Genomic DNA, 70,143 nt, shown 5'->3' on the forward strand with positions numbered 1-70,143 from the left:
TACTTCACCATTCAATTATCCCAAATTAGTTCTGATAGTGTTAACTGTTTAGCTGCTTCATTAAAATGAATGCATGCCATATGTTGGCAATCTTGTTTAAGCTACTCACGGCAGCCAGTACAGCCACTTCTCTTGTAGACCAGGTAATAAATTTCGTGTCTACCGCATCCTGAATCCCGTATGGCTCTGTTATAACATTCATCGTGCGCTTTGCAACATCTGTAAATCAAACGATCATGTTTTGAGTCATGTTTACTCTGTGTAATTTTTTGTGTCAAAGAGGTTTAATCCTAAGGATGGAAAGTTTCTTGAAGATATGTACGTTTTTCTTCATCAAAGACCGTTTATAGCATTGTCGTCTGATCACCCTTATCTACTTATCAAAAGAGTAAATTTGGGCAATGAGAATTTACATCACCAGACATTTCTATATCAGCAAAGTGCTGTTTGTTTCAAACAGTGATTAGTTCACTATAGAAATAATTGACGACGTTAATTTTTGGCTTTCCTCTCGCCCTTGCCCATAAATAAAAGTTAATGGTCAGCGCGGAGTCTGTTATTTTCTTTGTATTATCAACGAACCCCGAAAAACAATCAAAATTTACGAACATTTCCCGTGCGAACGACAACGGGGCTCCGGAACCTGTCAGTGAGTAGTGCGCGCGCCGCAAAAATTTTGCAAATCCGGAAATTTTTTTGAAAAACAGCGTCTAAACTTGGGCCACAAATGTTATTTTGTGGTTGATGATGATCTTTGTACAAATCACAATTTTCTTTTTAGCTGTAAAGTTACTATGTTTACGATATTATTCATATTCACGGGCTTTACTGTATATTTTGTGGGCAGTCACGAGGTTCAGCTCGACCAATCAAAACGCGATGGACAGGGCATGGTAATACAATTTGTGATAACACAGCTCTTTGCTACGTTTTTCTTTAATGTTCTAATGTTAACTTTAGATAATGCAAAATAAGAAGTTAATCATCGACCTGGCAAACGTGTTGGAAAGAGAAGCGAGTGTGACAGAAGTCATTCATTCGATAATGATCAGATGATTGATGTTCGTATTTTGTCGTCCATTTAAACCAAATAAAATGTAAGCATAATGCAGTGATAGCCATGCTTAGCCATGTCAAACATCACAGGGCTTGAATTTACCGGTAGTGCTGCGTCCACAGATTAACAACTTTTCCCTAGGGTTGCCAAAACCCATGAAATGGTAGCCAACACAGACTACCAAAGACTAGGACATAAAATTCAGTCAGTATTTGGCGTACAATGGAAGTGATGGCCAACGAAAATGCATTTTTATAGCATTTTGATCATAATGTATCAATCACGGGCAATATGCCTCCTCCCTACTGTTGTCCATTAGGCAAAAAAAGATCGTTTCTGGTCACCGCGTACGTCATTTCAGAACCTGTGCATCATGGAGTTTTTTTGGTTGCATACTAATCAGTGCAGCTATCCTTGATATCCCTGTTTGCATGCCCAAAAATGCTAAAACTAAAACGGAAGTATTATGCAAACAGTGATAAAGACAACAACTGTAAAAACAGTTGCATCCATAGTGCCAACCATGCACTGTTATAAACACGATTGGAACTAATTTGGCATTGGATTTTTATAATCTTTAAATTTCTCAAAAGGTTTAGGTGCCAGATAGTTTAATGTTGCAATAATACAAAGTACTTATAAAAATAAGTGTGTAATGTAAAAAGAAAAGCAGATGAGATCACATTTGTGGATTAAATCAACATTACTTCACCATCCAATTATCCCAAAACTGTTCCAATCGTGTTTTAAGAAAAATAAAGGGAAAAAACCTCGTCACCGCATCTCTTTTGCTGAATGTCAAGGACCAGAAACATTTTGTTTTGCGTTAGAGGGGGGGTGTTGGGGTGTTAATACCTGTTTCCTTTTGGTACTAGGTGTGTAAGTATTCAACTCTAATGATTAGAAAATTCACTTCACGGAAAGAAACCTGAAAGAAAGTTTTTTCTTGTCTGGATAATGAAAAACAATATCCCTCATCTAAAAATGAGTGGGCTACCAGCCATAGTCACTGGGCTACCAACTTCAGAAAGTGGTAGCCCAAGTGGACTACCAGGGGAAAAATTTTGATTTCGAGTCCTGCATCATATCATCAATAGCGTGACATCTGATCGCGCGTATAATATGCTGGTATATAGATGTGTTCCGAGTCATTGATGATTATGTACATGTCTGTAGCACCGGTCACGCATTGCTATGGATGAGGTGATGCGAAGATTTTCCACTAGCAAGACACGTGTATTTCACCATTAATGACACACATTTAGCTACTAGTAGGAAAAGCTGGAACACTCATGAAACTATGCCGGCTTGTTGAACACCTTGTATTTTCCGGATAGCAGTAATCAGTCTCTCTTATCTACGGGGTTTTGTCCTGCGTTTGTAGAACTATTTCAAGTTGGTGTTATGTTATTTCCTGTCATGCGATGTCAGTCGTCATGTGTGTTGTTATACTTTTATGATATGCAGACTCATAACGATCTTTTTCAACATTTACTGTACCTGTCTGTAGCATCAACCGGTGTACCTCTTCCACCAAGCCCACAATAGCATCCATAGTGGATGTAGTACAAGGCTGATGAGCCAGTGGCGCAGGATATCATCTTATTGAAGTCGATGAGGCTTTCAGCCTTAAAATCTTCCATTTCTGCGATAAAGCGATTGAAGAAATGAACAATAATTTTTACTTTATAGAAATAGTCAACAAACTGACATGTTTTAATCGAGTTATATTCCCGCGAACATGTAACCTTACCAATGTCAAACCAAGACGATTATAATGATTCGAAAAGTTTCAAAATTTAGCGTTGGAAATAAGCTGGTTATGTTATCAGTTCATGAAATAATCATCATTTTTGAAATTCGGACACTCTCATCAAGTCGGTGTACTTGACCGCTGGCAAAACTTTCTATACACTTCACACAGTTGGCATATGACTACCAACTTGAAGACTTTTTTAGTTAAGCGCTTTCATGAAAATGTTGACTTATGAAAGATGTGAGAAGTGCCTGCCATAAAGTGACATCGCTGTCATCACTACGTCACTAGAAACTTACCTTCGTCTAGAACCTCATCTGGGTCGTCAATGCTTTTCACCACCTTACAAATGCTACAGACCACGAGGATAAAACACATACCATATCGCACAGGAACTTTGAAGAGCATTTTCTCAAACTGACGTTATGTCCCGTAAAAACCTCTTTGATTTTAAGTTGATGTTAGTCCTGCAAGTTCAAGTAAAACAATTGAACATGTGCAGTTTGTGATCAATTTTTTTCTCAAACTGTTCATTCGTACATATTGACAAACTGTCGTCAAATAAGAACAAGGAAGAAGATATGAATAAATGCAAATGTCCATTATGTATTTCAGATTTATAATTAAAATGTTCGTGCATCAAAGAAATCTTGATAACATATCATACGCCAGGCTTTCCGAACTGTTGTAGACTTCTTACGGGAGAGTATATGTCCAACATTTGATGTACAGTCGACTTAGTAATGTGGAGGTAAACGAGATTTCAAAGCACTAGATATCCTGACTTCCAATGAAACAGATTAAGATACTTGTTAGTGTATAGAAAAGTTTCTTTTGTCCAAAACATTTAACTTACTATCTATATGAGTATTCTATTATCTACCTAGTACCTATGTGAGCAGTATGCTTCTACAGTACGGGGACGTCAAAAGTTTACGAGGGACTCGCACCAGTTAAGTACAGCTGTATGTTGTGCAAAGCAGTGTTGTTGCTTTATACTCAGTCGGTCGCTTATGAACCGATGAAAACGTTTGAAATTTCAACTCATATCTCAAAACTGAGAGAAAAGCTTAGCCGAGGCTAAGTAAAACTCACCCAATGTTATCCTGGGCTTGACCGTAACCGATTTGATGATTTCCAGTTTGGACCTTCTTTTATACACTATCGACACTAAATAAATTACTCACATTTGCATACGATCACTCACGCAATGAAATTAACATAGTTGTAATCAAATGCTGCATGCATACGGCACATATTACATGTCACTATGGTAGGGTTCTAACTGAAAGCTATGAAGACAGGATCACAAGTAAAAACTTACACAATGCGAAATAGCCCGTAAAAGACAAATCTTAAAATTGGCGGGTAAACCACAAGTACGGCTTCTGTATCGAAGTTAACGAATCATCTGTCCCAGCTAAGTAGTATCGCATTAGATGATCTCGTCCTTTGGCAAGTCAGTGGGCAAAAAATATGATAATTATGAGTTACATAAAGTTTTGCACACCAGTCTGAAAATACGGATTATTCAAACGTTTTAATTTCAGAATTTGTTATGCGTAAGAAATAATGCATATTTTTTTATACAAAGCATTCAAGTAAGTGTACGGGTACAGAATCCCGCAAGTAAACAACACGCGTCAAGTCACAGGCGACCCAGAAACTGAGTTTTTCTCACTGTTTTCTCAGTCATTTTTTCTTCTTTTCTTCATGCTCTGACTGATCGGAGTAAATAAAATAAACGGTTATATAACCTAACCTAGCCTCTGTGACTCTTTATTTATTATACCCCATTACAAGGACGTATATCTCTCATATGCGCATGTTGTAATTAATTAGTCAACACAACTAATTATGTTAATCCGTGGATTTATCAGAGGTTAGTCGACAATTGAAAGATAGAGATGTAAATGAAAAAGGAGTAACCTTTCCTATCTTTCGCGATGTTGACCAACCCGTAAAATCCCTGATACAATTTGTGTTACTTTCATTCCCTTTCCAGATTTAGAAGACGATGTTCACTGAATATTCTCATTGTTTGTTCTACATATAAATTCGATCAGTTGTAAACCGGGTAAATACTGTAAAGGTGTTGCAGGGATGTCAGGTATAGGGTTCATTTTCTTTGAAATTTGTTAAATGACGTAAGTTACAACGGGTACCCAAAGGATAGCATACAGGGAATGCGATATCCTATAATACTCTGTTTGATTAATAGGTTTGATACGAATGTTTAAATTCTGTTGTTGGTAGGATAACTAGGAGAGATACACAGAGGGTCTGATTAGACATTTTATTTGCTTCAACAATATTATGTCTGAGGAATCAGAATCAAAACCAAGCAACGGACCAGCTAATTGGTTGAGCTATTAATAGCACCTGTTACAAAATAAGTAATTCATATTCCTACGAGATAGGACTTCTACAGCAAAAGCGATGGACTACTGTTAGATAGAATTCAGAGTATTAGAATGAAAGAAAAAAGGGTTTTCAATATTGTACCAATACCTGTGAACAAATAATCGGTAAATATACTGGTCTAACTCTAAAGGATTATTCAGTAAAAAGACTTGACTAAAACATTAAAGCTGTAGTATTATTACGTATGTACCACAGGTTACGAATCTGTTGGCAGTGAAATAAAGTTGGTATTTATTATTTAGTTATTATGTTGAGCTAGTACTGGCGGCAGAATTCACCGTATCCCTCGGGAGATACCTTCGGCACGCCACAGAGCGCCCTCCAAGTTCATCATGATAGGGTTCTGTCATATGACTAAAGTGACTTTCGGTCAAATAGCGTGACAATTGAATCTAAAGAACAAACACCAGAAGGAGCGTACCAGTCTAGAAATTTGTTATGCTTTATTTACATAAAAACTCACATTAAATGAAATTACTCGTTTAAATATATAAACATGAATAGAAAGTTTTATGTGACCATGGACTTTCCCTGATAACCAAATTTTGCAAAATGCCATACGTATGTCATTCAATAATATCATCAAAATATCACAGCGATTAGTCTATTGGTCCGGGAACAACCACTACCTTGGAAAACACATAGTTCAATCAAGGCGAACATGATCTGATTAACTTTTCAAAACGACGACTTTTGATATAATTCGATGTAAAGCAATATATATTTACTATTGAAAGTAAAGTAATATTTTGCTAGTTTTCACAGGTATGTCAAAGGTTTTTTTTTTCTATTTATTTATTTTTGCATAGGAAAACGACGTCAAAAAGGCGCCGCTATAGCTATGAACAAAAACAAATGCAGCAATGGTGCTTACGTTACATGTCACGTTAATCAATAGTAAATTTGGCGAAGACAACATCGTTATTCTATTCTTTCACGATTGCCTTGATCCATATTCTTATTTCTTGACTGTTTATGTACCGTTTAATGGTTCTTGTTCCAAAGTATAATGATACTTTAATACTTTGATATAACAGCAACGCCGATGTATAGAAATCATATCAATCTGTCTACTGTCTAACAAAACGAAGCTATAGAAAGTCATTACATGACCTTAGAATGAACCTAGGGTGGATTTTACAAAAGATCTCATGCCGAGACAAGATGAAATTAATTATTCTTAAGTAAATGTTTCGTACACATACATAGAGCCGATAATATTTTACTTTTCACGAGATTCTGACAAGTCGTGTAGTCAGAGCGGGCTGATTACTTGGAATTAAATTTGAGACGAAACAAATATTATGAGGTCATTATGAAAATATCGCAAAGGATGCACAGGACATTGGCGCAGCGCATACATTCGTGACCGCAAGGCATCAAATTGGGCGACAGTTAACCGTTTTCGTGCAGTGTCAACAATCTTTCTCACGATTTATAGCATAAGAGTCTGGAACGCTAACTTGGCCACGCTTCTGGCAACCCTATACACACGGCTTATGCACTACAGGTACGGAGCGCGAGACATACAAGTATTTCGGCACTCGTCCAATGAGTCCCTTAAATCGTTGGACAGTGATCGTGCAGCCACAGGGGATGGGGCGCCTTGAAACGGTACTGTTACGGAACTGGCGTTCCGTGCGACTCTTTTTAGCGCATGCGAAACTCTGTTCTTGTTGGTAGGTGGCTAATAATCACCCCACGTGTTGACGTTTTACAACCTTATCTAACTTTGAATGAATGGGCAGATGACGAAAGACTGTAGCATTATTATCTTTATCTTGGAATTTATTGTCAATATTTAGTGGATACGTATGTCATTGTCACCAGTACAACGAGGCCGAACCTTTGTCACGTGACCAGCCGCCGCTTATGTCCGGCACAGACAGTAGACGTTCGGAACGGCAGACGACTCTTCTTAGCGTAGTCATAATTATGAGAATATGTTTTTTGCTTTTCTTGATGTTTTCTTTTAATAGGCAAGGACCCCGTTGATGGCAAAATTAGTTTTTTGCAAAGAGACATTCGAATTTTATCACTTTGTCATGGCAGATTAAAATTTTGTTGTGTTCACTTTCACGCATGTGAAAAGTGAATGTGGTGAAGCATACATTGTATACATGCTGAGACTGCAGCCAGCTCTGCGTGGCAGGGCTGTGCCAAATCGCTGGAAGCACCTCGGTTGCGGCGTGCAGTTTCTCCACCAAAAACAACCCATTTTTAGTCCCAAACTTGCACTGAGTTTCGTTTTCGAGCACACCCACCTCGCCTGGGTACACGATTAGCCCTGCGTAAAGGTCTCTGTGTTCCCGGCATTATACGGCGTGGAGGCCGTATAACGCCGGGAACACACAGACCTGTACGCAGGGCTTAGGTACACGATGTGCTCAGCTGCACTTCTAAACTCACGCAAAGCCCACGTGTGGCAGTCGGTCGGAACACGGAGGCCATAAGCGACGTATAGGGTCTAGGCAACTGTCATTGCGATGTACTCACTTTTGGTTCGAAATGCGATTCAACTGATACAAATAATTACACGATGCACAGAGAATAACAACATTCAAACAGATATTGTGTGTCGAGAGGTGACTCCAATCGTGAGCAGTATCAATCATGACAGTACTCGCCCGGCGCGATGTCACGATGTCACCGATGCTACACCGTGCACTGTTCAGTCCGGGTGCAAGGTTTCCAGGTTCAACAAGTGATCATGTCGTGTTTGTAAAACGAACCAACGTAATGGCAAGAAAATGCCCTAAAAATCTTAAAAGTTGACGAAGATTTGCTTACGATCAAATGCACAGAAAATGCATTACGCTGTACCTGTTTCACTATCACCACAGTAATCTGACATCGTTTCAGTTTTACCATTGACCAAATTGCGTCTATGGTTTTATTTGTTTCACAGTCCGTGTCATCGATACTGAAATCAAACTTACAAGCAAATGCCCTGCTTAGTTTCACTATTTGACAGTAGTTTGTGAGACGTGCATTCATTTATGCGCCCTGTGCTCCTCGATTTCCATCGTGCTGAAGTTTGTGTGTAGGTCACAGGCCGTTCACGTTCCAGCGCAGCTGTACTATGATGGTTGACGTATGCGTAGTAATATTGGTCATGTGCTTCGGTTCAATAATGGCGATTGGTTCAAATCGCGCGGACGCCCTTACCAACATTGAACCTTGCCGTAAAGAGCAAGAAGGTGGTTTTACATATCCTTGAAGCCGTCCATAGTCACAATTTAGGTCTCCTATTGATTTGACCAGGGATTTCAGTCATCGAAAAAATGAAAAAAAAGTCAAAAGATACAAATAATGTCCCTTTAAATCATGCTCTTGTTTTGTGGTGGAAAAATTCTTCAAATAATTGTCATTCAGCATTTGCTACACACATACGATTAGTCATGCAGATTTATTCAGTATTTGCTATAGGGAAACCTTCAAAGTTCAACCCTTTTGTGTGTTTGTGTGTTGGGATTTGTTGGATAGATGGCATTCTACGTAGTGTATATATTGTTGAATGTTTTAAATGTGTTGCTGTTAATTTTAAGGCTGTTTTTTTGAGAAAAAAGAACTGAAAATGGTTTTTTAAAAGCAAAATAATACATAATGACTTGATATGTTGTTTTATAATTATTGACGTGTTTCTACTTGTTCATCTTGCATTCATCATCGCAATAAAATGCTGTGAAAAAAATGGACCTGGTGTGGCCTGCATCTGTTCACCTGGATCTTAAAAGGCAAATATAACTTTCTGTCTTGACAACCATTATATATTATTTATTATTAAAAATTGTTTAAAATGCACTACACATACGTCTCAGCACATTGTACATAGCTGTATAAAATAATTTAAAAATACAACCACACTAAAAATTAAAACAGAAAATTACAAATAAACAGAAATAAAAATAAAAAGAGAAAAAAGGTAGGTTTTCAAACTGCGCTTAAAACTATCAACACTTCTGGCGGTCTTAATTTCAAATGGCAAATCATTCCATAGTAAGGGTGAACATACTGAAAATGCTCTCTGTCCATATGTCTTGTTAAAGTTGCCACGGGGCTGGTTAAACATAATTTGTCACTCGATCGCAGGTCTCTGGCAGGTACATATAAATCTAATAAATCTCTCAGATAAATAGGTGCATTTCCATGGATAATTTGAATGTAAGCAACAGAATTTTAAATCTGATGCGGGCCTCTACAGGTAACCAATGTAAATCTTTGAGAACGGGTGTGACATGATCGAATTTGCGCGTACGAGAAACTAACCTCGCCGCAGCATTCTGTAAAGACTGTAGTCGAGCAAGTTGTCCTCTAGGGATACCAAACAAAAGACTGTTACAATAGTCTAAGTGAGAAGTCACAAATGCATGGACTAGTTTTTCAGTTGTAGATCTATCAAGAAGTTTACGAATCTTACTTATTCTATGCAAAGAGAAGAAACCATTTCTGCACAACATATTGATATGGTCAGACATGCTACCGTCCTGACTTAAAGTAATGCCAAGATTTCTGACTGAAATTGAAGGGATTATGTCGCATTGACCAATGCTAGACTGTCTAGCTTTGTCACATCAGATTTTAAACGTGATGAGAAGTGAATAACTTCAGTTTTGTTGTCGTTCAGTACAAGCATATTAGATTTCATCCAGCTGCGGACGTCGTCGACACAGAGTTCAATGTTATTACGAATATCGTCAGGTCTATTGCAGATAACATAAATTTGCGTATCGTCCGCGTATATCATGCAATCAATCCCATGGAGTACGAAGATGTCTTCAAGAGGTGCAGTGTAGAGTGTAAACAAGAGAGGGCCGAGAACAGATCCTTGCGGAACACCGTATTTCATGCGAGAAAATGGGGATGATGCAGATCCAACTTTGACGCATTGCTGGCGATCAATGAGGTACGAACGAAACCAAGATAGACATTTGCCCGTTATACCGAAACGAAATTGTAGTCTCTGAAGCATAATTTCATGATCGATTGTGTCGAACGCCGCTGATAGATCTAACATGATGAGAATCACATCATGTTTGTTATTCAAGGCAAGCATTATGTCATTGTGAACACGGAGGAGAGCATTTTCTGTGCTATGGTCAGCCCGGTAAGCGCTTTGAAACTTTGTAAAAGACTAAATCTAGTTAGGTACTGGTTCAATTGCTGAACAACAGCCCGCTCGAGGACTTTCGATAAGAAAGGGAGGTTTGAAACCGGCCTGTAGTTCTTCAGAATGTTCTGATCAAGATCTACTTTCTTTATTAATGGACGAACGATCGCTGACGTAAAATGACTCGGAACGATGCCAGTTGTGAACGAATTGTTGAATAGATCCGCAAGGAAAGGTGCCAAGATGTGTACACATTTCTTCAACACTCCATGTGGTAGAATGTCGAGTTCACAAGATTTCGGTGATGACTGTTTCACTAACGCAATTATATCCCAGGTGACACCGGGTCAAATTCAGCTAAAGTATGGGTCGGCATTACATCATTAATCTCACAGCTGTGCGGTTGTAGACCAATCCTGTCACGAAGTTGCGACACCTTGTTTTCAAAATAATTCATGAATGCTGATGGAATCTCTTTCATTGGGATGTTGTTTGGCATGGCGTTGGATGAAGCTGTTCTCGAATCCGATAGCTCTGCAACAATGGCAAACAATTTCTTGTTATCTGCGTCTTCAATTCTAGTCCGATGATAGGCTGATTTTACTGCATCACAGCGGCGTGAATATTCCACGCGCTTTAATACGAACATTTGACGATCGATTTCTAACTGTGATTTGCGCCAATTTATTTCCAGTCGACGAACCTCTCTTCTCAGAGTCAGTAGATCCTCAGAGAACCATGGTGCACGCACTTTATTTAAGACTGATTTGCTTTTGACAGGGGCGACTGCATCAAGAGCATCGGTAACAACATCATGGAAATAAACATACAAATCCTCTGGGTTGGTATTGTGTGGATGACCGATCATTTTGGATGAAATAATATCAATCAATCTGTCAATGTTCATCGTACGAAAGTGACGTTGTGAGATTTTTACCTTGGTGTTGGGTGATCGTTGAACATTCAGCCCAAAATATAATAAGCTGTGATCAGAGTTAAGCGAGTTGTCAGATTTGATGGAGTGAAGCAATTGCTCTGATGATCGCGTTATAAGTAAATCCAATGTGTGGCCTTTGCTGTGTGTTGATATCTTGACATGCTGTTGTAGGCCGACTGAATGAAGAAGGTCGATTAGCTTACTTGTGTCGGAAGAATCTGTGTTCTCAAATGGAAAATTAAAATCTCCAGCAATTAAGAGATGGCCCGAGGAAGGTACGGCTGTTTCCAAAAGAGTGGAAAACTCGGAGATAAAGCCACTTACTGTCGCCTTATTCTTCGTTGATTTTGGAGGACGGTAAACAGCGATAATACGTAGAAACTGACTTGCAGATTTAAATGTCACGTCTCAACGATTCGAAGGACTGGAACATCTTTGATCTTTTTTCCACAAGTCGTAGGTTAGAACGAGCCAAGACAGCTACCCCTCCTCCTCTTCGCTGAGAGCGGGATTGATGGTAAAAGTTATACCCGCTAATTGCAGAATTGAGTTCAGCAATGACAGGATCAAATTGATCTTTAGCCAGGTCTCGGTGATAATCATGATATCCAATTTCCCTTCCAGCAAAGTAGATGCGATAGCACCAATTTTGCCGTTCAGAGAACGGGCGTTCCACAGAGCAGCGTTCAGATTGAGTTTGTTGAAGCAGGAAGACGTTCTTGGAATTTTGACAAGTGTGGAGGTTCGCTTGTATCCAGGTGTTTGTGTATCAGAGCGAGTGGTGAGTAAGGTTCAATTGCATGCTCGTTGAGTGCATTATTTTGTGAAGAGACCGGAATCAGACGAAGTACTCTTGTACGTGAATTTTTGTGTCTAATCTGTGGAGCACGGTGATTAGTTATAATCGTTTGGATCCCATCCTTGGCTTTGGATGCTTGCATCCCGCCTTGCGTCCACGTGGTCGAAAAAATAACTTGGTAGGCAAAGCTGAACAAAGAGACATCTTCGTCGCCATATTGAAGAACTTCTGCTTGCACCCAGGCACTGCCGTACATTGATAATTGAACGAATACTGCTTCCAAGCATGGCAGAGTTGAGATTTTGTGACGAATCCAAGGCAGCAAATGTTTAAAAACCAGAAGGTATAAAAACTCCGCGGAAATTCACTGGTAAAAAGCGGTAACCATACCATAGTTTCAATGTTTTTACCTAGTGTACCTGCTTGGTTTGTACGGAGGAAACAAGTATAAAATAGGCGCCATAATTTTATAATTTTCAAGTGATCAGAATACAAAAGTCCGGAAAAGATAACATGATCACAACTTCCAGTATAAGGGATACAGTCACACTAAATGTAAAAATAAAATTAAAAATGTGCCTGGAGGATGTACTAAAAATACAGAAAGCTGCTTCTTGTCGGTAAAATCTAAAAAAAAAATTAAGATTTAAAAGACTTTTGCAGATTTTTTTACGCATTTATATTCTTATTTATTTTTTTTTATTTTGCAAACTAGTTTGAAGATTTTTTTCCCCAACTTTCTGCTCTGATTTTTTTCCTTCTGTTTTGACCACCCTCCCAAGATCTAATGGTCCGTCCCTTAGATAGGTACGTTTCAAGTGCACCGACCGGGCAATTTCGAAAATGCTGGTTTAGGGGCCCGTTTTACCACCGCTATCAGTGCTAAAACAGTATTTTAGCATCGGTAGAATAAGCTCTCGTCTAATCAGATTGGCGCATGGTAGCACGATATAATATAATTTCGTTTATACGTTTATCCTTCCATTTTCAAATCAAGAGTTGATACAAACTTAACAAAGTTTTCGAAACATTATTGTGAAATCTGTTTAGAAAACAATCTTTCTATTTTCATAGGCTGTCTTTAATGTCTCTCCTTGATAATTAGCATAAAGTTTTGCTCATTGTCTATCTAAATTGGCCTCCTTTATTGGATAAGAGTGCCCAATTTTTTTACTAAAAATTGCTATCGATCATTCTGGTGTCAAACATAAAAATCTCAAGTTTGAACTGACCTCTTTGGCAAAACTTCGTTCTACTCGTTTTCGACTGAAATCATTTGACCAAGTGCCTATTAAAATACAAATCTCAAAGGACGATGTATCGTTCTGTATGTACGTTAAGATACTGACAGTATCGGATGACACTTCAAATTTGTAAAGAGTGACAATTCTAAAAATGATAATACCATCGTCTCCAACTTTGGCTGTGAACTTGCCTTCTCCATTGTCTTGTTCGTCACTGCAATTCACTACCTCTTAAATAGTACCGAAGACCAAGATAAACACAAACTATATAAAGCAGGAATCAGGAAAATTGTGTCGAAATGACGTTACAAATGGTGATAATCTCTGGAGCTTTCAAGTTGACGACAGAGGATTTTCAGTTTTATCACCTTGAATATATACACCTCGTGATGTAAAAGTTTGGCTCAAGCTGTTTCGCGATCGCTGTAAACTTGTGACACATATGTTCCGATAGACGAGACTAAACTAATTCGTTTTACATGTGTTGCATTCCACATTTGATACTGGCAATATTTCTCGTATCAGACAGAGTTCCTGACAGGTATATGATTTATCAGCATTTTAAGTGAAATGTGAAACCCTAAACCTACGGGGATGGCTTGTTAACATTTGGTCAGCCAAACGAAAGATTTATAGTTTATCAGTGATCGAAAAGTAAATACCCCCGTAAATGTATCGTTTGCAAAAATTTTCAACATACTCCTTATGTGTATTAAAAACCACTCTCTACAACAGTACTCTAAACATCACTTTCAAAATACCCAGTTCCAACATAGTGTACCAGTCCTAGTGTAAGACTTGCATTATTTTTTCATTTGTCTCGGGAGATAATGCACCTCAGTGAAATGAAGATGGCATTGCCAACTTGGAGGAGGCATTCCAGAGTGTAAGCCACTTGACAATCAAGGTTACACTCGATTTATTTACATTAACCATCAGTTCCTTGATCGAAACAACATTCTTCATGTAAAGTACAGGCTGGTAGATTCAATTCTTAAATTCAGATGTTTTAAAATACATCTGTTTGATTATGATACAATCACCAATCATCACCATGGCGAGCTTACAGCCATCTGTATGGCCGTAGTAGATTGCTGCAATTCGTGAGACTATGACCAAAGTAAAATGTTAGGCGTAGTTCCTGGCATGCGGTAAACGATATTAGAAAATCTAACTTATTTTACTGACTTCCAATTTAAAAATTTAAAATTATAAAGAAAACAATAGTCATCGGCTGAGTAAAGTGCCAAATGATCGATGCAACGTCACAAGAGGGTGGGTGTTACTCATGCACTACAAATCAGTGGGGGCGTCCCTCTACAGAGACACAAGTTGAGAATTACAGAGGCTATGGTTGACATGGAAGTTAGTAGTAACGTCATGTAAGATTACGTGCGGCGTGAAAATATACGTACATCGAAGCTTTATGTTGATCAATGTTTCTTTTACCCATAAAATTTGGTAAAACAATATGAAGATTTTTATATATCTTGCGCAATATTATCACACGATATCCACGTTTATTGTGTACCTTGCGTTCGCTGTGAGAGAGCGTATACGTGACTGTGCTGAGGCGCTATATTGCCATTGATTTTTGTGACACATATTTTATCGATAATCATAGTCATCTTTCAGTGAGTTTCAGATATGACATAACCTAATAGAAAGGTGGATATTACACACAGGGCCACATAACCAAGTAAATCTTTAACTTCAGTCCGAAGATTTTACGATACTGGTGTAATATTCAGAACGAGGCCAGTAGTTATCGACGCTGTTCCTATATGAAATGTCAAGGGCTATAGAGCGTAAAATTTAATTACGAAAAGTAATCAAAGGCTTGGAAAAAAATGTACTTGATGACGTCCTGCTGGTGAATACCTAGTATTCTTCTATTGACATAAACTGGTTTACCAGTAAACCAATGGTATATCATGTAAATTTGAATTTATACAAATACACGAGCACTCACTAAATAAATGTCAACTGCAATAAAGTGAAAAAATACGAATTTTTAATCAGAATACGCTGAATTTATTTATGAATATATAGTATTGTACAGAATACATACAATGTGATAGTTTAATGAAGCCAGGATCGATATTCTATAAAGCGAGGTCAGAGTAATGAATCTTACAAAATAAAATGCACATAAACATAATTATATCTTGATGAGAGGAGGAATATTTACAGGGTCATGATCTTTGACAAATGTAGGCTTTCTGTACGTATTGGTATTCTTATCATCGTGGAAGTCAATTAGTGACCTTGGTCGGGTGACTGCACAATAGAAACCGATGTGAGCTTCAAATGCCCAATCAAATCCGATGTCTATGCGACTTAAAGGGGTAAAGAGTAGCTTAAAAGCTGAGAACCCTGCGTTTCATGGTTTCAAAGAAAAACTGCTTGGATTCTTTTGTTCGAAAGAATGAGTTTTCATAACAGTTAGGCCTACAAGATGGACGACTCGGTCGGCAATAAACGCGCAATCGCTAAGCGTCTTGATATAGTCGCGTTGTTAGGTTAGATGGGCGGGGATGGGGTGGTTAGCGACGCCGGCTTTCCAATGTTTTTTTTCTGGAGACGAACACTCAGTCTGTCGCCGAGGCACGTCTATCCATAGACACTGAAATACGTCACAAGTGCATTTTAACCTCTGCTCTGGCACAGGGTGCCTTTCCCCCATGTTGTTAACGGTTTCATTAGTTATGCTTCGTTCTTGTATTTGGCATTTTATTGACAAGGGTGTCTGTGTTTAGATATTTCGCCTTTCATCATAAATTTAATGGAATTTCCCGGCAAGTGGCATTCTATGTTATGACAAGTACTTTTCCGAGAGCACATTGTACAAAAATCATAATTTTGCAGTGCCTATTCAGTACCGCAAACTATATCTGAAGAATGGAGAAACATGAGAAACATAATATTGACAAATATTTCGCTAAAATAAGTTTTTTCGTTAAAATTTGAACGGCACTTGTTTAATCGTAAACACACGTAGTAGAAAGTGCGTAAAATTGGCTTGGGCATTGAACTCCCCGTGCCTCATTTGCTTCACTTCTTGGTCTTTTGGCCAGAGGTCCATATATCATTCTTTCATGAATTTGACTTTTTTGTGTGCTGTCTATTTACTGTCTGTTCTGTGCTGTTTTGTGTCTATGTTTACAACTATTGTCTTACGAATTCTGACCTAGTGTTATTGGATTATGGTTTGGTATGATTGCGATTACTTTGCATGCGTTGCTAGATTCCAATTCTCTTAGTTGCAGCAACAGTTGTATTCAAATGTTTGGCATGCTAAAATTAACCCGAATTCTAGATTCGGGAACATTTAATGAATGAAAAGCGACAAAAATAATTAAAGCTTTGTATATTACATATAATTCCTTGAAATCAGTAAACGACAAAAGGAATTCTTAGTTGACCAAGCCTCTCAATTTAAATACTTTTTATGTCGAAAACGAAGGAAAAACCTTGAAAACATTGTCAGCATTAAAAGAATCTACTATTTTGGGAAAAGACAATTGTTACGCAAATGTTAAGTTGATTATGTGATCGGTCTCTGTTTTGTGGGTAACGTGACACTGATATGTTCACTATTGGCCATGTTGCATCATCCATGGCGTGACAAGTACTGGCTCTCTACATGCAGGCAGAAAACGTATCGATACGTATTGATTGTGTTATTTTGGTGTATTACGATCAGAGAATGAAAATCTACCCGTCGACTGTCACCCATGGTTACACATGATGTCATGCGGAGAGGTATTGCACGACTTTAATTCGAAGAGGTGGTTGCCAGTAAGGTATTCCAGTTGCCTCACTGAAGTTCAAACCAGGACAAGGACACTAGGGTAATGCTCTAACCATCCATCATATTTTGGTAAGGCGCAAGCCGGGAATTATCGGCCACCATAGACACGTTAGGAAGTATGAGGCAAAGAAAGAGTTATCTTTTGAGGACTCATAAAAATCAACTAACCTCTACCGTGTTCTAGACTTTTTTGTTTTATGAAGTTTTACTCACATCATCACATTAAGACAATATATGCATTCAATCAACTTTCCTAAATAAACTCTTTCAAGCCATGTTTTGTTGTCAATGGGATTACTTTGTATCGTCTTTCTTTCATCAACATTCGTCAAATAAGCTTAGGTCGGCTTGATACTTGATGCAAATTCCTCCACACATCATCTGCCTTGCTTTGTTGGCGTGATGGGACAGTGCAATATCGCATCATTCCCGTCTCTTGAATCAGCCAACACCAAAATTCCAGGAAAAATTATGAACCCGGCATATCGATTACCGACTGATTTTCATTGTCATTAGACCGTCAAAAGATGGTCGAAAATCTTCAAATCGATTGCGATTTAGAATAAGCTAAAATATAATTTAGAAACCAGAGTAATATTGCAGAAAAAATTGTAATCTATTATCTTTCAAATGGTAGACGACCTGTAATTATACCAAGTAAATAAAATTACAAGCTAACATAATTGCGATATAAATACTATTATATCTATCAGTACAAACGTTCGGGTGATGTCAAGTTCAACATACATAACAATTATTGGTTCTCAGCAAAGCAAGTGTTCAGTCCTTGACACAGCGATGACCTAGCTAGTGGCAAGAGTCGACAACACTACGATTAACTTTAGGCTTGCTGAATGCAAGAGTACTTCAGTCGCTTTGCAGACCCATACTGATAAATAAAAGACTGGTTATGATACGTACCTGCTGGTTCGCACGTTGAACGGTTGACAGCGCCAGGGTTGCTGGAGACTTTTCGTGTTCATGGTGACGTGGCTGGCTGATTGGCGTGATAAAAGTCTATGCTTGGCAAATCATCGTATATTATTATCCAGCATACACCAACCCTGTCCCCGATCCGTGCAGCAGTGGATCACAAAGTCTTGGAAAACAATCTTTCATAATGTCTACCTCCGGTGATGCAAATTCATAGCCGCGACCTCGTAACTGACTGATTTCGTTTATGACAAACAGGTGAAGCACTGCCAATATGCAAATTACTTTACTTGTATATGGTCAACCGGTCAGTCACATAAAGATTAAACTGTAACACCATTTGTAGAATGTACAATATGCAAATGAATCTAAATTGCACAGTTTGTTACACAAAGTAAATTATCACAATACAAAACAATAGCTCTTTATTATCCAAAAATGTGGGCAATTCTTTATACGACAGAGGTCAGGTTAAAAAGTAACAAAAGATATACATAACAACAGAAAGACAGCGAAAACTATATAACATTATTAAGAATATCACCAGAAACATCACATACATAAAACTGGGATGTTGACAAGTTATAGAGAAAGATATTGAAAGCAAAGGGGGCTGAAAACCCAAAAAGCACTGTCACTTTAAAAGCAATAATGAAAAATAGTGGTCGATACAACACATTAAAAAACAAAGATGACTAGTCGTTTCTCTTTTGGTTCAGTACTGAAATTGCAGTGGGAATGAACGAATGTTTTGATCTGTTTGTTCTAGTTCTTGGGACCCTAAAACGCCAACGAGATGGTAAAATATTAAATTCCTGGTAAAGTGGGTGGTTAAGGTTTCTGACTATAGAATTGGCTTTGTTTAAAACTTGCTTTTTGTACAATGTACTGGGACTGGTTTGTTGTGCTCCGATATTTTTACTACAGATGTTTACTATTCTGCCAAGTCATAGGCCATACATCAAGCAGGTACGCACTTATTTAGATCGAACTCAGAGACATATTGTTATGTAGGTCATTTTACCCCACTCATGACCTCAGTGTAATAAGTCAAGAACATTCTTAAGGTCACTGTCCTTCATGACCTTGAATTCAATAAGTCATGTTTGGAATGTTCTGGAAATTCAATAACCCTAAGTCACGAGTTGAGATATTTAGAGCAGTAATTAGCATATTAATAGAAGTTCTAGATTGTTCTCTTATATAACTAGTTAAGTACAAATACTAGGGCTGCACAGTTTTTCAGTCAGACATTTGGGATCATGTCTCTGACGTGTTACTTCAAGACTTTGGAAACTCCAGCAGTAGAAGTTTCAAGACTTTTCAAGACCTTCACAGCAATGCTGGATTTATTCTCTGGATTTTGTGCAACCTCAAGCCTGCAAGCTAAGGACTACATTGGTCTGTCTCACTGTCTGACTCTGGAGCCTTGTGCCGTCCCAGCACAGGGCCTCATAAGTGGCTATTTAAGTCAATATTACAGCGTTTTTTCTTTCTTTTTCAATGTTACAAATAAACCAGCTGAAGAGCACAACACTTGTGTAGCTGTCTTTTGTGTAGCTTGTATTGTCATGCATAGTGCGCCCTCAATGGGGAATGTGATCATATGTAAATGCGACCTTTAGTTCCGTGACCTCTAGCCATGCCTACTTCCTCGCCATATGGCCGGCCACGTACAGACGTCGCTGTGTTTACTGTACTAAAAGTAAGCATAGCGAGGATAGGAAGTAGGCATGGCTACTGGTCACGGAACTAAAGGTCACATTCACGGGGACGTACTATACATGCTAATACAGGCTACACAAAAGACAGCTACACATTCAAGTGTTGTGCTCTTCAACTGGTTTATTTGTAACATTGAAAAGAAAGAAAAACTCTGTAATATTGACTTTAATAGCCACTTATGAGTCCCTGTGGTCCCAGCTAAGATAAGTAGCCTGTATACAGTTTGTATTTTATCCCTTGACTTGGTGATAAATTTTATTTTTCGTAATAAATTTCGTTTTAAAGGGAAATTGCTGAGTTCACCGTTTTGTTCGTTTTCTCTCAGGTAACAATATTGTCATATTAAGATATGCTTACGCTATAATTATGATTTGAACGACACACATTGCGCACTAATATGACCTGTCTACAAGTACCAGTGCAGAGCTGTGTGAGTACTAGTATTTGTCATCTTTTACAATAAGTAGTAGCACATGTAAACAGATATATTACGGTTAGCCTTGTTTTGTAATCACAAACTGTAGAGCAGCTGCAAAGTAGGCACAATAGGATTTTTGCAAAATTATCTTGCGATGCTTTTTCACTCACTTATTGCTGAAATTATGGCAATCTCTTATCACCATTACTATTCTTGTGAACTACCTCAAGCAGACCTGTAAGAGTCTCGTTCACGGCATTAACCGTGGTATTTTTAACAACTGTGTCATCAAACAAAAATGTTGAAGGACACACCGTAAAATTAAATGAATAGAAGTCAAACACATGTGTACATGTAGTCTAGATAAGTTTTCTAAAAGCTTGCTATCATCCTTGCAATTTTTTATAGATGAATTTTGATTTTTCTGCCGTCATAATCTTCTACGGTAAATGCATCCTATCTGTCCTAAAATCTCATTATTTGATTTACCATCTCCGTTATTGTGATTATTACAGTATACTTATTGTGAAGGCCATTGATAAACTAAGGCGATAGGTCAGCTGTGCCTAATATCCTAATATAAAGGCAGTAATGCTCTAGGCATTGTTAGAAGCAAGAAACTTGAAAAACATATCTCAAAAATCTGTGTCGCACTAGCGATCAGTGAACTCGGAGTGAATGAAAATGACACTACCACCCCCCCCCCCCAAAAAAAAACAAACAAAATAACCCCAAACCCCTAAAACACAAACAAACAACTGTTAAATGACCTCTTTATTGATACTGATTAATTACAGTTCTGGTTTCGATTGACGTACATATTTAGACGTCGGATTCGACAACGTAAGTTCTACGGATACTGATGTCTTTTTACGATAAAAATTTATTGCGTCATCCATCGCGTGACTGCCATCCGATCTCTATTTCTAATTAATTGCTTAATAATTTTTGTTTTACGCTTTATTGATGATAATTGAATTGTCTACGTCACCGGTTACACATCGGCAAACATTATGTCATGTGAGAATTGTTTGCACGAGGTGGGTTCTAAGAGGTGGTTGCTCGCTAGGTATTTACACAATCCAAATAACCTGCTTTAGTCAACAATTGTTATTAGTAGAAGGATCTATATTACCGGGCAATTTTGATGGTGTTTTTATGCTACCGTAATTATTAAACAGTATCATCCATTACATGTCTTGAAGTCGCATTACTTTAAGCATGCTGTCACTTTGCGAAACTATCTTCATTCTCATGAAATAAGTGAACTCGGCATTTTCTACAAACTCTTCTAATCTTCATTAACTCAGCTTTCATTGGCGTGATATGACTGCCAGATTTTAAAAGATTTGAATTGCCTCAGTGTAAAGTCTTTGTTCTAGTTTCGTGGTAAAGCCATAGTTACCTGACTTTGTGATGTGGAAATGAACAGATCTAACTGAATTAGAATGTGCAATGGTGTACCTCAATCTGTAATGTGCATATATTTTTTACATTTTTTATCATTTGTAAATGCGTCAGCGGACCTTTAGGATCGGTTAGCCGAAGCCCACTCGACTTAATCCCCATCCGGCTGGGTCAATGGTACCTGCTGGAGAGCCTCCACTCCGACGACGATCGTGAGAGAATATGCATCTTAAATTCCTGAATACATTTGCAAAATAGTGAAAAATTGAGCCCAGTGACTCACCACCGAAAAAAAAATTTTAATTTTTGGATAGTGCAAGGTATGATCTACAACTTGTAAATAATTTACAAAACTGACGATACTCGAAGATTAAAATACTCAATCCAAAAATGAATTATGATATTTCGGGAATAATAATGGCAAAGTTGGTAAAAAAAACTATTCAGGCTATTTATTGACATATTTTTTTCTTAAATTAAGAAGCTTTACTGTTCAATGTTGTAATTTTGTGATATCGTACCTGTGAACATTTCATTCACTGCATGAACTTGAGATGAATTATTTGATAATCAATCAATCAATCAATCAATCAATCAATCAATCAATCAATCAATCAATCAATCAATCAATCAATCAATCAATCAATCAATTAATCAATCTATCTATCTATCTATCTATCTATCTATCTATCTATCTATCTATCTATCTATCTATCTATCTATCTATCTATCTATCTATCTATCTATCTATCTATCTATCTATCTATCTATCTATCTATCTATCTATCAAATGGCAGTTCTATAGCGCCAAACTTAAATTGCAGTGGTGTCCAATGACAATTTACAAGTCAGGGTCGTTCTGTATGCTCTGTTAAACAAAAAAAAATTGATGGTCTCCTTGAAAATATCAAGAGTGGGCGACTGACGTGCTTCTAATATGAAATTGTTCCAGGTGAGGGGAGTGTGCGTGAGAATGCTCGATTGCCCTCAATTTTGCCGTTACTCCGTGGTACGTGAAGTAGAATTTTGTCATTAGATCGAAGAGCTCTAGATGAATCTTTAAGATGGATGTATGATTTAAGGTATGTAGCCAGTAATATTGTTGTTCAGAGCTTTATACTGGATTGTGTTGTGTACCAGTAACCAGTGAAGTTCCTTAAGAATGGGAGTGATATGGTCAGACTTCTGAGTGCGAGATACATTTCAGGCTGCATAACTCTGGCACTCTGCAGAGCTTCCGTTAACGCAAAATCCTGCGTATTTCACGCATAATTACTTTTGCAGTACGCAAAGTAAATGGACGTCTGCGTATCCGATATGCATGGAAAAAAACGCAGTCTCCGTAACAAAGACATGAGCACACGTGGTTTCCCTCCAATGCGTATTTTATCCAGGACTAGAAATGAAATGTTGTTGATAAAAAATTTTCATGATTTTGCAACATTTTGTCCTATATTACGTCGCGTCAATTGTTTCCTTCAAAGCTGTTCAATAAATTTCGTTCTTATTTTAAACATGTCCTTTTTCCCGTTGCGCCCGATGCGTACAAATAGACACTTTTGATCAGAGTGGTCCCGTGGTGTTTTCCAATTGCTGTTTATGGTTTAGTCAGTACTTCCAAAGTATGTCAACACGTAAGACTATCGACAGTTTCTTTGCACCATCAAAAGAAATGGAAAGAGAAATTGCAGCCATGATTCGTCTTATCTATCAAATGTGAATGTGGGTTCAGTACCCAAAACAGGATTAAAACATCGCATGTAATTGTCTGAGTGAAGATATAAACAATCTGATGGCGATAACACTTGAAGGGTCAACATTTGGTGAATTTGACTTCAGAGCAGCGATGACAGAGTTCAAGAAGCGAAAACATCGTCGGAAGTCGTAGACGTGAAAAGTTAGAAATGAATACCGTCGGCAGAGAATTTATAGCTAATTTATAGAAACATACATGTAGTTATACGCGTATTTAAATTTTACGCATTAAACAAAAAAAGGAAAAAACAAACATTTGCGTACAGCCTTACACAGGCTTGAAAATCCTAGCGGAAGTTCTGACTCTGAAGTGGAAGAACGGAAGCTGATGATAAATCACACAGGAGTGAATTAGAGTAATCTAGTTTTGATGCGATCAAGGCCTGGACCAACATCTGATATACTTCTTTGGTTATATACTGGCGAATATGGCTTATTTGACCTGCATATCATGTTAATGCGCTTACGTAGAGTGTAGTGTTAATCAGATGTTACGCCGATATTCTGAGAGTTTTTCGTGAAAGACACACACTTTTCATCGTTGGTATGTGGAATCAAGCACGGTGACCACACCTTTGTACTTTACAGTTTGATTTTTCGTATATACCGGAATTCAAATACCCGCAATTCAAAAGTATGACAAGAGTTTCAATATTTTAAATCGTATATACTTAAGGCAACAATATTTCACTTAAATTTTGATTTCAGTACTTTTGTTATTTGTATCAACTCCAATATATTCTTCTACACCTTATCCTATTGAAACATTCACTTTCCATAGTATCACCACTGCCGGCATATTTTGTGCTGTACACTAACGTCGCTGGCGTCTCAGGATGTCGAGTAACATGTTTATGTTCAATGGTTAAACTTGTCTTACGATTCATGAGTTTCCCGCATTGGTATGGTCTTAAAGAAAGCACAGTTTCGTTCACATGCTTCCAATAATAAAATGCCAAATAAAACATTTGTCTTTTGATCCGTGTTTTAACGAGTAACTTTATTTCAATAGATTAGATTTCATGGCTGACTTCTAGAAAAAAGAGGTCACTTTCTTTTTACATGTCAGTTACAAAGGTGATTGAGAAACTTCAAGGCTTCATCCAAGCCAACAGCGCCATCTTGCATAAAGGTAGTAACCATTATTGTAAGTGGATTTATTGCGAGCGAAGCATCTTGCAGCTGTACTATCGCACTGGCAGAGTGCGTACTTGCATCGTTTTTTGGAATCATTGCCATACGAGGAAAGGCTTTCTGGGGGTAAAATAGGAGAGAGACAGTTTACGCGTGACAGTTAAGCAAATTATACAGAATGTGTTTAACTTCTTACATTATTTGCAGGATTTCTCGTCGGTAAATTGATAATTTTCAGATTCTACTCCGTAGAGCACATTTGTTTGTCAACACAATCTAAGAGTGTGTTCGACTGAGCTGAGTCTCGGAATGTCTCATTTTTTATCTATCGTCCTATCTGCAAGTTGTAGTGCTAAGAGATGTAGAAGTATTTTTGTCATTTTCGTTGAGTCATACTCCAAATAGACAACAATTTCGCCCTTTTTGAAATAAAACACAAACAACAACAAAAAATGAACTGACAAATTTGAACTAATCTGGGATAATTGAATCTTCATATTTTTCGCGTTTCTCAAACGTTTTTAGGTGCTCTATAGCTGAATATTGCAATATTCCAAATAATTCATAAATACAAGTGTATAACTAAAAAGAAAAGCAGAGGAGATTACATTTGCAGATGAAACCAACATTACTTCACCATCAAATTATCCCAAATTGGTTCCAATCGTGTTAACTATTGAGCTGCTTCAGTTAAAATGAACGCATGCAAAATGTTGGCAATCTTGTTTAAGCTACTCACTGCAGCCAGTACAGCCAAATCTCTTGTAGACCAGGTAATAAATTTCCAGTCTACCGCAGCCTGAATTCTGTATGGCTCTGTTATAACATTCATCGTGAGCTTTGCAACATCTGCAAATCAAAAGATCCTGTTTTGAGTCATGTTTACTCTACGTAAATTTTCGTGTCAAAGAGATTTAATCCTAAGGATAGAAAGTTTCTTGAAGGTATGAACGTTTTTCTTCATCAAAGACCGTTTATAGCATCGTCGTCTGATCACCCTTATCTGCTTATCAAAAGAATAAATCTTGGGCAGTGATAATTTACATCACTTGACATTTCTATATCAGCAAAGTACTGTTTGTTTCAAACAGTGATTAGTTCACTTGGTGATAAAATAGCTCTTTGCTACGTCTTTCTTAATGTTCTGATGTTAACTGTAGATAATGGGAAACAAGAAGTTAATCATCGACCTGGCAAACGTGTTGGAAAGAGAAGCGACTGTGACAGAAGTCATTCATTCGATAATGATCAGATGATGATGTTCGTATTCGGTCGTCCATTTGAACAAACAGTAAGCATAATGCTGAGATAGCCATACTGAGCCATGTCAAACATCACAGGGCTTGAAATTAACGGTAGTCCCGCGTTCACAGACTACCAACTTTTCCCTGGGGTTACCAAAATCCATGAAATGGTAGCCAACACGGACTACCAAAGACCGGGACATAAAATTCAGTCAGTACTTGGCGTGCAATGGAAGTGATTGCCAATGAAAACGCATTTTCATTGCATTTTGATCATAATGTATCAATCAAGGGCAATATGCCTCCTCCCAACTGTTGTCCATTAGCCCAAAAAAAGTTCGTTTCTGGTCACCGCGTACGTCATTTCAGAAGTTGCGCGTCATGGCATTTTTTGGTTGCATACTAATCACTACAGCTATCCTTGATATCCCTGTTTGCATGTCCAAAAATGCTAAAACGAAAACAGAAGTATTATGCAACCAGTGATAGAAGACAATAACTGTTGCATCAATAGTGCCAACCCAGCATTGTTCAGAAAAAAAGGAAAAAAAGAAAAGAGAAGAAAAAGAAAACCGCGTCGCCGCATCACTTCTTCTGAATGTCAAGGACCAGAAACATTCATTTTGTTTTGGGTTGGGGAATGGGGGTTTATACCTGTTTCCTTTTGGTACTAGTAGTATTCAACTCAAATGACTAGAAAATTCACTTCGCTGGCAGAAACTTGAAAAAAAGTTTTTCTTGTCTGGATAATGAAAAACAATATCCCTCAACTAAAAAATGCGTGGGCTACCAGCCATAGTCACTGGGCTACCAACTTCAGAAAATGGTAGCCCAAGTTGACTACCAGTGGAAAAAGTTAATTTCGAGCCCTGCACTAATGTCATGTCATCAATAGCGTGACATCTGATCGCGCGTATAATATGCTGGTATATAGATGTGTTCCGAGTCATTGATGATTATTGACATGTCTGTAACACCGGTCATGCATTGCTTTGGATGAGGTGATGCGAAGATTTTCAACTAGCGAGACACATGTATTTCACCATTAATAACACACATTTAGCTAAGAAAAGCTCGAACACTCATGAAACTATGCTGACTTGTTGCACACCTTGTATTTTCCGGATAGCAGTTAATAGTTCAACAAGTTTGTTTCAGTCTCTCCCATCTACGGGGTTTTGTCCTGTGTTTGTAGAACTATTTCAAGTTGGTGTTATGTTATTTCCTGTCGCATGCAATATCAATCGTCGCGTGTGTTGTTATACTTTTATGATATGCAGACTCATAACGATCTTTTTCAACATTTTCTTTACCTGTCTGTAGCATCAAGCGGTGTACCGCTTCCACCAAGCCCACAATAACATCCATAGCTGATGTAGTACAAGGCTGATCTGCCAGTGGCGCAGGATATCATGTTTTTGAACTCGATGAGGCTTTGAGCCTTAAAATCTTCCATGTCTGCGACAAAGCGATTGAAGAAATTAACATTTTGAACAATAAATTTTACTTACTAAAAATAGTCAACAAACTGACATGTTTTAATCAAGTTATATTCCCGCGAACATGTAACCTTACCAATGTCAAGCGAAGACGATTATACTGATTCGAAAAGTTTCCAATTTTAGCCTTGGAAAATCTATTAAGCTAGATATGTTATCAGTTCGTTCATAAAATAATCTTCATTTTTGAAATTCGGAAACTCTCATCAAGCCGGTGTACTTGGGCGCTGGCAAAACTTTCTATACACGTCACACAGTTGGCATATGACTACCAACTTGAAGACTGGATTCATGTGATCTCTCTGATCTCAATGTATCAGTACAATTGGAATATTAGGTCTGAAACTGTTCATAGGTATTTGAACGTCATTAGCTAGCTCTTCCATAATATTGTTCTTGGGCTTTAGTTAAGCGCTTTCATGAAAATGTTGACTTGTGAAAGATGCGAGGAGTGCCCGATATAAAGTGATATCACTGTCATCACTACGTCACTAGAAACTTACCTTCGTCTAGAACCTCATCTGGCTCATCGCTGCATTTCACCACCAGACAAATGCTACCGACCACGAGGATAAAACACAGACCATATCGCACAGGACCTTTGAAGAGCATTTTCTCAAACTGACGTTATGTCCGGTAAAAATCCTTGGATTTTAAGTCGATATTAGTCCTGCAAAATCAAGGTAAACAGTTGAACATGTGCACTTTTTGGTCAAAATTTGTTCTCAAGCTATTAAGTCGACATATGTACAAACTGTCGTCAAATAAAAACAAGGAAGAAGACGCGAATAAATGCAAATGTCCATTATGTATTTGAGATTTATAATTACATTGTTCGTGCATCAAAGAAATCTTGATAGCATATCATACGCCAGGCTTTCCGAACTGTTGTAGACTTTTTACAGGAGATTATATACTGTATCTAATAATTATGTACGATCGACTTGGTAATGTGGAAGTAAACGAGATTTCAAAGCACTAGTTATCCTGACTTTCAATGAAACAGATTAACATACTTGTCAGTGTATTGAAAAGTTTTTGTCCAAAATATTTAATTGATTATCTATGTGAGTATTCTATTATCTATCTAGTATCTATGTGGCGCAGCATGCTTCTACAGTACGGGGACGTCAAATGTTCACGAGGGGCTCGCACCAGTTAAGTACAGCTGTATGTTGAGCCATGCGGTGTTGTCACGGTTGCTTTATACTCAGTCGGTCGCTTATGAACCGATGAAAACGGGCGAAATTTCCACTCATATCACAAAACTGAGAGAAAAGCTTAGCCGTGGCTAAGTAAAACTCACCTAAAGTTATCCGGGGCTTGCTTGTGTCCGATTTGATGATTTCCAGTTTCGGTGTTCTTTTATACACTATTGACACTAAATAAATTACTCACATTTGCATACGATCACTCACGCAATGAAATTAACATAATTGTAATCAAATGCTGTACACGGCGCATATTACCTGTCACTATAGTAGGGTTCTGACTGAAAGCTATGAAGACAGGATCACAAGTACAAACTTACACAATGCAAAAATAGCCCGTAAAAGACAAATCTTTAAATTGGCCGGTAAACCACAAGTACAGCTTCTGTGTCAAAGTTAACGAATCACCTTCCCTAGCTAAGTACTATTGCATTAGATGATCTCGTTCTTTTGGCAAGTCAGTTGGCAAAAATATGATAAGTATGCGTTCCATGAAGTTTTGCACACCAGTCTGAAAATACGGATTATTCAAACGTTTTAATATCGGAATTTGTTACTTAAACTTTTGCGTGAGAAATCACATTTTTGTTTTGTACAAAGCATTCAAGTAATTGTACGACTACAGAATCCCGCGAGTAAACAACACGCGTCGGTCCGAAAATTGTTCATTTTAGGTAGAAACAGCCAGTGGGAAAGACTGCAAACGCTGAAAGAGGGAGAAGTGGAGAAGTAGTGGGAGTAGGCAGAGATGCAATTAATCGTCAAGCAGCCACCTGTCTTGTAGTCACGGATGTTTTACAGATTAATGCAGTTTAAAGGGTCTGTCTGTTTACCGTTTTAAGAGTCACTGAAAAGTTGCTAGTATAGGATAAAGCCCGAGTACGAGGACTCTTCTGGTATATAAAGTCCAACCCTATGATAAAATGTCTGGCCGTGACATTTTATCGTAGGGTTGGACTTTATATACCAGAAGAGTCCGAGTACGAGGGTTTTATCCGACTGAAAAATATCGCCCCTAACTGATATATTTTCGTTTTCAATGTGTTTACGTCAAACGTCCCCTTTGTCAATGTAACATATTTAGGATATGAATTAAAACTTTTATTTGTGAAATAGCCTTCCAATGTAATGGAACATCCTATAAATGCCCTAGGGCACATTAGTTTATGTTTGTACCAACTGAGATTTTGTGTTGCAGCTGGTTTCCGCTTTGTTACCAAATTTGAATGTTAGGGAAAAACCGTACCAGATGTCTACAGAATATGACATGTTCACTTTTGATTGGACAGTACTTTACTACGGCGCTGTCATTCGTTTCTGGGATTTGGTGACCAAGGCTTTACGAGTAAATAAAACACCCTGAATTGAGCACTCTGATTGGTCAATCAACAGTAGATAGTTTTTAAGTATAGGATAAAGCCCAAGTACGAGGGCTCTTCTGGTATATAAAGTCCAACCCGACGATAAAATGTCGAGGCCGCAGGCCGAGACATTTTATCATAGGGTTGGACTTTATATACAGAAGAGCCCGAGTACGAGGGTTTTATCCGACTTAAAAACTATCGCCCCTAACTGATATATTTTTCGTTTTCAATGTGTTTACGTCAACCGTCCCCTTTGTCAATGTAACATGTTTAGGATATGAATTAAAACTTGTATTTGTGAAATAGCCTTCCAATGTAATGGAACATCCTATAATGCCCTAGGCACATTATATAAATGCCCTAGGGCACATTATATAAATCCCTAGGGCACAGCAGATTTTGTGTTGCAGCTGGTTTCCGCTGTGTTACCAAATTTGAATGTTAGGGAAAAACCGTACCAGATGTCTACAGAATATGACATGTTCACTTTTGATTGGACAGTACTTTACTACGGCGCTGTCATTCGTTTCTGGGATTTGGTGACCAAGGCTTTACGAGTAAATAAAACACCCTGAATTGAGCACTCTGATTGGTCAATCAACAGCAGATAGTTTTTAAGAACTACTTATTGCCTTCCATCTGTTCAGCTGACAGTTTAATCCTCCAAGGCTTTCAATATATTGCCTGTATTACTTTTCTGGAGGATACCGCGACATTGGCACTTTAGGCATTATAGGATAATATTAGGTAATAGGTAATAATGGTTTATTTCCTTTTCGAAAATGTGTGAAAAAGCACACTCACAAAGACAGTTACATGGAGAAAGTGTTGATATGTGTAGGAAAAACGAGAGTGAAAAATAGTTGTCTATGTTTTCTAATTAAGAGTCTTATATTGGACGAGTGGGGAAGTGGCTGATGCCCGACATGACGTTTTATCGGATAATATCGGATAAAATCGCTAATATCGTCTAACATCTAAGTTAGAGTCTAACATTAGACGAGTGGGGAAGTGGCCATTCCCGACATGCTGTTTTATCGGATAATTTTATCCATGTTAGATCACTTTGGTCTCATGCTACTGAAACTCTCTAACGCGGACATCGTAGACGATATTATCAGATAAAAAGAAAAAGCCTATGTCGCACCTTCACGCTTTTCTGGATTATATAGTTGAGTTCAAGTAGAAACGTACTCATTTCGGATACATTGGACAATACCTAGTTTCCGTTAATTTGACCTTTTAAAAACAGCTCTTCGTAGAGTCAAAGGTGATACACTCTCATGAAATCGAGACAAAAGGTTGTTTTTTGAGGAGGGTCAAGATTATTTTTTGCTGAATAACAATACATTTTTTGCGATCAAGTATGATTGAAAGACGAGAGGAGGGAGAATTCCAGATATATTGATAATCGTATTTCTGGAACACAAACACTAATACAGTGTACACCATGTCCTTTGACAGTTACTTTGCCTTGCAAAGAAGTTGTACGCATGAACTAACGAGATACTCTTGTTGATGATAGCAATAGATTTGGACGTATTGCGTGTTAATAAAACATACACAGTAAGTAAGACGTGATATTAGGGTTATTGATGCTGATTCATACATCGTATACCAACCTACGTTAAACATAGTTTTATAGGTCATACTGAAAACTACAGTGGTGTATGGGTCTCCGCTAACTGTAACCCCAACCACGGTGGTTTTTTGGGGATTTGCGGAGACCAACAAACGACTGGATCTTTCAGTCCACAGTAACCATCAACTTCCAAATATTTGTGCTCTGTGTTTCCAAATGTGAATCTCATCTTTCCATAGTCGATTTAACGGATTAAAGGGATTTCTCTTTCTAAGGATCAACTTCAGAATGTTTCTTAATCCATTGCATTTACAACAATGCTAATGCGTCTCCCCAGCAAGTACTGGTTTGTAAAAGTGGTTTGTGCCCTGAATATCTATTAGAAGTTATAACCTTCCTGTCGTAACGTGAAAAGCAAATTCGATCCTACCGATTGAACACTGAGCAAATATTCTGATTAAGTGATGTGATGGTGTCAAAAGCAGACTCTTACAAGACATGAAGCATATGCAACTTTGGTATGACATAGATCTCGGGGCTCAGGACCACGATTACTCACGAAGCGGTGGCGACGCGTGTGAGGACACAACAAGTGTAAGCTTGCTAGAGGGCGCTTCAGCTTGGCAAGCCAAGTCACATGTCAGTATTTGCAAATGGCTGTTTCATCAGTAATCCCCTTATTGTGCGCCCATGGTCCTGTAACTTCCCGTTAAAAATTAAAAGATTTGACAGTCTATGCAATAGTTTACATTCCATCGGAGATAAGATGATTATTTTCAATGAAATGCCTACAAAGCAATGTTTCATATCGGATGACGGGGAGTTTTCGAAAGGAAGAACTGCTGAAGGCAATATCACAAATACTGTGGAGGGGCCAGAGGAATCTCGACTAAAATGTATCTTAATTTTTTTGAGATCCCCCCTCAAAAACTTAAAAAATTTCAAATCCCTCTCTAAATGATCAACATTTTTCAGGTTTCCACTATCATATGGTCAAATATTTATTAAGGATGTACGCGCAGAAAAACATACGCACCTATCGAGAAGTTCTGCGCGCATATGTTCAACTCTAACTTTTATGACGTGCCCATACATTTTCTGTTGTGTTATAGAAATATTCAGCAGTTTGTAGAGCAGTCAATCCTAGGTCAAGTCCTTACCTCAATAAATGTATTTCTGTCGAGTTTTCACATTTTTGTCATTTTTAAATGCATCAGCGGACATTTAGAATTTGTGAGTCTAAGCCGACTCGAATCAATCGAAATCCTGCTGGGTCAATTATACCCGGTCAAGAACCCCTCCCCCACGATCATTAGGGAATATGCAATTTGTAAATTCCTGGATACTTTTGCCAAATAGTGAAAAATTGAGCTCGGGATTTATCCCCACCCCCATTATTTTTTTAAGTACAATGCATGATCTATATCTTAAATATACCACTTGAAGAGTAAAATATTCCATAAAATTAATCACGAAATTCCGGGTGTAATTATGGTAAATTTGGTAAAAAATAAAGTATTCCATTTATTCACTAATTTTTAGCTTAAATTAAGAATCTTTACTGTTCATAGCGGTGATTTTGTGATATCGTACCTTGAGAGTGTGAACATTTCATTCACTGCATGAACTTGACATGAATTGTTCGATATGTATGACAATGAAATATGACAATAGTTTCAATATCCCAAAGGCAACAATATTATTGATTATTTGATAATTTTTGTTTTTTTTTCAACTTAAATTGATTCTTCTACATCTTATCCTGTTGAAACATTCAGTTTAAAGCGTACCAAAACTGCCAGCATATTATGAGCTGTACACTTATATCACCGGCGTCTTATGATGCCGAGTAACATGTCTATCTTCAAAAGTTAAACTTTTCTTGTGATTCGTGATTGCCCATTGGCATGATTTAAAAAAAAGCACACTCTTGTGTACATTCTTCAAGCAAACAGGCCAAAATGAAGACGCCTGTGTTGAGAGCATTCTTTTAAAGAGTATATTTATTTTCATGGATTAGATCTTTAGGCTGACTTCTAGAAGAAAGAGTATACTCTCTTTTTACATGCTAGTTACAAAGGTGATTGAGACACATTTATGACTTCATCCAAGCCAACAGCGCCATCTTGGATATAGGTAGTACCAATTATTGTAAGTGGCCTTATTGCGAGCGAAGCATCTTGCAGCTGTGCCATCGCACTGGCAGAGTGCGTACTTGCATCGTGCTTTGGGATCACTGCCGTACGAGGAAAGGCTTTCTAGGGGTGAAAAGGAAAGAGACACTTTACGCGTGACAGTTAAGTAAATGTTCAGAATGTTTAACGTCTTACACTCTTTGCAGGATTTCTGGATGGTAAAATAATCGCAATCATACCAATCCATAATCCAATAACACTAGGTCAGAATTTGTAAGACAATAGTTGTAAACATAGACACAAAACAGCACAGAACAGACAGTAAATAGACGGTACACAAACAAAGTCAAATTCATGAAAAAAAGATAATTGGACCTCTGGCCAAAAGACCAAGAAGTGATGTCAGGTGTTTCGAAAATAGTAAGCACATCCTGCCCCACATGGGCCACCCGCCATATATCAATCTGTAAGTCAGATAGGTAGTGGTCACTAACTAAGGCCCATGTCACCGATGCCATCAGTGATCATTTGTCGAAGAGAGATATTGTATTTATCTACCAGCTTGCGATACCTGCCAAGAAAGCGTTTGGATGTAGAGACAAGTCTTGCTCTGGTGTAACCTTGATTTAACAATTTGTAAGAGAGATGGCCATGTCTCTCTACAAAATCACCATATGAACTGCATGCTCTTGCATATCGAATAAGCTGCGAAATGTATATCCCATAAGCAGGTGAGAATGGAATATTACTGATGAGGTGTGGAAAATTGATTATACTAAAGTTGAAATCATCTCTCTTGTCATATAGCCTAGTAGAAAGGTGATCATTAGAGTCAAATTCAAGTAAAATGCCCAGATATGAAGGAGAAAAGGCCGTTTCTGTAGTTTCTTTTATCTCCAATTCTGGAGGATAAATCATAGCGAGATAGTCACTGAATTCAGAGTTATTCAATGAAATAACATCGTCTATGTATCTAAATGTAAGGTTAAAAGTTCGAGCTACAGCGACCTTTTTCTGCTTGATAAGGTTCTGGAAGAATTTTGCCTCGTATGAGAACAGAAATAAGTCGGCAAGTAAGGGAGCACAGTTAGTGCCCATAGGAATTCCTATACACTGTTGGAAAATGTGTCCTCCAAATTCAACAAATATGTTGTCAATGAGGAAATCAAGCATACTGATAATGTCTTTCTCGGCATAAAACACTTTGGCGTTAGTAATATTTTTAACAAATTATGTAGAATTATACCCTAATACCACATATTTGTAACGGCGTGAACCGTTTTTGTAGAAAAATGCTTGGTTGATGATGTTTTTCAAGCGTTCTTTCAATTTATCATGTGGTATTGTGGTATATAATGTGGAAAAATCTAAAGTTTTAATAGATGTTATTTTTGAAACAGATCTTGATTTCAAATTTTCCAAGAGTTCCTTCGAATTTTTTAATATCCACATTTGATTTATACCACTCCGAGAAAAGACAACATCACAGTATGCTTGAAGTCCCCGTTTAACAGTACAAAGAACAGAAGTCAGTATCTTCGATAACTCTGTTGTTGAACATTTTAAAGATCCTGCGATAAACCTAGCTTTTTAAGGTGTTTTGAGGAGCTTTGGTATCCAGTATAAGCTAGGCAAGTTATTATGGTCATCCTTTGTTGTAATATTAAAATTATCCATGAATGACTTATTGACAAATTGACAATTTTTAGATTGTACTCCTTAAAGCACATTTGTTTGTCAACACTGTCTCAGAATGTGTTAGACTGAACTGAGTCTCACAATGTTTCTTTTTTTATCCATCGTCCTATCTGCAAGTTGTAGTGCTAAAAGCTATAGAAGTATTTTTTGTCATTATCGTCATACTCAAAATAGACAACAATTTCGCCCTTTTTGAAATTAAAAAAAACCCAAACAAACAACAAAAAACCTCAACTGACAAGATTTGAACTTATTTGGGATAATTGGATCTTCATATTTTTCAAATTGCTCTAAACTGTTAGGTGCTCTATAGCTGAATGTTCCAATATTCCAAATTAGTGTGTACATTAAAAGGAAAAGCAGATGAGCTTACATTTGCAGATTAAATCGACGTCACTTCACCATACAATTGTCCCAAATTAGTTCCAATCGTGTTAACTATTAAGCTTCAGTTACAATGAACGCATGCAAAATGTTGGCAATCTTGTTTAAGCTACTTACTGCAGCCAGTACAGCCATCTCTCTTGTAGACCAGGTAAAAAAGTTCCAGTATCCCGCAGCCGGAATTCTGTATGGCTCTGCTATAACATTCATCGTGAGCTTTGCAACATCTGCAAATCAACAGATCATATAGTTTAGAGTCATATTTACCCTGTGTAAATTTTTGTATCAAAGTTGTTTAATCCTAAGGATGTAGTTTCTTGAAGATACGTTTTCTTCATCAAAGACCGTTTATAGCATTGGCTTCTGATCACCCTGATCTACTTACCAAAAGAACAAATCTAGGGCAAATAAAATTGTGCATCACCAGACATTCCTATAATCAGCAAAGCACTATTTATTTAAAAATTGTGATTCATTAAATTGGACATAACAGAGCTCTATACTGCGCCTTTCTTCAATGTTCTGATGTTAAGTGTAGATAATGAAAACAAGAAACTAAATGCAAATGTGTGTTGGAAATAGAAGTGACTGTTACAGAAGTCACTCATTCGCTAATGATGCTAATGATCAGATGATTGTTTTTGTATTGAGTCGTCGATTTGAACAAATAAAATGTAAGGATAATGTTAAAACCACTGGCATTCTTCCATGTCAAGCATCATGTCATCAATAGCATGACATCTGATCGCGCGTATAATATGCTGGTAGATAGATGTGTTCCGAGTCATTGGTAATTTTTTACGTGTCTGTAACATCGGTAACGCATTTGCTACTGAAGCGATGCAAAGATTTACCACTAGTTAGATATTTCGCCATCGAAAATACATATTTAGCTAGAAACAGCTGGAACACTCATGAAGCCATGCTGACTTGTTGCACACAATGTTATTTTGTATTTTCTGGATAGCAGTTCATGGTTCAACAGAATTGTTTCAGTCTGTCTAAGGGGTTTTGTCCTGGGTTGCTGAACTATTTCAAGTTGTTGTCATTTTATATCCTGTCCTATGCGATGTCAATCTTCGTGAGTCTTGTTATACTTTTGTGATATGCAAACTCATAACGATCTTTTTCGACATTTACTTTACCTGTCTGTAGCATCAAGCGGTGTGCCGCTTCCACCAAGCCCACAATAACATCCATAGCTGACGTAGTACAAGGCTGATCTGAGGGTGGCGCAGGATATCATGTTTTCGAACTCGACGAGGCTTTGAGCCTTAAAATCTTCCATGTCTGCGACAAAGCGATTGAAGAAATTAACATTTTGAACAGTAAATTTTACTTAATAAAAATGGTTGACAACAAACTGACATGTTTTAATAGAGTTATATTCCCGCGAACATGTAATCCTACCAATGTCAAGCGAAGACGATTATACTGATTCGAAAAGTTTCCAAAATTAGCCTTGGAAAATCTATTAAGCTGGATATGTTATCATTTCATAAAATATCATCATTTTGAAATTCGGGCACTCTCATCAATTCGTTGTACCTGACCGCTGGCAAAACTTTCTATACACGTCACACAGTTGGCATATGACTACCAACTTGAAGACTGGATTCATGTGATCTCTCTGATCTCAATGTATCAGTACAATTGGAATATTAGGTCTGAAACTGTTCATAGGTATTTGAACGTCATTAGCTAGCTCTTCCATAATATTGTTTTGGGGCTTTAGTTAAGCGCTTTCATGAAAATGTTGACTTGTGAAAGATGCGAGGAGTGCCCGATATAAAGTGATATCACTGTCATCACTACGTCATTAGAAACGTACCTTCGTCTAGAACCTCATCTGGTTCATCGCTGCTTTTCACCACCTGACAAATGCTACCGACCACGAGGATAAAACACAGACCATATCGCACAGGACCTTTGAAGAGCATTTTCTCAAACTGACGTTATGTCCAGTAAAAATCGCTAAGATTTTAAGTTGATGTTAGTCCTGCAAGTTCAAGTTAAACAATTGAACATGTGCACTTTGTGATCAAAATTTTTCTCAAGCTGTTAATTCTAAATATGGACAAACTGTCGTCAAATAAGAACAAGGAAGAAGACACGAATAAATGCAAATGTGTATTCTTTATTTGAGATTTATAATTACATTGTTCGTGCATCAAAGAAATCTTGATACTATATCATACGTCAGGCTTTCCGAACTGTTGTAGACTTCTTACAGGAGATTATGTGTCCAATATTTGGTGAACAATCGACTTAGTAAATGTGGAAGTGTCGGAGAGAGCACTAGTTATCCTGACTTCCAATGAAACAAATAAACATACTTGTCAGTGTATAGAAAAGTTTCTTTTGTCCAAAATATTAAACTTATTATCTATGTGATTATTCTATTATCTACCTAGTATCTATATGGCGCAGCATGCTTCTACAGTACGGGGACGTCAAACGTTTACGAGGGGCTCGCACCAGTTAAGTACAGCTGTATGTTGAGCCATGCAGTGTTGTTGCTTTATACTCAGTCAGTCGCTTATGAACTGATGAAATCATTTGAAATTTCCACTCATATCACAAAACTGAGAGAAAAGCTTAGCCGTGGCTAAGTAAAACTCACCTAAAGTTATCCGGGGCTTGCTGGTGACCGATTTGATGATTTCCAGTTTGGGCGTTCTTTTATACACTATTGCCACTAAATTAATTACTCAAATTTGCAAACGATCACTCACGCAATGAAATTAACATAATTGTAATCAAATGCTGTACACGGTACATATAACCTGTCACTATAATAGGGTTCTAACTGAAAAATAATCGCAATCATACCAATCCATAATCAATAACACTAGGTCAAAATTTGTAAGACAATAGTTGTAAACATAGACACAAAACAGCACAGAACAGACAGTAAATAGACGGTACAAACAAAAGTCAAATTCATGAAAGAAAGATATATGGACTCTGGCCAAAAGACCAAGAAGTGATGTCAGGTGTTTCGAAAATAGTAAGCGCATCCTGCCCCACATGTGGCACCCGCCATATATCAATCTGTAAGTCAGATAGGTAGTGGTCACTAACTAAGGCCCAATGTCACCGATGCCATCAGTGATCATTTGTCGAAGAGAGATATTGTATTTATCTACCAGCTTGCGATACCTGCCAAAAAAGCTATGAAGACAGGATCACAAGTACAAACTTACACAATGCCAAATAGCCCGTGAAAGACAAATCTTAAAATTGGCGGGCAATCCGCAAGTACAGCTTCTGTATCAAAGTTAACGAATCACCTGCCCTAGCTAAGTATCGCATTAGATGATCTCGTCGTTGGCAAGTCAGTTGGCAAAAAATATGATAATTATACGTTACATAAAGTTTTGCACACCAGTCTAAAAATACGGATTATTCAAACGTTTTAATTTCGGAATTTGTTATGCGTAAGAAATAATGCACATTATTTTTGTACAAGGCATTTAAGTAAGTGTACGGCTACAGAATCCCGCAAGTAAACAACACGCAGTAACAGGCGACCCAGAAATTTTTACTTACTGAGTTTTTCTCACTGTTTTCTCTATCATTTTTTCTCCTTTTCGTCATGCTCTGACTGATCGGAGTAAATGAAATAAATGGTTATATAACCTAACCTAGCCTCTGTGACTCTTTATTTATTTCACCCCATTACAAGGACGTATATCTCTCATACACGCATGTTGTAATTAATTAGTCAACACAACTAATTATGCTAATCCGTGGACTTATCAGAGGTTGGTCGACATTGGAAAGATACAGATGTAAATGAAAAAGGAGTATTCTTTCCTATCTTTCGCGATGTTGACCAACCCGTAAAATCCCTGATACAATTTGTGTTACTTTCATTCACTTTCCAGATTTAGAAGACGATGTTCGCTGAATATTCTCTTTGTTTGTTCTACATATTAATTCGAACAGTTGTAAACCGGGTGAATGCTTGAAAGGTGTTGCAGGGATGTCAGGTATAGGGTTCATTTTCTTTGAAATTTGTTAAATGACGTAAGTTACAACGGGTACCCAAAGGATAGCGTACCGGGAATGCGATATCTTATAATACTCTGTTTGATTAATAGGTTTGATACGAATGTTTAAATTCTATTGTTGGTAGAGGATATTTAGGAGAGATACACCGACGGTCTGATTAGACATTTTATTTGCTTTAACAATATTATGTCTGAGGAATCAGAATCAAAGCCAAGCAACGGGCCAGCGAATTGGTTGAGCTATTAATAGCACCTGTTACAAAATAAGAAATTCATATTCCTATGACGAGATATGACTTCTACAGCAAAAGTGATGGACTACTATTAGATAGAATTCAGAGTATTAGAATGACAGAACAAAGGGTTTTCAATATTGTACCCATACCTGTGAACAAATAATCGGTATATATACTGGTTTACTCTAAAGGATTATTCAGTAAAAAGAATTGACTAAAAATTAAAGCTGTAGTATTATTACGTATGTACCACAGATAACGAATCTGTTGGCAGCGAAATAAAGTTGGTATTTATTATTTATTTATTATGTTGAGCTAGTACTGGCGGCAGAATACACCGTATCCCTCGGGAAATACCTTCGGCACGCCACAGAGCGCCCTCCAAGTTCATCATGATGGGGTTCTGTCATATGATTAAAGTGACTTTCGGTCAAATAGCGTGAGAATTGAAATCTAATGAACGAACACCAGAAGGAACGTACCAGTCTAGAAAATTGTTATGCTTTATTTACATAAAAACTCACATTAAATGAAATTACTCGTTTAAATATATAAACATGAATAGAAAGTTTTATGTGACCATGAACTTTCCCTGATAACCAAATTTTGCAAAATGCCATACGTATGTCATTCAATAATAGCATCAAAATATCACAGCGATTAGTCTATTGGTCCGGGAACAACCACTACCTTGGAAACACATAATTCAATCAAGGCGAACATGACTCGGCATCTTATAAACTTTTCAAAACGACGATTTTTGAATTAATTCGATGTAAAACAATATATATTTACTATTGAAAGTAAAGTAATATTTTGCTAGTTTTCACAGCTATGTCAAAGCTTTCTTTTCTATTTTATTTGTGCACAGGAAAACGACGTCAAAAAGACGACGCTATAGCAATGACCAAAAAAATGCAGCAATGGTGCTTACGTTACATGTCACGTAAATCAATGGTAAATTTGGCGAAGACAACATCGTTATTCTATTCTTTCACGATTGCCTTGATCCGTATTCTTATTTCTTGACTGTTTATGTACAGTTTAATGGTTCTTGTTCCAAAGTATAATGAAAGTAAGCAACGCCGATGTATCGCAATCATATAAATCTGACTGCTGTCTCAGAAAACGAAGCTATAGAAAGTCATTACATGACCTTAGAATGAACCTAGGGTGGATTTTACAAAAGATCTCATGCCAAGACAAGATTAGTTATTCTTAAGTAAATGTTTCGTACACATACATAGAGCTAATAATATTTTACTTTTCACGAGATTCTGACAAGTCCTCGTTTAGTAAGAGAGAGGTGATTACTTTGAATCAAATTTGAGACGAAACAAATATTATGAGGTCATTACGAAAAATACCGCAAAGGATGCACAGGACATTGGCGCAGCGCATACATTCGTGACCGCTAGGCATCAAATTAGGCGACAGTTACCCGTTTTCGTGCAGTTTCAACAATCTTTCTTAGGATTTATAGCGCAAGAATCTGTAACGCTAAACTTTGCCACGTTTCTGGATACCCTATACACACGGCTTATGTACTACTGGTACGGAGCGCGAGTCATACAAGTATTTCGGCACTCGTCCAATGGGTCCCTAAAACCGTTCGACAGTGATCGTGCAGCCACAGGCAATGGGGCGCCTTGGAACGGTAATGTTACGGAACTGGCGTTCTTTGCGGCTCTTTTTAGTGCATGCAAAACTCTGCTTTTTGTTGGTAGGTGCATGGAGGTAGTAGGAGGTAGGTGGTTGATAATCACTCCACATGTTGACGTCGTACAGCCATCTAACTTTGGTTGGAAGAAAAAGTGTAACTGTGCTAAGACAAATCAATTCATAAATCACATAATACGCTTACTACTGTGTAGTGTCACCCATGAAAAAAAAACACGTTCCATGACCAAATTAGACTGACACGTTCTACAACACACGCTAATCTCATGTTATCTCATTCAAAGACTTGTAAAGATAATGTTCTTGGTATCGAAAATGTCAAAGGTAACGGGTATTCGCGATTTCTCTTCGCCAAGCGTCAACGAAAGCGTCCAAGTCAGTTTAGCGTCAAGGTCAACGAAAACAATTAAGAACACATTAAGCTCACCCATGACGCATTTAAGACTTCAAAGATCTGGAAAGATGACGAAGACTGTAGCATTATTATCTTTATCTTGGAATTTATTGTCAATATTTAGTGGATACGTATGTCATTGTCACCAGTACAGCGAGGCCGAACCTTTGTCACGTGACCAGCCGCCGCGTAGACGTTTAACGGCAGACGACTCTTCTTGGCGTAGTCGTAATTACGAGTAATATGTTTTTGGGGTTTCCTAATGTTTTCTTTGAATAGGCAAGGACCCCGTTGATGGCAAAATGACTGTTTTGCAAAGATTCATTCAATTTTCATCACTTTGTTATGGCAAGATTAAAATATTGGTTGTGTTCACTTTTACGCATGTGAATAGTGAATGTGGTGAAGCATATACATGCTAAGACTGCAGCCTACTCATTTCATCGAGTTTGTCCGGTTTAGTTTAGATTGAGTTACTCCAGTTGTCGAGACTAACTTTGATCGGTTCAGTTATACATAGGCTTCATGGATTCATATATTTGTGAGCATTGGCACAACGAGGCGCCTTTCACTGCACGGCGTATTCATGTACCTATACATTGACCATAATAAATGCATTTTAGGTCACTCAATAGTTATACAGCAATGCTGTAAAATGTCTATGCCCCTCATATTGTTATTCCCTTTATCTGTCGACCTTTATGAAAAGTATGGATCAGATAAGCCGTGAGTGGACAATCAGTGGGGCTTTGATAAACAACAATGGTCCATCTTGAAGATGAAAGAAGACGCCCCACACCCTATATAGGTGTTGATGGTCAAAGTATTTTATTTCTGTCCAGGCAGTACCACACTACTGTTTCAGCGGTGACGTCTACGGGGTCAACATGCACAGAATCATCACAATCACGGTTGTTTTAACATCTCTGTGTTTCGGATTGAATGCATGTAAGTTGTTACTTGAAGTTGAACTTCCTAGACATAATGTTATTGTGTGGATGCGCGCGGAAAGTGGATGTTTTGATAAAAGCATAGTTTCTAAGAAACAAACCTCGCAACCTATGTGGCAAGCTACCGCGGGCCTTGAGTGAACGTTCGAACGCCTGCATACTGTCAGTGTCATAACGGAACTCAGATTTTAACATTCTGCAAGAGACGCAATTAAATTGTGATGTTTTAAGCATTAATTGCATTCACAACAGCAAATTTAATGTCTTTGGGTCTCGATAGTACCGCAGGATCGCATGCATTTTTATCACCCATTTTAAATTTGAATCGCGTAAAGTTCTGCAGCAACTCTAAAATTTCAAACTATTGGTCATCGCCGGTCGTAAAACTATAAGATAAAATAAGGAACTGACACATTTAAAACTTTCCTAATTATTTACTTTTTGTATAAGACCTTTGCTGACACATAACGCCACCTGGTGGCCGTTATATACAACGGCCACAACATTGCGTTGTGGTCAAGAGTTAACCAATTTGAAAGTTCATATTTTCATAAAATTAGACAGCTGGTAAATTCATCGGGAAAATAATAGTGTCTACGAGAATAGTTCGAAACATCTATTGTATTGTATTTGGCAGTATGTTGGACCAAGCCAGAAACTCTATTAATTATAGTGTCGATATTTCAAAATTAGAAAAGATCTAATCGCAAATTGCAAGTGCACTAGGGGAAAAGCAATACTCATTATAATTTAGACTATTAAATTATTGTTGTACACAGGTCGTCTTAAGGATTTGCGAGAGAGGATATCACTCCAGACACAATTAATTTGGTCGTAGTAGACCGGTATACGACCTGTTGACATTTATCAATAGCCCAGCCAGACACGACCTTAATTAAAGTCGCTCAATTATCTGTAGACCCAAAAACTATTTTGAGGAGAAGTTTGCACTGACCTGTCAAAAAGATAGAGCAATTAAACCGTATTTAATACGAAAGTTCACTGTCCTTTCTTAGACCTAATAATGTCCAGTTAATTATATAAAGTTAATTCATATTAATTAATATCAATTATTATATTTATTAATATATGCAAATATACATCATTTTAAAAGACAATTGCTTGTTTAATAGAGTTTCTCGAATCTGTATATAAGTTTACCTCACTGAGTGTCCCTCATACTGTTATTATCATCAATTATAGGACGAGTGTTAGTATGTGATGACCATCAAAGATAACGATACCTGCGGATACAGCTGTTATACCTGTATATATTGGCATATTACATTATAGTTATACATTTCACTTAGCTACAGGCACACAAATATCGTCGGCAAATGTGGTCATCCAGGCGTTCCCGTGTATGGTTTCATCATTCCAGAAGAGCAGACATTTCCCGTCGAACCTGGTACTGAAATCAGTTTTGGTTGCTGCCCAGACTACAAAATCATAGGATACACGAACCTAACATGTCTGAGTAATGGAACCTGGGATTTAGGCACACCTGTCTGCAATCCAGGTACCGCTTATTGAACAATATGACTATATAAGTCGACGGTATTTTCGGAACAATTGCAGTTTCATGCACAATACGCAAAATCATACAGACTGATTTGAAATTTTTCACTACATTCATGCATTTGCCCTTCATGAGTTTGAAAGTTGTGGTCTATTTAGATACGACAGATTATATATTGACACTTGTAGGATTCCTACTACAGCTTCTCAATTGGTTCAATTCTCGATTTCACAATTGAAAACAAAAATATTTTCTTCTCTTCAGTATGCAAGCCTTGGCCTGAAGAAGCGGCATACAATGGCTCCTGTTATCACATTCCACGGGCTGGATTCGCTAAACACTAGAAACAATTTTTTGGTGCGGACACCTACTGTAGAACATCTGGCTATTACCTGGCGAGCATTGGCAGTCAAGAAGAACACATGTTTCTGAAGAAGATGCTAAGATCTGATGAGTTTCACAAGTGGCGGTATTTTGTTGGCGCGAATAGGAATGGTGATTTAGGAGAATGGAGATGGATATCTGGACATAAATAGACTTACGATCCTTGGCGAGTTGATATCGACCCACCAGAACCAAATGAGGGATATAATAACCAATGTGCTGTTCTTATTCGTACTCGCAATAGCTCGTATGACATGGAAGATAAAGATTGTTACACGATTAGATATATTCTCTGTGAAAGAGGTAAGTGTCAAAGGACCGCCATTCAGATTTTAGAGACTGTGAGCCTGAAAGCTGGCGTTACAAATATGTCAGCGCCTGTTGCTTTTTAACCATTTGAGACTACTATGTATTAATACAGAAGATGTACATTGAAAGCTGATCACATAACTGACGAATCGGGATCCTTATACGATTGCATTAATCTTTTGTATTGTGTTGTTGTATGGAGAAGCCTAACGTTATCTCGATTGGACCCGCTAGCCATACGACCGAGGCAATAAGAAAGAAACCCGAATGTGAATCGTAAAATGTTCCACCACCTACAGTTTCCATGTCACCTGAAAAATCAGAGTGTACGAACATCCGGGACACAGCCTTGTTACGGACTAAAATTTTACCGCCATTCGGTTCAAATATTGAATAGAGCCAAGCCTGTAGTACGTAACGAACGGATTTTCAAAACATTTTTGAGTGGTTTTATAGAGAGATTATTTAAGGTGCTTGATATGCTGAAATTTTTGTTTCAACGACCATACACAGCCCTGCGGCAAATTAAACGACTATTTGACTTCAGAAGCCTAATTTTTAACATGCTACTTCTGCTGTCGTCTGCGCAATTCCACTGCAAGAGGTACTTTGAATTTGTTCAGAGCAAGTTTGTGTTTTTATGTTACCTGAAAAATCTCAAAATAAGACAGCAATCGATAAAAAGAAAATCTTAAAGCAACAATACAATAAAAAACGAAAGAATTATGAGTATTGGACATCAAGTTTTTAACAAAACGAGTGTAAAGATCGCTCTCGGAAAAGAAATACATGAAAAGTTGTTGTGTTACATTAAAAACGACTGGCAAACGACAAGAGAACGCGTGACATCATCAAAACGTGGTAAGAGCGATCAGAAAGTTGTGACGTGTCCGTTCACGTTTCGTTTACGTAGGCAATCGTAATCTCTCTATAAATCGAGCGTTAAAACACCACACTCATATATCGACCATAAGCTAAAAATTAGATATCCTTTTTTTTCTCCCTCGCCATGAGTAGAACCAATAGAGCTTAGTCTGTCACGTTAAAACGTGTAAACAATTGTAAGTGGCCTTTGCGTTGTCTTGAGCTCATGGAAATTTAGTTATATGATAACAATTGTAATTTTAGACAAAAAGTGATATCGCAAAAATATTCTCCAACCCTATCAGGTAATGCCGTCATGTGCGACTACCCTGGTGAGCCTGAGAATGGGGAAACGTTATCAAGTACATCTTTTCCAGCTCAGGATGGTGAGACGGTAACATTTGTGTGTAACGATGGCTTCGATCTCTCTGGAAGTGGAACTATTGTTTGTGAGGTAGTGGAAGAAGGAAATTCTACCTGCCCTTCTGGCTACCGATGGAACGATACTGTACCTCGATGTGTTCCCCAACGTAAGTATGTTATTTTGATTTGATGAATATAAATATGGTTTTATTTCGTGCTATCATGATGTAAGAGTGGAATGCGAAAGGTTAACACAAGTTGTAAAGCTTATTTAGTCTATCACATCAATCTCAACACTCCCAAAAGGATAGAAAATGAAGCAATAATCGTATCTGTTTGCTATGCAGGGAAGCATGGATTTGCATTTCGAAATAGCAAAACAAAAACGAATGGTAATATGACTTAAAATAAAAAATTAAAAGTGAATTATTACAAATTCATACTAAATTAAAAGTAATATTATTTTCAAAAAATGTGGGAAATACTTTCTCTAACATTGTCCAATTTAAACAATGAAATAAAAGTTGGTGGTTACCATATCTTATTCAATGGATATTTAATCTGAAGGGCGATCTAAAATATAACAAAAATGTGAATTTCAAAGTACAGTTGATTTTAACTTGAAGCAATGAACAAATGTTTATGACCTTTGATTATTTCAATCAATGCCATTTCAGGGTTTTAAAATTGCTTTTTTAAATAAAACGTTTGACACAAACACAGGGAAAAATGATATAATAACCGGATGTAAGTATGATGGGCAAGTAAATGTTTCATTCTTACCGCCCCATATCTTCGAATTATGTCAAATTCTTGAAAACTTACAAAATGAAACAACTGTACACTTATCATTTAGCAAAATTTAAACAAGCTTGTCAACATTCTAATTTTAGAGATATATCCGTATTTATCACTTGGCATAACTGTATAAATTCTAACCAGCTATGATTTAAATGCCCGTATTACATAAAATGAGTAACCTAGGGGATCATGTTAGTGAGTGGATCAAAGGTGAATGAGGTTTCTTCAAATTTAGACCGAGCTGAAACATGAAACTATAGTAATGTCAGCTGATGCAAAGGAGACCTACCTGTCGATTATATTGTCGGTCGTTTGGTTGTATATACACGTATATCAAGCATACAGCTCTTTGGAATTCTGTGTACATAACCTTAAGCCCTTACGGCATTGTTGTTTACATACCTTTTCGGAGGTGGTTAGTAGTATAACTATATCTAGTCTTGGCTGATATAATTTTATTTTTTTATTGCTCCATGTTTAAATTTGAACTATTTTAGCTGTGCAAGGAAGCATGGATTCATGTTCCGTGTAATGGTTCTCTCACAGAAAACTTTAGGACTGATGTAGTTCGACACAAAGGTGTGCACAGCCCAAGGCTTTAGAGTTTGTTCAAAAATTAAAACGTACGTATCTTGACTGAACGCGAATTAAGTTTTCATAATCTATTGAAATCAGCCGTGCTTGTATTTACCACACCGATGAATGATATTGATCTTTCTACTCAAATTTCAGAATGCGAATATGGAATGTATGAGGATTATTGTAGGCAGATGTGTCGGTGTATAATGGATAATACATTATCATGTGATCAAGGTGACGGGACATGTCGATGTAAACCTGGGTGGACTGGTCATACATGCAATCAAAGTGAGTCTTTCGAATGAATGAATGAATGAATGAATGAATGTATGTATGTATGTATGTATGTATGTATGTGTGTATGTATGTATGTGTGTGTGTGTGTGTATGTATGTATGTATGTATGTATGTATGTATGTATGTATGTATGCATACATGCTTGCACGAGGGCGCGCATGCATGCGTGATTACGTGTGTGTGTTTTTATGAATGAGTAGATGGATGGATGGATGGACGGATGATAGAGTTGATGGGCGGGTGAATTGGCGGATGGATGTGAGGATGATATATATGTGTGCATGTATGCGTATGAATGTGTGTATATGAGAGTTTGTGTATATCTGTATACGAAATAGGACACATGCGTCGTTTCACCTCCTGCTATCTTGAAGCATAAGGAAACTTCAACTTTCATCATTTCGATCGTTTTACCATGTAGCATGTCCCCTAGGATGGTATGGTGAAAACTGTCTGCAATTATGCAAATGCATTTCGATGACAACAATGCACTGTGACCGATATGATGGAACGTGTTATTGTAGAGATGGTTGGTCAGGTGACAAGTGTGATGCTATGGATGACGGTAAGAAATTACTGTACTTTATGTACTAAACGAATGAGTTTATACGTGATTTATACAAATGAGTTCACCGTTAGTATGTGCATAAGCCCCTACTGTTGTTGTGTAATTAGTTCGTGTAATTTTGACCCAACTGCTCGGGGTTAATTAGGGGCGCCCTCTATGTTCAATATTTCCTTGCCGTAACTGATGTCATTTGTGATGTGTCAGCCATCTTGTTTACAGCAGTCGACTTTTAGTGAGCTGCTCAAAATTTCACGTTCCCGCTCTTCCAATGTTTTGTATTTAAGAGGAGGGTGAAGCTGGTTTTGTCAAAACTCTTTCCTCAGGTTTAAAGATTTTGCCAAGTTCCGCCAATGCCCGTGTGTGGTTGCCTTCCTTTTGTATGTGCCCTATTGGTTTGAGCGTTCTAGAGGGAAGCCAATAATTTGTCCATTCTGCAAGTACATCTGATGAATTAGACTGTTGTCTTCAAAAGCTCATGCTACAGTAAAACAGTTGTCAACAGTGTGCTACCCTTAACAATATTAGTTCATTAAAGAAATACGTTATATTGTTCAGTACGAGAAGTTATTTCAGGTATTTCGAACCATATATTAAAACTGACAATGTGGAGTAAGAGCGTTGAAAGGTCTTTTGGATCAAACTGCAGTGTATAAACAAAAATGCGTCGTTAAAATCTCTACAAGTATTCCATAATGTGTTTGTAAATCGCGTAAAAGGGATACAAAATGAACTTACACATCATTCCTCTATCCTTTTGAGTACCGATATGATTGACATACGTGAAGCGTGCCTTAAGCTTGAGTACTAAGTTTTTTCCAACACATAGCAAAACGTTCTCACATATCATATTAACCGATCTTTACTCTGGTTATTTGCATTGAAGACATCAACGGTTTTTCAAATGAGACAAGTAGCGGACCTCCTGATGAAGACAACACTACAACTGTTCTGCTGAGTGACATTGCCATTGCTGGGATTGCTATTTGTGTGTTCTTCGTAACAGTTATCGTTTTAGTAATGATATTCTGTATAGTGAGGAAGTCGCGGAATAGGTATGTTATTATGTATGCATGTCAATTAGCATTGGAAAGTTTTTTTTATCTATGAACACGATTGGAACTAATTTGGGATTATTGGATGGTGAAGTAATGTCGATTTAATCTAGAAATGTAATCTCATCTGCTTTTCTTTTCACATTACACACTTGTTTTTATGAGTAATTTATAATATTGCAACATTCAGCTGTATGGCACCTAACACTTTTGAGAAATTTGAAAAATATGAAAATCCAATTATCCCAAATTAGTTCCAATCGTGTTTATGTTAGTGTTCCTGCAGATCGGAAATTTCCGTGTTCTCTGTTCGATATTTTGCTGTTTTGCCTTGTAGCTTCATGAAGTCGTTTGACAATGAACATTTCTCCTTTTCTGAACCAGCATCTTTACTTTTTTTGAAATGGCCTTTTTAATGATGTAATTTGGAGTTACCCTTTGAGATCTCCATTTTCTGAGAAATTGAAGCTTGTTGAAATGTTGCATTTTTGACACTGCTACTTCAATCGGGGATTTAGATAAAACTGAAACACCCTTGCCATTGAAGGGCCTCCATGAAAACTGTCAGTATTAACATTTCTACACTGACAAAGTTCTTTCGTTTATGAAAAGCAGGAAGAAAACAGGAGGCGAAGAAGTCAGTAATGAAAGAAGCACAGGTGAAAGAATCTGTAAGAATGAAATCATAATACTACTTGATAATAGTTCATTTAGATGCCTTAATTAACTTCTATCGACAACACGATTGGGAAGTAAGTCGGGATAATTGGTCAGGGTAGTAATATTGGTTTTATCTGCAAATGTAAGCTCATATGCTTTTCGTATTCTGCAATACACCTGTTTTTATGGGTAATTTGTAATATTGCATAGTGCACACTTTTGATAAATTTTGAACAATTAAAAGATCCAATTCTCCCAAGTTATTTCCAGTCGTGTTCGTTGTACTTTTACACTTATTCAGCGACCACCTTCTTTAACTATCATCGAATATTTTATAAATTATTCAGGTGTTGAATTTGATAACCAAGCATACAGTCAAGATGAGCCTCATTACGCTACACTGCAAGGCAATCCGATCGCAGAGCAACAAGGAACAAGAATTGCGGTGGAGGGTCCGTATGCATCTCTTGGAGAAACTCAAGGAGATGTTGACCTTGGCCTGCATGGATCCGAGAAAAAACAGCCTTAGATGAACGACCAACATACAGCTGCAGTTAGATGAACGACCAACATACAGCTTCAGACTCAACCAAGAATACTGGTACTTAAATTTAGATGTAAAGGAAGGACAATAATGAAGAGAACAGTCCAAACAAATGTACAGACAAACTGAAAATCATATTTGCTATTCGTTTGCCAACTGATCGTCTGCAAATATGCTGTGAAGTAAATGAAGGCTATGAAGTGAACTTAACTTTGAAGTCTAGTATGTTATACCACAAGTTTATCAATTTTAGGACTCGTTATTGAAATAAGCATTGTTGCAGTACGGCAAGATTCAATTTGCGTTTGCGTCATTTCTAAAATTTTGAGGTTTAATTGTCATCCGATATTGACGTTGAGACATAAGTTTTATCGGTTAGAAAAAATCAATTCGGTCGCTTGGATCGCAAGAGTAAAATATTGAGTTAGACAATTTTGGCGTTAGGAAAATCGGCATACGAGCTTTTATTTCATTTACGATAAAAATAATAAATTAGGTAGGAATATACTTTACTGAAATTGACGTTTCCGATTTGCATACTTATACTGAACAAGGTTACAACTGGATGTGGAATGTTTAAACTACTTCTGACACATGAACTTTACGATACACATCTAATCACCATTTTTGACCAAATCTGAAAATATTTGATGTAATGAAAAAAAGATAAGCTCTTTAAGGAAGCTAAGATGGGGTAGATGTCAAGAAATGAATTCTCGTTGAATCACTCCGCTAGTATTATTGCCCTTCTGGGGTAAATCTGAATATACCATTGAGAAAAAGAATTCAAGCTACATTTCACACTCGTACTAGCACATGCTACACTATTAAGCTTTAAACCAGGGTTTGTAAACTCTCAGTCAAATTGCATTGTGGCAATTATATTAGCTAGCAAAAATAAAACGGACATTGCATTACGCATACCTGTACGCATATAGTTTGCCTTATATTATATATTTAGGATGTTTATAAATTCCATGCATTGTCCTTTCATGCTAGCTTCAAGTGTAGCAATTCTCTCTCTCTTTCTCTCCCCCTCTCTCTTTCTCTCTCTCGCTCCTTGTCCATTTTGTCTGACTTAAGATGTTTCTCTTATTACTGTCTGTCTGTCTGTCTGTCTGTCTGTCTGTCTCTTTGCGTATCTATCTGTCTATCTTTGTATCTATCAAACTACAGTTCGAAATTTTATTGAGTATAAATTGAAGTACTTTGAACCTTTTTAAGTTATTAAATGTGATTTATAATGTTGGAAAATCAACAGCTTTCCCAAAATTATAGGGCAAGACTGGAGATTAGTAGACATAAAGACAGGTTTGTGTGGATTTTTTTTATGAGATTCCCCAAGAAGTCTTTTTAGTTTGCAACCAAGGGTGTGTCCCCTAATCGTCAGTCGTCCCAAATATAGAAATTATTAAAATCAGATAGTATTAAACTTATCCAAATGTGATTGTTGGCATAAGTGTTTTGGCAAACGCGAGTTTACATCCACTCGATTATTTCGTATATAAAGTTTTGCATAAATATTGTCAGTAAAGTTCACTATACCAAAAATAGATGGATCTGACAACATAAAGGAAGGAAGAAATATATAAGGGTCACTTGCCCTAAATTTTCTTTTCAACACCTGGTAAGGGACATCTATGATCAATGCTTAAGTTTTTGTACCATCCCTTTCTCATTGTTCTTGTCCCTAAATAAATTAACTCCCACAACTTATGCCATATCTTTTACACGTGTGAGGAAATAATCTTTCAGAGTGAATTTCAAAATAGCTTTGAATTACAACGTGCTTGAGTGATAAGAACAACGTTTCTGACGATAGAAAATGACGCCCCCTGTATTCAGTACCAACGTTCTCTTTCGATAGATTTTGCAACAATTTAATCCAATACGACGTTCACTGTGCAACAGTCAACATCGTCAGTGTTGCCGCGCTCTTATTGAAAAATGCACTCATACACTGACTGCCTGGACATTCATATATTGCCCTTTTCACATTTTCCGGCGATGAAACTGTACAGAACGCTAATGATATTTTTTCGGTACAGTGTGTACGGGTCGGTACAATTATTGGTGTTTCCAATTGTTGAAAAACAAAGAAAACGTTTTTATTGAATGCAGTTGGCGTTATTTTCTATCGCCAAAAATGTTTTTCTAATGACCAAATCACATTGTAATTCCAAGCTACATGTATTTTGAAATTCACTGTAACTTACCTGACAGTTAAATGTCGTAGGTCACATTGTCAGAGCATGCGCTATTCATATATTCATGAGAATATTGCAAGTCTGTTCGTAGTATTTACTTACTCACCATTGGTTCAAGTTCAGCGTATACTATGTAATCAAAGCAAGTGATTCATGCAAGAGAAAGGTAGTTTGAAACATGATGACTCAGATGTATTGAAATGAAGTAGGTGACAAACAGGTTTTACTGAGGTAATACGAGGCTGCTAAAATCTCATTGTTACAAGGGATGAAGCGCGCCTGTCACTACATCGAAAGACCATAGAAGCGGAGCTCAAGACTTCATGATTACACCCATGGTGGTGGTGATGCTAGTCTGGTTCCCTGACCCATTTCCCCGGTAGAGGGCGTTGGGAAATATAGGGTCAGGTACGGGTAGCCATCTTGAACAGAATTTTGTTCGAGATGGCGGAGGTTGGTCACCTGACAGAACATGCTACAACAAATATGGCTACTGCCATGAAAACGCCGGTCAAAATTCGACTGGATCAGAATTATGTTCGAACACTGGTATCCGAACCAAAAACATTGGCGCACGAGACGGGAAAAATAAATTGAAAGGATTAATCCAGAAGTACGAGGAAATAGAGATGATTGCTGGTTGTAATATCGCAGCAGTACTTGTTGTGTGTATCGAACGCGCTAGGGTCATCATGAGGTCATCGCTGACTGTGGCGTGACCCCAATGACCCGAGCACGTTCGATACACGCCACAAGTACTGCTGCGCATGCGATATCAAAGCTAATTGAAAGCAAACTTTGTTGGAACTGTGAACGACGATTGATTTCGATGGATAGAATGGTGTCCGAATTTCGTGAAAAATGCCAGGCATCATGTCGACGTTCTAAAAGTATTAAGAGGTGCACAGTGGCTAAATCATGGAGGTAGAAAGTCTTTCTTTCTACCTCCACGGCTTGTGGTACAAACAAGAAGTTGGTGTCAAGTGAGCCTGAAAGTGCGAAACCCAAGAAAGATGAGAAAAAGTTACAAGTGTTACTTTCATCCAATCACAGCTTGTTTTATTTTAACCCAATAGCGTCCATGTTTACATTAGCCGGTACCTGACCCTATATTTCCCAACGCCCTCTACCGGGGAAATGGGTCAGGGAACCAGACTGGTGGTGATGCTTGCAACAACACGAATGTTGTAAGCCTTGCTAGAGGGCGCCTCAGCTTCCTATTTGGTAAATGATGCAATACTAAGTCGCATATCTATGCAATATTTAACACTCGAAGTGGTGTGTGGAAAGAGAAAATCATTGTCCCATTTTTACTGTTAGTTATTTTTAAACGAGCATGCGCCGTGTCCCTGTTAACTATAGCGACCAAGTTAAAGACGAATACAACTTCATATCTGTTCACATGACGACGAATAGCCGCAGATGCACATTCGCCTGATACTATACACGTTTCAATTTCATTCACTTTTCACGTTCAGACGATGACGTTGAAAGGTTCCATATTCGTTTTGTTTGCTTTCTTCATTTTGATGAGTTGCACGCCAAGTAAGGCTGAAAGGTGTAGCCGTGTTGTCAGGTAAGATTTTATTACTGTCAGACCTTGTAGATGACGAGCGACGAACATAACTTTGATGCTGGACGAAAATTACTAGAGGAACCTTACGGAAAGCGTAGAAGTAAACATTGCTTTCAACACAATATAAAAAGGTTTTATTTACTATGTGATGAATAGGTTGGATAAGAATGTCAAATTTAATTCTCTCACTTCTTAGAATACGTGGAGCTACACAGAGGGCACTGTCCCTTCCTATCAAACTACCGATGGGACATTTAATTTTTAGGCCAAGAGCAAACTGGAGCAAACATTTGTCATCATCAATACTAATCACAATCAATACATCATCGACTTTGTTATGCCTTGAATAAGATGTCTTCCTAAGCACATCGTGTCGATTCCCGCTACAATATACGGACATTTACAATTATAAAAGTTCCAACGGTTGGACAATACCAAATCGCTAATGAATATCAAAAATAATTTATCATGCTCAGGTTTTAAAATGTAACAGAGTTTCTTTAGTGACAGGATGTAAAGTGGTGTGTTTGTGACATACACAGATATGTTTCTCGGATGCAATAATGTTATCCTTATTAGCTTATGTTACTGAGCCAAAGATTTACGTTTAGCAGATTGAAGAAATTGGATTCATGAACAACGAAATGTCACGATGCAATGTGTTTCAATGCGCCGTAGCTCATATTACTTTGAGTCCGGTTCCATTTAATAGTAATTTTCATTCATTTCCTTTCCCAGTGGCAAATCCCTGGAAGACAACTTTTTATATTTTAAACTGTAAAACTGAAAGGTTTCACATTATTGAGAAGTGAAAAACAAGAAATACTTAAAATGATTTTATGACATGCAATATACTGTCAAGCCAAGTTTGTCCCCTCTGACCGGGAAATACCGGGATTCAAACTCTGGTCGTTCCACGTCACGACAACGCACCTCTATGTCATCTATTATGGTGCGCTGGAACGTTTTGCGTCATTCTCCTATGTTTTTGTCAATGTAAACAAACTGCAAGGCGACCCGTATTTCTCCCACGATCAAAATTTGTGTATGACGTAAAAATTTCGTATAAATCAGTCACAATTGTTAGAGCCTGACAAAATACATCCACCAAGGAAGTTTTAAGTCCCTGCATTTCAGCTTTGTCACAATATAGGGGTTCGTGTTCGCATAGACCCCGCCACCGCCTGAAATTTCGATGCACATTACTTTCAGGCGGTGCACCACGGTCCCTCTTTGGACTGTCGGTGGAGATATAGTTTTCACTGAAACAAAGAAGGGTCAAGACCACAAGCTGAGCCTCCAAAAGTCATGTAATTGAATTCATATTTTCCTATTTCACGGCAATAATATTTAGAGCAATGACAACACAAAAGTGAAAGGAGGAATTACGTGAAGAATTTTAGAAACAACGAATTTAAAGCTGATGGCCTTACCATGGGGATACGGGAAAGCATTGCAACTGTGGTAGGGCGTTGCATTACACAGTGTTTGCGCCGTCGAAATTCAGACCATTTTTGTTCTCAAATATACCGTATTTTCGTCTGAGTTAAATTTCTAGGCCTATGCTTTCTTCGAAATAGTCTATACACAAACGTGAGTGCCGTGTTCCTCATTCACATGACCGATGACTAGAAATGATTGACAACTCGCCCACGGCGTATTGATATGATTCCTAAAGTAGTTCAAAAGTTTTAAAACGCGGAATAGTAGTGGAAAGCAACTTTAATGTTACAAAAATTAACGAATTCTTAGATTGTGCATATGATAAGTATTATTTTTTAATATTATTCTTCGCTCAGCTCGGAAATACTCGTGGTCATTGCGTCACTCGTATTTCCCTTCGCCGAACGAAGAAAATACTTTCAGCAGATGTGCTGCTTATTAAGCAACTAAATTGTCAAGCTCTTTCGAAACCATTTCCGATATCATTAATGCTTAGCCACACGTGATTGCTCTTCGAAAGTTTCACTACAGATAAATATAATTGATTAAAAGTAAGGCATGCCTCATACTTCTTCTGCTAAAGAAATCCTTTGCTTTAGATTTGGTCCAAGTCGGTGAAATAAAAATATCATTTGCAATAATTTCTCTTGTGTCTCTCCTATTTCATACAAACTATTTGAAATTTGACAGCCCAGGTTAGGTTTTCCTATCGATCGAACGCGCTACATTTTAGTCTGCGCAGTAGTGAGTTAGTTTGATAGATTCCAGGTGAAACTCCCTTGTATCACGTAGACCCTATTCATCGCGTTCACCCAACTCACACGTTTCATATGAAAAAGTAAAACAAATCATCAAGTTCATCAAAATCAAACATTAAAAAACAGACTTCAACAAAGTCTACAATTTTTGTCAGATTTAACATTTCTATAACGTTGAGATGCCGGCATTCACTTGACAGATTACACTCTCTGGGATAATTTATCAATGGGTTTATCCTATAGCCAAACAATTAAGATATTTGAGTTTTGTTCATAGTGAGTCCTTTTTAACTTGAAAACGATCAGTTCGCATCTATGCAAGTGGTGTCTTTACGCTATGAGTCGAAAAATATAACTTGTGGGATGGAATTTAAAATCAACGAAATTTATTTTTCTTTCTTAGAGGTTAATGAATGCTGTACTCTCTTCAGAAGAGCTCAAATCAAAGACAAGAAGCTTCTTGTCTATGCTCAAATCAAGCAGGGAAGGCCTCATTTTGTTACATATCGGTATATGCCAGTGCCCTGACTTGGTCATTCGGAGATAATTTCAGAGGAGTTTATACTGTCCCAGCTCAGTTGCGCACAGGAGAATTGTAGAACGTCACGCAAGGGCAAGTGATAAGTCATCCCTTTGTATTGTTACGACCCATTTTCTCGTACGAAATCAGTACAGGAAAGTTTAAGGTCTCTTTTCCATCATTTGATTTCTTAAAAGACAACATTCAATGATACTAGTTCAGATATTTAAAGTAATACTTGCCCGGCCCCTAAAATTAGAAAGACAACACGAAATTCAAATCCACTGGCTTTATTTATTGACCTTGTGAATTAGAGTCCTATGATCTTCAAATATAACCAGATACTGACTCATGTGTTACAATCTATGCTGACTTTTGGCTATTTTTATTCGAGTTTTTACCAGGATTGTGCGGCGCCAGCTTAATAGCCGTTGCGGATTACAACAGGAATAATCGTTCCGTATTTTTTCGTAAATACCACCCACTGCTTACACTGATCAGTGGCTCTTTCTATAAACCCATTTTATAACTACCCACTATTTCCGATGTTCTAAATTCAGGCGTCAAGATATTTCAACGTTGGTTGTAGTTCAGTAAAGTGCAGAGAATATTGAAAGCGAGACGTACCACTCGGTGATTTTGCTTGTCGCATAGATCGTTAACACAAATCCATGATTATCTCTGTGACACTTTCGAAAATGTGGAACTGAAAATAAATGATAACGAAATCGAGTTTCTACTAAATGAACAGCGATTGAATGGACAGAGAGATAAAAGTTCTTTCAGTTTAAGAGTTCGAAAATAGACATTGTTTGTTCCGACATTGGACATTTCATTGAAGAGTGACTATTTGTCTTCTGCTAAGTTGTTAATTATGAGCTACACGTATTACTTCTGCTAAAGATTTGAGCCGAAGAACATTTTTAATCTTTAAAATTATACATGAAAGGTAAAGTTTCTGTCGTTTTCTAATATAAAAAGGCAAAAAGATGATTGGTAGAGGTTTCAGGAGTTTCTATTTATTTGCATCTACCGAAAGGATAAACAATCACACGGGACTTCATTTGCATAGGGAAGTATGTGTGTGTGTGTGTGTGTGTGTGTGTGTGTGTGTGTGTGTGTGTGTGTGTGTGTGTGTGTGTGTGTGTTGTGTGTCTTTTGGACCTCCAATAACTACTATGGTGAGAGGGCACCCCAAAATGCGTATTACGGTAGTAAAATGAAAAACTTAAAGCGACCCTTACAAGTTTGATAAACTAAACATGCTGTACTACTCGATATTTGTCTTTTGTTTTTCTTATTGACCGACTAAAGAAACGTTTGACTTGTCGGTAACATTGTCATTTTCAGCAAGAAAACCACCTCAAGATTGTCAAGAAAAGAATCCAAGTTGCAAAGTTATCATCCTACCGGGGGATTTCTAGGTGTTGGCAGTAAAAGGAAATACAGGTAAGATTCGTTTTGATGGCTTGAATTGTTCGGACCTACGTAAATGTCGATTTGAAAATGAATCATAGTGTCAGTTACATGTTATATATTTCCAGATCTAGTTAACAAGTTGTAAATATATTTTATGAAAATTTAAAGACTTTTGTAGCAAGCTGACATTTTTATATTTCCTTGAACATGTCACCACACGCCAGATTTATTTGCAGTCTTGTATTTTATATATTATATGTAGGGTTGTTTACGCTACTGCGTATATCATAACATACGGCAGTATTTATCAACAAGAAAACACCGATTGTCCCGGTAAGTCACCGATGTCATCTTGTTTGCCGCAACGTTCAGATTTTAAGTTTCCTTTAAGATTTTCGGGGAAGTGCACCATTAAATGAAGCGAGACAAAAACACGCGATTTACCTTCACTTACACTAGGTGTTTAACACCATGCCGTTCATTTCAATACTTTTAGAGATTTCATTTGTTATAGCTGCGTGGCTGACAATGTAGGATCTCTTACACGGAGTGGGTAGCCGAAACTGCTCTCAAAGGTGGTATGGGACCCACACGACCAATGTACGCATTGTATCCAATTTATGTCGGCAATTCAAGGTGTTTGTCATAATGCACATCGTAAAAATACGATGTAAGGCATAAACATGGATTCATGTTATGTATACGAAAAGGGTATGGTATATTAGTAAGTTTTTCTTAATTTAATTTCCTTTTTAAAGTACCAGAGTGACTAAATTTTCACAAACACAACGAGCAGTTGAATATGCTTACGCGCGTGTCAGCGCAATACTTTGCAAAGCGCAGCGCCCTTTATACACCCCACCAAATTGTCTATATATGTCTTGCTTTTCGCTCTATAGCTCGAGCTTCTTCGGGTACATCCAAAGAGAGTAATGAAATGTACACCTCAGTATACTTGTAAATTGTAAGATAATTTTAAGTGAAATTTGTTGGATTGAGCGTATACACAGAAGTTAAATGAATGTTATTTAAACCTTCAAAAATACATTGCTTGTGTAGAAAACTTTGACATTGCTTGTTCAGAGGACTTAAAACATTTATTGAATGATGCATTACATTGCAATCTAAATGGGAAAGAAACATCTATATACTTATCATGGTGATACTTGGTGACTGACAAAGGTATTGGTGAGAACAAAGGAAAACCCGAATTAAGACTGTTTGGTTGGGTGCATTGAGGGCGCTCTACAGGTAAACGCAAGGGAGTGTAGCGGGAAGACGTTATTTTCTTATATTTAAACTTTGTGGTGTGATGGTCTTAAGTTTTATGTATACAGTTAGGTACACTTTAAAAAAAAGAAAAAGCTTAGGTATGCTGCAGATCAAATACATATTATATGAAAAAAAATGTACTATCCAACGCTGAGAATGATGACGCTTTTTTGAATGGACTCTATCACAAAGACGTGTCATGATCGAAACCAAAATATAAATATCGTAACTTAAGTCGTGATGTAGATTTATTATTACGATGACAAGTTGGATTTGGTTGAATGTCATTTACGTGGGGAACGTGGTCTTTATGTGTTGCGTCCGTCATATCTGCGGTGTACATTCTTGTTCAATTTTTGATATCTAGCATTTTATGAAGTACGTTATCAAGATTATGCAGTTGTTATTTTTCGGCTAGTACAAATTGCAAGAATTCTACAGGGTAAACAGAATCCATCATATCTACTCAGGAAACATAGATTAAAACATCTTACACATACATTTTAAATTCTCACGTTGGCTGAAATGTAGCTAAAATAATAATAAATTCATTTCCCCTTTGAATCAAGCAATGAGAAATGTAAATGTCAGAGTATGGCTAAAATATACTTGGTCTTGGAGAACACATTTTTTAGCGTTCACTTATTTGTCGGGTGTCAGTATATGGTGTCAGTATTACAATTGGCGCTTCTCTATAAACCTCTCAATATTCTAAAAGTGTAGAAACGATTAACTATTCACGTGCAAAACACATAAGAAAACAAATGTTTGTTTCACGTGACCTTTCGTCAGTATTCTTGTGAGTGAGTAGAGTTCAGACAAATATGACACATGATTATAATCGTATTTCAGATGAGCAATGTGATAATAAATCATTGAAGACGTGCTTTAATCGATGATCGTATCCTCTCCTTTCTGACAAGTAATGATGTAAGGTAAATTTGGCATTATAGCTTGACAAGCAAAAATGCGTCAAGAGAGCATAATGTCATTTGTTCTGTAATTTAAACGGGTTACTGCTTTACCACACTTGTTACGAAGCAAGTTTACAACAAACGCGAGCATAACTGGAGGAATTGTGTATAAATGTTAATAAAATTCTCTAAATTTTATACTAATTCTTAGAATTAATTCAAAACCATTTTGCAAAAAAGCGACCATGATGGCGCTCTCAGTTAAAGCACGGTTACTGGAAAGAAATCAGTCGTTCGTAAATCACATGCCACGATCTACGTAGAGCTATTTTACGTCATAGGTATTTCCGTAGGTAGTGGTCTTTCGTTCCCACTAGCGTTTTCCTTTCCAGCTTGCCAAGTGGTACCTTCATTTAAAAGTAGCATAAACCAATAGTACCGAAGTAAATATTCTTTCCCGTGAAGAATTTTTATACTTTGTGCACAGTGATTCAATTGTAGACTCTACACGGTCAACAAGATTTGAAGGAATCATTACTTTGTGATTCCACTAACTGTATAAATTGTAATAATCGTAAATTTCTATATTTGAATACAACTTGCATAAATGAAGAGTTGACTTGCAATTCACACAGTTTTTTGACAGAATAGCTAGAAACGATGGAGCTGACTAAAAGACTGTCATTCGCAAGCATAATTTTAGATCTTTATTACAAGATGGCACAGTTGTGATGTTTCAGCTCTCGATTATCGTTCTACAATATTTGCAACACAAACAGATGCGCGTCAATTTATTTTGCGATGTGATGTCATCTAACTCTCATTTGTATTATTTTTTGCGTGTCAAAGGCCATTACTCAGAAATTCCAGGACCGATTTCAATAAAACGTGACACAAGGGCATAGTACCACGAAATATGTGTCATTTGTTTGATGTGATATGATCCAATTAGGCTGTCTGGTAGCCATTATTTCTGGTCAGACTGGAGTTATAACTCGGACATACCAAGACTAATTTATTGTAAACTTGTCACAAACACAAGGTGTTATGAGGTTTAGCTAACAGTGATAGTCTTTTAGCCAGCTTCAGTTCCTATTGGATTATTTAACAAGTCTTTGCAACTCTTAGTACTAGAAGAATTAAATTGGTTGTCCTACAACTTTATTAAGATAAGCCATGTTTCTCCTACTATCAGTATTATCATAAGGATAATTTAGGTATGTCTGGTTCCACATTTACCCTACCTTCAACCTACCGCATCGCTTCATATTCAAAAAGACACGTTATCCATTATTTTCATTAAAATTAGGTCAGCCCCTCCTCAGGCTACGATACTAACGTGCGAATATCTGCATTTTACAAATGTACTTAAGGGTACAGCTCTTTGATTAACGGATGCCGATTTGCTTATTACACATCGCATCCTCCACTTGTCAAATAGTGACGATGAAAATAACATTAACTCTCTTTCTATAAACACAATTTAACCAGGGCATCTTAAACCTCTGTTCAAATGTGTATTTGTCTACAATTTGTCAGTTAATTGTCGTAAAACGAGAATCAAATCCTTGCAATACATCACAATGCTCACTTACGACAAAACAGCTTCAGCAAGAGAGATATAAGTGTAGAAGTGATCTATGAATTTGAGTAATTGGGGCTGCAATCCTAGCGGGACATTAATAATCACAATTTGACTGACATTACTACTAAATAATGACAAAAATCGTCTGACTGACTATCAATGGAATACAAAGAAATAATAAAGTAACGCTAATATGTCTATTATATTACTTTCTAGAATGTTCGGAATGGAAATTCACGGAGAATCTCTGTCAAAGCTGTGGTAACTGTCAGCCGTGCCAGTGTAATAAAGCCAATTCTGAATCATGCGACAAAAGAGATGGCAGCTGTATATGCAAGGCCGGTTGGCTGGGTGAAAAGTGCGACAACCGTGAGTGTCAAAACGTCACAATATCTCTGTCTGTCTGTCTGTCTGTCTGTCTGTCTGTCTGTCTGTCTGTCTGTCTGTCTGTCTGTCTCTGGCGTTTACAAATGGACAGACGAAAGTGTACGAACTGTTGAACTGAATCATCTCATTTCTAGGACAACTCTATAAGGCTGAACGTTTCTTATATTAAGCTATTCAGACAGATAAATTTTTGTTTCTCATATACAGATAACAGCTGCAAGTTATCAAAAGATTAGCCGTATGCATCGTTTACTCCATTGTCGTTAAGTATAACTAAATACCACGACTATTGATTTATTACGCTTATTGTCAGCAGGTTATCACGATAAGCGTTTGACATGATACTACTCATATTTTGTAGCTGATACAGGAAAGAGAAACACTTCAGTAACATTTTGTTTACCAATTCCAGAGTGTGAGCAAGGCACGTATGGAGATAATTGCATTGGATTATGTCAATGTGACATGAATAATGCAGTATTATGTGACAATCATGACGGTACATGCTGGTGTAAGCCTGGATGGATTGGAATAGCATGTGATCAAAGTGAGTTTTCAGGTGGCAGAAATACTCATTAAATAAAATTGTTGTACGCAAAAGATGCGCCATATTTATTATACACACAACATTTTGCTAATGACGATGGTATATGTCATTATGACGGTGGTATATGTCATTGCTGGCTCGTGAAAGGGTACATTTAAAGGTGGCGAACAAAATACAAGAGCGCTTCCTTTTTCTCTTAGTGTAGAGAAAGACCGCCCCTTTCACACTATGGGTATTATGAGGAAGTTGAAATGAAATGTTATGAGAAAAAATATGCATACGCAGTTGATACAGTAATATCAAAGAAGAAAATTAATTTTACAGTTCGATATTTTTACTGATTTCAGAGTGTGAGCAAGGGATGTACGGAGATAACTGCATGCAAGAATGCCAGTGTAATATGAATACTGCACTGTCATGTGATCACCGTGACGGCATGTGCAGGTGTAAACCGGGGTGGATAGGAACAACATGTGATCAAAGTGAGTTTTTACATGACAGAAACTCTATTTTTATTACTGCATAAATCTATACTGTTATACGACATCAGGTGCGGGTGTAAAACATTATAAATAATAATTAATGAAAAATGTATATAGCGGCATATATAAAAAACTGCTCAGGGGCGCTTTACAATACAACAAAGTCATTACATGTATGACAATTATCCCTCCAGTGTTAATGCTTGAGTTCGGAAAGAGAATCAATAAAATAATATTTCTTGCTGCTTTCAGAGTGTGAGCAAGGGATGTACGGAGAAAATTGCATGCAAGAATGCCAGTGTAATATGAATTATACATTGTCCTGTGATCCCCACGACGGCATGTGCAGGTGTAAATCAGGATGGATTGGAACAACATGCAATGAAAGTGAGTTTTACGTAATAGAAATTCTATGTTGAATTACCTCACTAACGTGAGCTTGATGTGTTGCATGTCGTATGTTACCATGGTAATGATTTTATGCAGGCAAGTTCTAAAGATTTGAGTAAAAATTATATAAAAAGAAGAAGATACTGTGTGTGATCGAAAAGAGAAACACTTAACTTAAATTTCATTCATACAAATTTCAGAATGTGAGCAAGGGACGTTCGGAAATTATTGCGGGCGAACATGCCAGTGTAATATGAGTAATACAGTGTCATGTGATCACCATAACGGCACTTGCAGTTGTAAGCCGGGATGGATTGGAACAACATGTGATCAAGGTGAGGTTTACCTGAGAGAAATCCTGTTTTGTATTTATTTCCGCATTCAGTCTGTACGAACAGACGTTACGAGGTGCCGTTGCAAGAAATGATTTTATTGAAATGTCCATGTTGTTAAAATTTTCCAGCGGCTAGAAAGTTGGCATGACGGAGGCAATCTCTCAAGAAAGTGCCTCTGTTGAAAACCCATTGCTGGGTTCCGACCACTATGTTATCTGTATTATAGACGTAGCTGGAATGGCACATTAAATGTTCACCGGAAAGTTTACATTTGCTCCTTTTTGTCAAAAATGATGCCTTTAGAGAACTATTGTTTTTCTTTGAAATTTTCATTGTCAGCAAGATTTAAAATTTGTGTATTTGAGGAAAAACATTATGCAAAGCATTAAATAGTCACGCCAGCGGCTAACACTACACATGCACAGGTTAAATATAGTATTTGAGTAACCGGAAGTGTCCCCGGCTAAATTCAAGGTCGCCGCCATGTTTTTTTAGTGCTTAAAAAGAAACGACTAAGAAACATGCAAAGTATTACTTTTTACACGCCACTAATGAAATATATCACTGCCATTAGCTATTAAGTACTTTTTCCACTCCATCGTTGTTACAATATACAGTTGTCATTACGCCTTAAAAATAAAAAAGAGAGAAAAGCTTTCCTGCATATATGGACGAGGACAAAAGCTAAGAATGCTGGGAATTAATGTCGAAAATTTATACCTCTATTTCTTATGAATAATCATGAATCAATACTAATAATGACCATGTACGCATTAACTTTGCATCATCAGACGGAAATAAAATTTTTCATTCTTACCTCTGGCACGACATTAAAGGCTGAACCCTATAATATTATAGTATTCGTGAAAAAGTAGAACAGTTCAATAACATTGAATTTTTACCTATTTCAGAGTGTGAGGGAGGGAAGTACGGAGAAAATTGCAGCCAAGAATGCCGGTGTTATATAAACAATACATTGTCATGTGATCGTCATGACGGCAATTGCAGGTGTCAACCTGGATGGGCTGGTGCAACATGTGATCAAAGTGAGTTTTCACAAAAGAATAATCTTTACGGCCCTCATATACGGGTTTTGCGGACCGAGGTTGTATGGTGGAATGGCCCGAGCGTGCGAGGGCCCGTACGCCGTACGACCGAGGTCCGCAAAACCAATCTGGGCCGTAAAGGTTTTATCATATACCTTATTGGACGGTTGTGATATGTTTCAGTATTTATCAATAAAATTTTGTTAAAGTTATGGGCGTAAATTAAAAAAAGATGAGCCACGCAACTTTGCGGATTAATATGTACGATGTTGTCATTTGTTCTGTTGTGGAACGCGTCACGAACTTGTTCTATGCGAACGCCAATGTCACTACAGAATGAGCACAGATGAGTAGTTGATCCTGCTTGTTAAAATACACCGTTTCTCTGCAAAACATTGAGAGGAGACTATCAAGCACTTGTTTTAAACCAATTTTGATCGTATCACGCCCAGGCATTGCCGTATCACGCCTAGGCACACTTTGCCCAAATAAGGTAGTGTGCGCGCTTTTTCGAACTTTTTCTTTGTCGTTGCTACGCGCGTTGCTATCCATGTACATTCCATTCGAAAGCACGTCAGCGCGAGATTCGAACCCGTTTCTATGCGCTTCGCTCGTAGTTTTGAAGCAAATTGTAGACAGTTCGAATCTTATTCGATCAAAATTGGTTTAAAACAAGTGCTCCTCTTTTCTGAGAAAGTGTATTTTAACGAGCAGGATTAACTATTCATCTTTGCTCATTCTGTAGTGACATTGGCGTTCGCATAGAACAAGCTCGTGACGCGTTCCACAACAGAACAAATGACAACATCGTACATATTAATCCGCAGGTTGCGTGACTCATGTTTTTTTAAATTTACGCCCATAACTTTAACAAAATTGTATTGATAAATACTGAAACATATCACAACCGTTCAATAAGGTATATAATAAAACCTTTACTGCTCAGATACGGGTTTTGCGGACCTCGGTTGTACGGCGTACGGGCCCTCGCACGCTCGGGCCCTTCCGCAGTACAACCGAGGTCCGCAAAAACTGTATCAGGGCCGTAAAGATTATTCCTATTTCTTTGCGGAGTTGATATGTTTCTGCTCACACAGGCTGGAAAAATGTGGGTACTAACAAAATATTATCATTAAAATATCTAAGTTGACGCCCCTACCCAGTGGTAGGCCTCATCAAAAAATACTGGCAAATAACGAAAAGCTTCTCCTGTCAAAGAGTATAATGAATATTGTTATTCTAAGGGGTCTTCTATATGAGCAAGCTGTTACTATGAAGTGTGTTAGAGAAAAGATTCGTCAGTATTAATGCAGTAATGGTCAGAATGAGACACTTCTGTACTGTTTAATTCACGGCAAGGGGTGTGGGGGAGTAATTTCACTTAAGAATACCATTGTATTATGATTGTAACAGTATTATGTCATCATGATGATTATACATGAGGGTGAGGGCAAGGAGAGATTGGAACAATGTGCAACCACACTGAGTTATCACTTAACAAAACGTGATTTGAATAAAGTTGTTTCATGAGTGGAGTTATTTCAGTATATGTGTTGTTACAGGCTAGAGAAGTGCGATATCTCAACACGTTATTCAGTACAGTGATAATGGTAACTGTTTCAGGTACTACAATTTGTCATACTGTGGGCGATCGTTCGAAGATGAGTCACATCTGTGACAAGGACACATACACTATACATTTTTCCTTTTCCATGACGATGGCATCTGCCATGGCTAGATCAACTGGAAAGATACATTTAAAATGTTAGCCGAGAAATACATTATTGTTTCCTCTTTAACATGGTACAGAGAACAACTTTTTACACTACATTTATTGTGAGTAAGCTTTCATTAGGCCGACACATTGTGAAATAATGCCTTGTCATTATTAGTCAAGAGCTGTCATTACTTTTCAAGAGGCCATGTGTATCTGACTGTCTAGGCCAACGTGTACTGGTCAGTCTCCAGCTCATCGTAAACTATTGTTCTGTAGCATAGTGTATCGTGGAATAAAGTAACATTTTAGATTTATACTACTCGCTGCCTCTTGTCTTCCTCACACACCTTCAAGACCGGAACACCAAGTTTGCCGGCCCAAACACACTACCAAGTGATCGACAATACCATCATAACCCCTGTCACGCAACATACATATCAGAATAAATAACATAATTTGATCAAGGATGTTTAGAGATCTTTGCATACAAGAATGTCGGTGTAATATGAATACTACAGTGTAATGTGATCATTACGACGGCTCATGTAGGTGTAAGTCGGGATGAATAGGAGCAATATTTGATCAAAGTGAGTTTTAAGTGACAGAGACTATATTTTTATTACTGCATGAACTGAAGGCAATTGGACCTATACTGTTTCATTTTATCAGGTTCGGTTGCCAAAAATTATCATGAGAGCGTTCATGGTTAAAGATCGAAAAGAAAAACAAAACTAAAATAATATTTCCCTTTTACTGCTTTCAGAGTGTGGACAAGGGATGTATGGAGAAAATTGCATGCATGAATGCAAGTGTCATGTGAATAATACACTGTCGTGCGATCATCATGACGGCACATGCAGATGTAAATCGGGATGGATTGGCACAACATGTGATCAAAGTGAGTTTTTACGTGACGGAAATTCTATCTTGAATTACTATAGTGCATTAAGTAGAAGGTTATTCAAAGTACATTATTACACTTTATCAGGTACTTGTGCAAGAAAAATAATTCGTTCCATTGTTTATGCCGTCAACACGATCAGCCTCTGAAAGCTAACATTATGCGGACGATCGTTACAGAACGTACCTCTGTGATATGGACAACCCTCGCTTTGTGCCTATGACGATGTTTCTACCATGAACACGATTGGAACTAATTTAGAATAATTGGATCTTCGTATTTTTCAAATTTCTCAAAAGTTGTAGGTGCCCTATTGCTGAATGTTGAGATACTACAAATTACTCATTCAAACAAGTGTGTTACGTAAAAAGAAAAGCAAATGAGCTTACATTTGCAGATTTTAAAGACATTAGTTCATCATCAAATAATTCCAAATAAGTTCCAATCGTGTTCATTGTAGACCTGGCTGGAAAGGCACATTAAAAATCATTCGAAAAAAAAAACAAACAACGAAAAAAAACCCCACAAAAAAACCCCAAAAAACAAAAAACCTAATCATGCATTCTTCCACTACAACGATATGCTCTCTGTCTTGAAAAGTATCAATGAGGAGAACAATAATTATTGTTAGCAAGTTTTAAGGATACCGATTTAAGTTTTAAAAATATTCATTAGGTAATTGATAAATTAGAGTTTGGAAAGAGAAACACTTTAATAACATTTACTGCTTACTGCTTTCAGAGTGCGGACAAGGGATGTTCGGAGATAATTGCATGCAAGAATGCCACTGTGATATGGATAATACAGTGTCATGTGATCACCATGACGGCACATGCAGCTGTAAACCAGGATGGATTGGGAAAACATGTGATGAAAGTGAGAGTTACTAGACAGAACCTTTTTAGATTAATATTTTTCTATGTCATTGAGTTTTAGTTGATTAATCGATGCTCTTACCAGCTACGAAAAGGTGGAGGCGAGATATATTATTTAGATTCAACAACAATACTTGAATAAAACTCTCTTGCGATGTTTCTTAGATGAGAAGTAATACGTTGGTCTTAACAAAATACTTGTAGCTTTGTAGCTACAAACAGTTTTGCAGGGTTTATGTTGTGCGTTTCCTCCATTTAACCGTAACATTTAATCCTTACAAACACTTGAGAAATGAAACCTGGAAATTGCCAACATATTCTAAGTGGTAAATACAGCTCTTCACGAGCGACATAAAGAAATCATTACCAATAACTGTTCTCCCACACAGTTTCATTAAAAGCTAACATCAGAAAAGAAGGACAGTTTTCTTAAAATTTCGAGAATTTCAACTATTTCAGGGTATTGAACACCGAGGTATGCTTCAAATTGCTTCAACAGAAGTGTATGAAACTTTAGGAAGTCCTCATATGCTCTCTACTGTAACATTTTTGTAGCTTGTCCTCAGGGATGGTATGGTAGCAACTGTGAGGAACGCTGCATGTGCGCTCAAATCACAACGATTCACTGTGACAGACAGAATGGAACATGTTACTGTGTTGAAGGATGGAAGGGATCAGACTGCAGGGAATCGACGCAAGGTAAAAGATTATCGTTTCATTAATTTGATAAGACTTTTTAATGTTTTAAAGTGATAAATATTGGTCAATGGTTAAAATATTTAAAATAGTTTAATGCTATCATTGTGTGCCAGTGGTAAATCAGGTAAAATCATGTCACACATTTTTTTTCTGTACATTTTTATTACCATGAATGCTTTTTGGTCGTATCGCAAATTTACACTTTTGTTTTAGAGCTATGAATA

At 37.4% G+C, this 70,143-nt stretch overlaps 3 protein-coding genes and 1 long non-coding RNA gene across 8 annotated transcripts in view; 2 read left to right on the plus strand and 2 right to left on the minus strand.

Moving 5' to 3' along the window:
* The window catches only part of LOC139116672 (basic phospholipase A2 PA-15-like), a 4,733-nt gene extending 801 nt beyond the window's left edge, over positions 1 to 3,932 (minus strand). Inside the window, exons 1-4 of the mRNA XM_070679258.1 lie at positions 3,909 to 3,932; positions 3,113 to 3,280; positions 2,558 to 2,702; positions 110 to 219 (exon numbers count right to left, since the gene is read on the minus strand). Of these exons, the coding sequence (XP_070535359.1) occupies positions 110 to 219; positions 2,558 to 2,702; positions 3,113 to 3,221 (364 nt within the window). The 5' untranslated portion in view covers positions 3,222 to 3,280; positions 3,909 to 3,932. The remainder of the gene's footprint in view (positions 1 to 109; positions 220 to 2,557; positions 2,703 to 3,112; positions 3,281 to 3,908) is intronic.
* A 20,432-nt stretch (positions 3,933 to 24,364) lies between these two features.
* Positions 24,365 to 38,384, minus strand: LOC139116671 (acidic phospholipase A2-like). 4 transcript variants are annotated; one of them, XM_070679254.1, is made up of 5 exons: positions 38,254 to 38,278; positions 27,760 to 27,926; positions 27,071 to 27,215; positions 25,253 to 25,362; positions 24,365 to 24,633 (listed from the first exon to the last, which is right to left on the minus strand). In XM_070679254.1, the coding sequence occupies exons 2-5, from the start codon at positions 27,866 to 27,868 to the stop codon at positions 24,479 to 24,481; spliced, it is 519 nt and encodes a 172-aa protein (XP_070535355.1). In that variant the 5' UTR covers positions 27,869 to 27,926; positions 38,254 to 38,278; the 3' UTR covers positions 24,365 to 24,478. The 4 variants fall into 4 exon arrangements, with proteins under 4 accessions (XP_070535355.1, XP_070535356.1, XP_070535358.1 ...); XM_070679255.1 differs by lacking the exon at positions 38,254 to 38,278 and adding an exon at positions 28,563 to 28,586; XM_070679257.1 differs by lacking the exons at positions 24,365 to 24,633; positions 25,253 to 25,362; positions 27,071 to 27,215; positions 27,760 to 27,926 and adding exons at positions 33,399 to 33,671; positions 35,748 to 35,857; positions 36,776 to 36,911; positions 37,462 to 37,629 and having other exon boundaries at positions 38,254 to 38,384.
* Positions 38,385 to 42,685: 4,301 nt separating this feature from the next.
* On the plus strand, positions 42,686 to 52,573 carry LOC139117770 (multiple epidermal growth factor-like domains protein 10). Of its 2 annotated transcripts, none has more exons than XM_070681028.1 (9): positions 42,686 to 42,904; positions 44,217 to 44,425; positions 44,690 to 45,112; positions 46,288 to 46,512; positions 47,879 to 48,013; positions 48,444 to 48,587; positions 49,474 to 49,642; positions 50,258 to 50,313; positions 50,650 to 51,756. In XM_070681028.1, exons 3-9 carry the CDS (start codon positions 45,064 to 45,066, stop codon positions 50,829 to 50,831), a joined length of 960 nt encoding a protein of 319 aa, XP_070537129.1. In that variant the 5' UTR covers positions 42,686 to 42,904; positions 44,217 to 44,425; positions 44,690 to 45,063; the 3' UTR covers positions 50,832 to 51,756. The 2 variants fall into 2 exon arrangements, with proteins under 2 accessions (XP_070537129.1, XP_070537131.1); XM_070681030.1 differs by having other exon boundaries at positions 42,747 to 42,904; positions 50,258 to 50,301; positions 50,650 to 52,573.
* An 11,254-nt stretch (positions 52,574 to 63,827) lies between these two features.
* On the plus strand, positions 63,828 to 65,710 carry LOC139117771 (uncharacterized). The gene is made up of 4 exons (XR_011548573.1): positions 63,828 to 63,956; positions 64,209 to 64,343; positions 64,547 to 64,681; positions 65,593 to 65,710. It is a non-coding gene; the product is annotated as an uncharacterized lncRNA (long non-coding RNA).
* The last annotated feature ends 4,433 nt before the right edge of the window (positions 65,711 to 70,143 follow it).

Source organism: Ptychodera flava, chromosome 18 (assembly GCF_041260155.1).
Source record: "Ptychodera flava strain L36383 chromosome 18, AS_Pfla_20210202, whole genome shotgun sequence".
NCBI classification, from domain to species: Eukaryota; Metazoa; Hemichordata; class Enteropneusta; family Ptychoderidae; genus Ptychodera; species Ptychodera flava.

Bases quoted from the DNA above. Each gene is read 5' to 3' on its own strand.
- LOC139116671 (XM_070679254.1), bottom strand. From the start codon at position 27,868: ATGCTCTTCAAAGGTCCTGTGCGATATGGTCTGTGTTTTATCCTCGTG. The intron at 27,216-27,759 runs GTAAGTTTCTAG...GCTTTGTCGCAG, and splicing joins AGATGAGGTTCTAGACGAAG to ACATGGAAGATTTTAAGGCT. The intron at 25,363-27,070 runs GTAAAGAAAATG...TTTGATTTGCAG, and splicing joins CCGCTTGATGCTACAGACAG to ATGTTGCAAAGCTCACGATG.
- LOC139117770 (XM_070681028.1), top strand. From the start codon at position 45,064: ATGGAAGATAAAGATTGTTACACGATTAGATATATTCTCTGTGAAAGA. The intron at 45,113-46,287 runs GTAAGTGTCAAA...CAACCCTATCAG, and splicing joins ATATATTCTCTGTGAAAGAG to GTAATGCCGTCATGTGCGAC. The intron at 48,014-48,443 runs GTGAGTCTTTCG...TTTACCATGTAG, and splicing joins TGGTCATACATGCAATCAAA to CATGTCCCCTAGGATGGTAT.